Source organism: Acomys minous (assembly GCF_964271855.1).
Source record: "Acomys minous genome assembly, chromosome: 20".
NCBI classification, from domain to species: domain Eukaryota; kingdom Metazoa; phylum Chordata; class Mammalia; order Rodentia; family Muridae; genus Acomys; species Acomys minous.
The window spans coordinates 18,639,433-18,711,521 of record NC_140502.1 but is presented as its reverse complement, the minus strand read 5'-3'; the positions used below and the strand labels follow the sequence as shown (position 1 = coordinate 18,711,521).

Below are 72,089 nucleotides of genomic sequence, written 5' to 3'. Positions count from 1 at the left end.
GTTAGAGGTCTTAGTGCTGGACACAGATTCTCAAGATTGGTGACACAGATTAGACTACTGCCCTAATTCCCCTTTCAGAGATGAAATAGATAGATAGATAGATAGATAGATAGATAGATAGATAGATAGATACAGAGAGACAGAGAGACAGAGGGACAGAGGGACAGAGAGAGATAGTGAGAGAGAGGGAGATAGAGATAGAGATAATATGGTAGGAAAGGGTAACTTAGTCAAGGAGCATTGGAATCAGTTTAGTTTCTTGAGGTTCTCACCATGAACATGGTATGAGAAAGACCATATTGGCATCTGCCAGATTTTGCATCTTCACAGAGAAGTGAGCACCAGGATTACCTTGCTCCAGACTTCTGTTCTAGCTTGGACTACAAGTGATCCTGAAAAGTATTTTTGCAAGGGCTGGAGAATTAATGTTGCAGCTGACAAGGAACAATGGGTTTTTTGGCCATCCATATTTCATGGGAAACTAACCAGTGCACTGATTTGAGAGCCTCAGCTGAGCAAGGTCACCTGGGCATCTCCTGAGACATGGCATGAACAGCAGAGCTGAGTAGGTCACCAGGCCATGAGCCAACTGTCCACATCGGCTTATGAGACCTCATAGGAAGTTCAAGTTACCCAAAGGGAGGAACAAAGGGCAAAGGTCTTCCTGGCAAGTGCTTGTCCTCGGAGGTCCAGGCCAGGGAATTCTCACTGGTAGCCAAACAGTAACAGGCTTTGCTGTTGGTGACAGCTCTCCAACCTAAGCATCAGTCAGCCATCCTATTGATCCCCAGGTGGCAGTATTACCTCACAATCAGACACTGAGATGCTGGTTTCCTGAAGAAGATGAAAGAAACTGTTTACATTTCTGTCCCAACAATCCTAGTGGTCCCTCCCCCAAGGTCAGTTTGACCCACTGGCTGTTTGTGGTAGCCCAGAAAAGTACTAGTGGACCCTATTCAACATTCTTCCCTCTATCATCTTGAGTTGGAGATAGAGTGATGACAGGGGAATTGCTGAGCAAAGGAAGGAGTCTTCCCTAAAAAGGCAGCATGGATGGGAGCAGATCCGAACAACATCTCAGCCAACATAGGAGGCTGCAACTCAGGTCCCCACTGAAATCCTCTACAGCAGAGTGAGCCCAAACTTCTCCAGGGCTGAGGTAACCTTCTGTTGCACACGCAGAACATGGATCTCCCGATACAACTAACTGATCCTGAATGTTTGTCTGGGAGCAGACCGTGAATGCTAACATTAGTGATTACTGATTAGTGTCCTATTCCTGGTGTCACCCAGCTGGTCCCTTTTCAGCCCTCACAGACATCTTTGCCACCTTGTGGCTATGCATACATTCTACCTTCCCAGAACTGAGGACATGGGGATCACTTGGTGTCCAGTGAAGTTTCCGTGTCAATAAGGATGCACAGGGAGCACAGGGTCCCCTTCTCGGTGGTGAGAGAGCCGAGGTCACCACGGGGCAGAAGTCCATTCTGAGGCGAGGCATTAGGCTCTGGCTCACAGTGGTACTTATCAGCCTGTTGCTCCCTGTGTATTTTAGAATCTGAATCATAAGGGGAATGAGAAGAAGAGAAGTACCTGGCAACAGTGAGGGGAGAAGACAGCAGTGCCTCAGACATGAACTGGCCCATAGCCCAAGTGACTCAGTGAGGTGCTTTTACCTCAGTGCAAACACAGCTCACAGGGAGTCAGGACCAGAGAGATGCTGATGCAGACGCTCCTCCATATTATGTAAGGATGGTACTTGTATCAGAGGCTATGGAACCCCCACTGTTACTCTCTCCAAGGGCAAGGGTTGGTACCCTAAATGAAGAAAGTATTTCATGACAGTGTGTGGCAAGGCAGAAATCAGGCCCTGACTGGAGTCTACAGGGAATAAAAGGGTCTAAAAGAATACAAGGTGTCTGCTTGCCCATGAGTGGACTTGACACAGAGGTAGACAGGGGTTCAGCAGCAGGAAGTTCTCTGTGAACAGACAATGGTAAGGGGTGTGCACAAAAGCCAGATTGTTCTCTACTCAAAGTCAATCACATTGGCCACTATATACTGGAGAGTGCTGTTCCCAACTATGATGGAGTGACTCAGAAAAAAATTGGCCTGGATAGGCCAATGAGGTGTCTCAATAAGTGAAGGCAATTTCTGCCAGGCCAGAGGACCTGAGGTAAATCCTCAGCTCCCTCATGATAGAAGGAGAGAGCCTCTGACTCCTCAAGGTTGTCCTTTGCCACACACATAGATACCACGGCATGCACCCCCATAAACACATATCTGCAGAAATGCATGTGGTTCACACTTGCATGCATTCACACACATATGTAATAGATATAAAATTAAAAGAATTAAATTAAAGTGGGGTATTCACCCATCCCAAACTGAGTCTTTTCATAAGTAAAGCCCTTCACAAGCTGGACTTTGGGAACCTCAGTTTATCATGAATTTCCATTCATTTTCTCATTCATTCCTCAGAGGTATCTGAGTTTTTTCTAGGCACCACTTTTTTCCACAAGAAACTTATGACAGATACTGATCCTCAATACATCCTATTTCTAATAGACTGGAAGAGAATCTAGAAAGTGAAATCAGGTGAGATCTGTAGCCACTAAAGAAACACAACAACAACAACAACAACAACAACAACAACAACATGATTCAGAGAGCCCAGACACAAAGTCTACTGGCAAAGAAGTTAATGAGTCATCACGCCACCACCAATTTACAGTGAGTGTGAACAGGGATCAAAGTGCTGTGGCCAGGGACATTTTGACACCTGAGGAGAGAGTGTCACCCAGATAAAATGACAAGTGCAGGTATTGTGCTGACCTTGACCATGTAGGACAAGAAGACCTTCGCTCACACACCTTTGCAGAGCAATGGGCACATCTGCCCAGGACAGATGGCTCCATCTTAACCAAATACAAAAGTCCCAATATTGATGGATGTCTCTCTTCCCTTCTAGCTTCCTATTTGACATGTGGACCCCTTCCCACCTCTACTCAGCTCAGCATTGAATCAGTGCCGCCCCGTGTTTCTGAAGGTGGAAGTGCTCTTCTGCTTGTTCACAATCTCCCAAGAAATCTTCGAGTAATTTTCTGGTACAAAGGGGTGGTTGAGTTCGAGAGGCAAGAGGTTGCTCATTACGTAATAGCCAGGAATTCAAGTAGGAAGGGACCTGCATTCAGTGGCAGAGAGACACTGTACAGCAATGGGTCCCTGCTGATCCACAATGTCACCTGGAATCACATCGGATTCTACACCCTATGCGTTCACGGAAGAAATCTGAGTGAACAAGTGGCGTATGTGCAACTCCAGATGGATGGTAAGTGATTGTATGTGATCTGTCAGTGCAGAGATGGGATAGGAAACACAGTAATGTCTCTTCTGGCCATTTTATATTGTCCCTATGGTGAGGTTTGATCACGGAGAGCAAGACACACATGGTGGAGACAAATGGCCATAGATCCGACTCCGTTGTCTGGATCCCTCCTGCATCAAGTAAGATATTCATGGAAAGTAACTCAGCTTATGATGTCAGATACAATCCAGTCCTGTGGTGATCTCAATGCATGTTTTGCTAAGAAAGACCCTGTGGGCATCAGGCCAGGCCTGGTTGCATGAATCAGAGAGAGAGGTGAGCACCATGAAGCCCTGACTGTACTAATCAACCCTAGGTTCAACTTCTAGTCAGTCTAGGGAGTAGGGGAGCATTTTGCCAGGGCTGGACTGTTAGTTATTACCTCTTGGTGCAGACAGGAAACAATGGTGTTGGCTCTCCATATCAGAGTGTTGTGTTTATTTACTCCACTGAGGTTGGACATAATAAAATCTATGAATTGTTTCAGAGAGCGTGGAGGAATGGTGCTTAGTGGCTTGCTCCTCATTACATGATTGGACTTCTTTCTCATACCCCCCAGCATCCCGCAGGATAAGAGTGGAACTCCTTGCAGTGAACTTCACCCACCCATATCAATTCGTAGTGGCATTTTTAATTGATGCTCTATCGTTCAAATCTACTCTTTTTCTTTTAAACTTTGATTTCGCTAAACAGGGTTTCTCTGTGTATCCTTGGCTGTCCTGGACTCACTTGGTGGACCAGCCTGGCCTCAACCTCACAGAGATCTGCCTGGCTCTGCCTCCCTGAGTGCTGGGGTTACAGGTGTGTGCCAATTTGCCTAGCTTCAGACCTTCTCTTGCTTGTGTGAAGCTCCCATAAAGCCAGCCAGCATAGTTCCTGAGCCTTTTCAAAGACAAACCTGCCACAAACCAGACTGCTCCCTGCCTTTGCCCATCCCAACCTGTGAGCTGCAGGGGCAGAGCAGCAAGAACGTGTATAAGGTGGAGTCAGGGGTGACTGGAGCCAAAAAGGAAACATGACAAAAAGTTCAGAGAATGTAGATGGGTCTGTAGAGAAAAATTCTGAGGAGGCATAATCCCAACCTATAGTGTGCATGAATCTGCAGTGTCTGGCAGCCATGGAGACACCTGAGGAGAGACCTCCCTGCAGAGGAGATGGCAAACTCCAGGCCACTGAGGGAATGGAGGACATCATGTTGCTGACCACCATGTGAGATAGACTCATCCACACTTGTATCTCCAGGCTGAGTGATGAGTCAATCCATCTGGTCAGGATGGAGGTCGCCATCTTTCCACCAAATACAATGATCCCATGTTATATGTTTTTCTCCTTTCCCTTCCAGCCTCCCTTTCTACCTGCTGTAACCATCTCACCTCTGCCCCACTCATGATCGATCAAGTGCCACAGAATGTTGCTAAAGGGGAAAACGTTGTACTCCACGCTTATAATCTGCCACAAGATCTGCGAGCCTTTTCCTGGTACAAATATGTACATGGAAGCAAACCTCAAAAAATTGCAGAATACAGCAGAGCCACGAATTCCGTCATCATGGGCCCTAAACACAGCAGAAGAATGACTGTGTACACCAACGGATCCCTGTTTCTCCATAGTATCAATGAGAAAGATGCAGCATTCTACACACTAGAAACTTTAAACAGAGAGTTCAGAATTACAACACATGCACGACTTGATATAAGTAAGTGGCTTCCATAGTATAGGTATGTTGTATCTTGCATTATACACTGAACTCTGAGGTCTGGGATGTGCCCGCTCTCTCTCTCTCTCTCTCTCTCTCTCTCTCTCTCTCTCTCTCTCTCTCTTTCTCTCTCTATCTCCCCCTTTTTCCCCACAGTGTCTCCACACTGGGGATTGGTCCTTTACTGCAGGACACACATAGTGTCCACCACCAGCATTAGGTCAGGACCCCTCATTTGTCCTGGGTTAAACTCAGCCCAAGGATGTCAGACTCAGCCCACATACTTGGGGCTCTCACTGTACCTATAGACCTGAGGAAGTCTCTGGGAGTCAGGCAGGCCCTGACTGAGGAATCCCTGGGTTCCACCCAGAGAGCAAATTTCTATCCCTAGCTGGACACTATAGGCTTTACATCACTATTTGGTCTTGACTTCCTATTAGAGCTGACATGGGACTAGGATTTATTGGCCTGTGGAACCAGCCAGTGCACTGCCATGAGAGCCATGGTTAGGGTAAATCCCCTGGTCATCTTCTCCAGCAGAGAGAATAGTTGGACAGGTGCCCAGACCATTAACTAACTGTCCTGATAGACTCATGAGACCCCACAGGAAGGTCAGGATTTCCAGGAGGTGGCATCAAAGTCACTTGTCTTCCTTGCAAGTGATAGTTCTAGGGGTCCAGCTCTGGAATTCTTCCCTACACACACCTGATAAGAGAGGTGATGATCTGGACATCTCCCAGACTTGAGGTGCAGTTCCCCCAGTGATCACTAGGTGGCAGTAGAAGGACACACAATCTCCACCTAAAAAAGTATTTCCAGGAGCCAGGAGATTAACTGTACTCTGACTTCCACTCCCATCCCTGCAGATCTGACCTACTGAGTGCTCCTACTGGCAGTACTATCCTGCCAGAGGATCCTGGGTAGTCACACCTCTCTCCTGGCTCCGCCCATGGGGAAATCTAGACAGAGAATGTCTGCAGTCCAGGCAGGGCATGGACAGAACCAATGCATGCCTGAGCGAACACAGGATGATAGAGGGGCCCCTAAACATCTCCCTAGTCAGATAGAATCACTGTCATCTCTTCAGGACTCAGGTCATCTCCTGCTTCACACCCACATGTAACTGTTCACAAATTCTTGGACACATGAAGCTCCTGGGCTTCAAGGCAATGCAGTGTGACTGTTGATTCCAGTTTGAACAGCCCTGTCCCTTTCCCAAGGCATCACTCAGCAGCATGTCACCTTCCTGCAGAGAGTGAATTCTACCTTCTCAGAACATTCAAAACATAGGGCAGACTATGTGTTCAGGTAGGATTCTGTATAATCAAGGACATGTTAGAAGAACACAGAAGGAAGCCCTTGGGAGAGCTGTTTTTGGCATACGGTGCAGAGATGGCAACAGGCTTGTTGTCTGTGTGTGGTCCAGAGGAGTGAAACATCTCTCTCTCTCTCTCTCTCTCTCTCTCTCTCTCTCTCTCTCTCTCTCTCTCTCTCCTATTTATCTATCTGTCTATTTGTCTATCTATCTATCTATCTATCTATCTATCTATCTATCTATCTACCAAATGGGGCACTAGGCAAAAATATGTGTGGAAGGGTCAGAGAAAGGCCTAGGACATCGTCCTTGACAACAATCCATATTACACTAGGAAAGGCTCCTGCCTGTTTGGAGGCTGAGCTCAGAGAGAGGGAGAGCTTAGGGGAAGGGCTAGCTCAAACGTATTTCCACACAGAGGGAGGCCACAGGAACCATGGAGCCCCATTGTGTACACCCTTGCAAAGAGTAGAACTCCTGATGCCTCCTTGTGTCCCTGGAATACACTGCATGACTGTGTTGGAGGGGGAGGGGGCTCAGAGTCTAGATGAAGTCCCCTAAGGGGGAAGAATAGGGAAAGATCCCTTAAATTGTTCTCTGACCTCAATCTAGGTGCTGTGACATGCACCCACCAATACACACAGGATAGTACACACTTGCACAAACACACATACTTATACCCACCCACCCACTCCCTACAAATACATAAGTTCATGTGAGATGGAGGTTTAACCAGTGTTGATAGCTCCAAATATGAGAATTTCATTAACACCTGGACTTGCAATGCCCAGGGACTTTCATTCACCACCACCTTTTTTCCCTATTTTTTGAGACAGGGTTTTTCTTTGTAGCCCTGGCCGTCCATGATGGCCTTGAACTCAGAGAGACCCACCTGCCTCTACTTCCAGAGTGCTAAGATTAAAGGTATGCACCACCATGCCCTCTCACCACCCACATATATCTGAGCCCATTCAAGCTCTGGAACTTCAAGAAAGATAAGACTAGTTTTTCCTAACTAGACCCTATCTCCAGTGGACTGGAAGACAGATAATAAATTCCTCATTGAAGTGAAATCAGGGATTTGTTGGACCAAGGAAAGGATAATATTTAAGAGGTCAAAAGGCAAGGCCTAGGGTTCTGCAGAGGAAATAGAGGGGAGGGAAATCACAGATTCCCCCATATTCCTAGTGTGAGCAGGCATGTGAGGACACTGAGGGTAGACACAACATGGGGAAAGATGTCAAAATAGAGAAAATTACATAATCAGGTGCATCAAATTGTTATTTGCTTACTTCCTCTGACTGGATAGACACTCACACCCACATCCTCCAAGTGACGGATCTAGGCTTTCAGGACCCAGGGCCCATCTTTTCACCAATGATAAATGTCTCAATATTGATAAAATCCATCTTTTCCCTTCTGTCCTCCATTTTAGGCTGCATTGATCCTTCCACCACTGGCCAATTCATCATCGAACCGGTGCCTCCCAACATTGTTGATGGAAGCAATGTTCTCCTGCTTGTTCATAATATGCCAGAGAAACTTCAAGCCTTTTACTGGTACAAATGGGTAGGCACTCTCTACAAAAGTTTAATTTACGGGAGTGAACTCACCACAAATAGAAGAATGCTGGGACCTGCATACAGCGGCAGAGAGACACTGTACCCCAACGGGTCACTGCTACTTCACAATGTCACCCAGGAGGACACTAGATTATACACCCTTCGAACCTTAAATATGCAGCTTGAAACTCAGGAGACACATGCGCAACTCCACATATACAGTAAGTGATTCTCTGTGCCATCTGGGTGCTGGTGGGGTTGATTTCCCTTTACACACACAGGGCTGTCAAGTGTAGACTATGCCTGCCTCCTCTCTACATTGGAGTTTGAGCACTAATTGTAGGACAAACATCGAGTGTGTGAAATAGAGAAGTCTCTCTCACCTGAGTCCATCTGCAGAGGAGGATGTGTGTTGGGTAACTCAGGACAAGGGTGCCAGTTAGCCTCAGACTCTTGGTGCTCATACCATAAACATGGCCCCAAGAAAGATTCTGCGGACTTCAGGCAGGGACCGGCTGAGAAAACCATGGTTTCAGTATTGTGAGGTGAACCTCAGGAAGTCAAGAGTTCAGGTCTCTGTCCCAGACTATACTCTAGTTGTTCCCAGTGAGCATGTCCTCAAAGCTAGAATTGGACTTCCTGTTAGAGCTGACAGGGAACTGTCTTTCTACATTATTGACTGTCCAAGTCGCATAGAGTGTGGGAGAAGCTGTGCACCGCCATGACAGGTGCAGTTATGTAGGTCACCTGGGCATTTCTTTTTTTGAGTCTCAGTGGATAGTTTACAGGTCATAAGCCAACTGTTCTGATGAGCTTAGGAGACTTACAGGAAGGACATGTTCTCAGGGAGAGGCACAGAGGAGACAGTTCTCCAGGAAGCTCACTGTCCTCATGGATCCAGCCCAGGGAACTCTCTTCTGCAGGTAAATGGTAACAGATATTGCTGATGTTAACAGCTGCCCCATCCAAATGTCAAGTGGTTGCTCATATCTAAGTGTAACTCATGGACATAGCAGCTATATGCATTGCATGTCCAAGTATAGGGAAACTGAGGCACATCAGGCTTTGTCAGAATCAGGGCTGCACAAGCCATGGGTGGCAGGTTCAAAGCAGAAGAAATTTGTCTGTTCTCACAGTCCCAAAGTCTCCACCATGGAGGCATTTTAAGGTGTCTGTTGACTACAGAGGGGCTGGTTGAGCTCTCTGACGGACGACAATCATTTGGTCCCCTCCTTTGTTTTCTTACAGAGCTTCTGACACAGCCCTATCTTTGGGTCACAAATTCCACAGTCAGAGTACAGAGCTCCGTGGTCCTCACTTGTCTCTCAGCTCACAATGAAGTCTCCACAGAGTGGTTTTTCAATGACCAGGAGCTACAGCTCACAGAGAGGATGACACTGTCCCCAACAAGGTGCTGGCTCAGGATTGATCCTGTCAGGATGGAGGATTCTGGAAAATATATGTGCGAGATCTCCAACCCAGTCAGTTCGAGGAGCAGTCCTCCAATCTTCCTGGCTGTCATCAAAGCATGACCCCTCCTCTCATCCTACAGCAGAGTGGGGGCATTCCTTTATCATTTGGATATAAGAAATGGAAGAAAGTTACATGGTAGAATTTGTTATGTACCACTCAGGTAGAGCCAGCATGTTGATTCACAGGTGCAATACTGGCATAAACATGTACAACAACCAGCCAGGAAGTAAAGAGAGTAGCCATTTCCAAAGGGAGACAAATATATCAATATAGTATACAGACATGCAAAGTCCTTAAGAACTAAGGTTGTTGGACAAACATATAGCCAACCTTCAGAATGTGTGCGAATTCATTTCAGGAGCTACAAACTTCTGGATGTTCTGAGTCCCCTGTTAACAAGGTGCAATATTTTCAAAGAGATAAACACATTTTATATGATTAAATATGTTCTGTGAATAACTGATTCACATAAGACTGATGGTTTTTAGACACCAGTCATCCATGAAAAGTGAGGAAGAGTGACAGGGGAGAATACTGTCCATCTTTCCCACTGGACATAATTTGCATCTAAGTAGTTTTGATGCACAGTTTGTTTGAGGCACAGATGTAAAATCTGTGGCAAAGGTCCCCCAAATTTTCACACATATTAGAAACAGAGGGAACATTGAGAAATTATTTTAATTTAAAAAAATATTTATTTATTTATTTATTTATTTATTTATTTATTTATTTATTTATGATCTATATGAGTACACTGTCTTCATGTACATCAGAAGAGGGCTTTGGATCATAATACAGATGGTTGTGAGCCACACATGTGGGTGCTGGGATTTGCACTCAGGATCTTTGGAAGGGCAACCAGTGCTCTTAACCACTGAGCCATATCTCCAGCCCTGCTAAATGATTTTTATGAGGCAACAGACAGTATGTGACTGTGACCAAACCACCGAAATAATGAGTAATGAAAGAGAATTACAGACCAATTTCCTCATAAACACTGATGCAACAATACTCAGTAAAATACTTCCAAAATAATTAAAAGAGCACAATCATAAACATCACCCACCATGATCACATAGGCTTCCTACTAGAGGGGCAGGCATAGTAAATATACGAAAATCCGTCAATGTAATATAAATAAACTGACAAGAAAAACCTACATAATCACCTTGTTAGATGACAAAAAACGACCTTTGACAAAAACCCAACACCTCTTCATGATAAAAAGTGTTGGAGAAATCAGGGATACATGGTGCATACCTAAACATAGTAAAAGCTAGCCACAGTGAGCCAATAGCCAACATCAAATTGAAGGAATTCAATTAAATTCAGGAACAAGAAAAAGCTGTCCACACTCTTCCTTTCTATTTCATATAGTCCTTGTAGTTTGAGGTGAAGCAGTAAGGCAGCTAAAGGAGATAATGGAGATGCAAGCTGGAAAGGAAGAAGTCAAAGTAAAACAGAGAGGAGTGAGGCTATCTCTGTGCTGAGTGCTCTGACCTGTGAACATCTGAATGATCAGTAGCCTAACATTCCATGAAGGAAAAAGTGTGAGACGATCACCAGTTCTATGCCATGGGCCCCAGATAGGAAACTAGCCTGAGGCAACCTAGTCCATTACTTCACAGGCCCAGGCAGTCTCCCAGGATAGGGAGAAGGTTGGAGACTAGAGAAACCCCACCTATGATGTCGGGCCCAGGTAGGAGTGAGCCTGAGGCAGAATATCATCGCATGGAGTCACTTGGGTGGGCCGAGGAAGGAACAAGCACTAGATGACCACCAGACCATGGCCCACAGGCCTGGACATGGAGCTACCCTAAGGTGACCACAAGTCCAGTGCCCTGCAGTCGTGGGCACAGGGCAGATCTTGCCTGAGATGACCTGTACCTGGTGCCATAGCAGTGGGGCATAGCACTGCTAAGACCACACCTGAGATGACCCCAAACATGCAAAGACCATAGCTCCACTTAATGGAGAAGTGGTGGAGAAATGGAAGAGATAGAGAAAGAGAGGGATGTTGGCACAATGAAGAGAGGCAAAAGTAGAGACGTGTGTAGTGAGAAACAGCCTGATGTGAGTATCCAGTGATGCCACCTGGGACCATGGTGGGGTCCTCTCCTGTATTGTCATTGGGGATCATGTCTGGGTCCTTGGCCCTGCAGCAGTAGGGGTCTGTTACAAACAAATCCCAGGCAGAATTTTCTGGTCTGGGCTGCTACCCAGAAACATGTTGATGTTTGAAGGCTGTGCAGAAGTGGCCCACCCCTCCCGTTGGCATTTTGGGAGAACTGGTTGTGGGACATGATCTCAAGAGAGCTGTTCCTGTCTGTAGCCAGGTGCAGTGCTTGGGAAAATGGGCCCTTCACATTGTGGGTTTGCAGGTGAGCTGACCCTAAGAATAGTAGCATAGACCAGCTGGGGTTACCACTTGTCTCCTGTGCAGTGCTGTGGGTGTGAGAGAGAGATACTATCTTCCCTTCTCATCCCTCATGACCTGTGGCAGGTGGGAGATCCTGGGGCCCTGGAGTCAAGAGAGGAGGAGAGCTGGTTCTGCACCTCACCAGTTGCAGCAATCTGTAGAGCAAGCCTTGCACCTCACCTAGTGGCATGTTTGAGACTGCCCCAAGAACATGGGAGAGGGGGCCCTGCAACCTTTCTGTTGAATGGTGATATGTGTAAGTGAGCTATGCCCTCTTTGCCCCTTGCAACATATAGCAGGCATAGGAGCTAGACCCTATGTCATCAGAGAAGTAGCGCTGCCCCTTTCACCCACCTTTTGGAGCACTGAGAAGAGCAGGCCCTTTCTTAATCTTGGGAGCACAATAGAGCTGGTGCTATAGGTGTGGGTTTTGGGTGAGCTGCCCCAAGAGCATGAATGTGGGAGAACTAATACAGCTTATTGTCTGCTGTGTGGTGGTATTAGTAATAGAGAGATCCTCTCACGTATTTGTCTTCACCAGCAGTCGTAGGCAGGACGGCTGGCCTGGTCATCAGAATAGGAGAGATGTCCCTGCCCATCACCTGCTGCATCACTAGGGAGAGCTAGCCCTGTCTTTTGTTTGGGAAGCACAATAGAGTTGGACCTGGATGTGGGAGTTGCAGGTAAGCTAGCCTCAGGGATGTGAGTGAAGGAGAGCTGAGCCAGTGGTGGCACAGATGAGGGAGAGATATCTCATCCCATTTATGGCAGGTGAAAGATATGGCTCCAGGGATATGAGAGTGGGAGAACTGTCCATGTCCCTCACGGGCTACAATACTCAGGAGAGCGGTCCTGGCAGAGCTTTCCCCTAGGAATGCTTGTAATACATAGGTAGAGATATAGAAAAAACATTTTCACATTTAAAATATAAATAAATAGGGCTGGAGAGATGGCTCAGTGGTTAAGAGCCCTGCCTGCTCTTCCAAAGGTCCTAAGTTCAATTCCTAGAAATCACATATTGGCTCATACCTACCTATACTGAGATATGGTGCCCTCTTCTAGTGTGCAAGTTCACATGTAGGCAGAACACTGTATAAATAATAAGGAAATAAATCTTAAAAAAATAAAAATAAATCTCAACAAAACATGTCAAACAGTAATTTCTGACAGAAAACCTGTTCCACAGAGATTCTTCATACTATGGAGGCAGCACATGAGTTTATGAGCATCTCTGAAGTTCAGCCTCTTTTGCTGTGCTTTTAATTCTCCCATCGCCAGGGATGCTTGAATTCTACTTCTCTAATGCAGATGTCATATTGTTTTTCATATTCTACCCACATTTTCATTGGTTATGAAGGACCCTACGATTAGCAATGCAGATTCATGGTGGAGAAATAATGTATGGTGCTGATTCCACTTCCCAACTTTTCGTTCCTTTACACCTTGTCTAGAAATGTCTGTGAATTTTTGAGATGATTTGTTTTAGTGCTCTGAGCAATAGAGTAGTCACACAGATAAAAAGTTAATGAGGTTCCAAAGGAGTTAAATGGAAACATAGATGAAATATATAACATGCATCTCCCGGATATTTTAGTCAAACAGTATGGGGTACATAATCTTCAAAGCATACCATACGTCTTGTCTAAGTATAACATTAGAGGACAGAGAAAGCTTCAACAATTATGAGTAATTTGATATAAAATCTCATATTCTATTCTAGTTCAATGGGGCAAAGACAGAAATTAACAGCAAGAGAAACAACAGAAAATATAAAAACACACGGAGTGTAAACAGCACATCCATGAGTACTCAATAGCTCAGAAGAAAATTAAGATACAATGTAAAAGGTCCATTAATTGGACAAAGTGAATCACAAAATGTCAAAAGCTATGGGCTGTAAAGAAAGCTATCCTCAGAGGTACGTTTGCAACTCCCAATGCCTATGTTACAAAGAAAGTGCGATTGTAAACAAGTAACTTAATGTATCTTAAGACCTTGTAGAAATGCAAACTAGTATAGGAAAGAACAATGTCAGGGCATAAATAAATGGACACCAATAAAATACATAATGATGTAAAGAGCATATGAAGTAAGTGGTTTTTAAAATGGACAAGACTAACAAATTCTTAACTAAGTTAACCAAAAGGAAGTGGCAGTAGTTGCAAAATATTGTGATTAGAGTTGAAAAGGTACATCATCAAATCCTGAAACCCAAGAGTACATACATAAGAAGTTCACATTTCATCAATTCAGGACATATGAAAGAAATGGATGGATTTCCAAAAACCATGCTATGGTACATGTTTGGGCATGTACATGACAAGAAATGAGATTGAAACAGTAATAAAATGTTTCAGCTTCTGGAGAGATGGCTCAACATTTAAGAGCACTTGGTGTTCTTCAAGAACACCTGGGTTTGATTCCCAGGGTTTACATGGCAGCTGACAAATCATCTGTAACTTCAGTTCCAAATGAATCTGAGACCATATTCTGACCTACATATATGTGGTGCACACATATAAACTACAGACACATAAAATATAAAAATTTCTGAAGGAAATTGGAGAACAAAGTACAAGACAATGGAATCATCACAGAATTTTTCCATATCTTTACTTAGTTTAAAAAAATTTGTTTTCTTGACCTATACATGTCTTGGGCTTGCATTTATGTCTTGTACCACTTTCATGTCGGGAGCTTGTAGATATCAGAAAAGGGTGCATTGTGTTCTGGATCTAGAGTTACAGATAGTTGTGAGCCACCATTTGTCTGTTGGGAATCAAATTATACTGCCCTTGCTCTGAACTACTAAGCCATCTCATTGGTTCTCTAGCATATCTTTGAAAAGAACAAAACCCAGTTATTCTCAAGTTATTCTATAACTTAGACAACCATTCTCCAAAGATAGCATCATACTGATAGGAAATCCAGAAAGATACACAGTAAAAAATAAAATTATAGATTTTTTTCATTTTTAGCATTTCATTATTAATTCATTCATATTTCATCTCAATTGTTATCGCATCCCTTGTATCCTCCCATTTCTCCATCCCTCCCACTTTTACCCTATTCCTCTCCCCTATGACTGTGACTGAGGGGGACCTCCCCCCACTGTATATGATCCTAGGGTATCAAGTCTCTTCTTGGTAGCCTGCTATCTTTCCTCTGAGTGCCACCGGTTTTTAATAACTGAGTAGTATTCCATAGTGTAAATGTACCACAGTTTCTTTATCCAATCTTCTACTGAGGGACACTTAGGCTGTTTCCATGCTCTGGCTATTATGAATAAGGCTGCTATGAACATGGTTGAGCATACGTCTTTGTAGTGTACTTGAGCATCTTCTGGGTACATTCCAAGGAATGGAATAACTGGATCTTGAGGAAGCTTTATTCCCAGTTTTCTGAGATAGCACCACATAGATTTCCAAAGTGGTTGTACTAGTTTACATTCCCACCATCAATGAAGGAGTGTTCCTCTTTCTCCACATCCTTGCCAGCATGGGATGTCATCTGAATTTTTTATCTTAGCCAATCTGATGGGTGTAAGATGGAATCTCAGAGCCATTTTGATTTGCATTTCTCTGATGACTAACGAATTCTACCAGACCTTCAAAGAGGAGCTAATACCAATACTCTTCAAATTACTCCAAAAGAGAGAAATGACTGGAACATTACCAAATTCTTTCTTTGAGGCCACAATCACATTGATACATAAACCTCACAAAGACCCAACAAAAAAGGAGAACTTCAGACCAGTTTCTCTTATGAAGATAGACACAAAAATACTTGCAAAATGAATATAAGAATATATCAAAGATATTATTCAAAATGACCAGGTAGGCTTCATTCCAGGCATTCAGGGATGGCTTATATATGTACCGTTTTCCAATTTTTGTATCCAATTGATAAAGAAATGTCCCCAATCTGCTATGGGATGAGAAGAGGGGTCACTCACTTATAACAGCCAGGCTGAGTGGGAGACTGGTCTGCAAACTGACTGGGTTGGAGACCTCACACTGATACTCTCCAGCATCCTCCATCCTCACAGGATCTATGGTGAGCTGGCACTTTGTTGGGGACAGTGCCATCCTCTCTGTGAGCTGCAGATTCTGGTTATTGAAGAACCACTGAGTGGAGATTCCAGTGTCGACTGAGAGACAAGTGAGGATCACAGAGCTATGGACTCTGATTGTGGTGTTGGTGACATGAACACAGGGCTGTGTCACGGTCTCTACGGAGAAACAGAGGAGGGGAGCAAATGACAATCATCTTTCAGAGAGCTCCACCAGACCCTCTGTAGTCAACAGAAACCTCAAAGAGCCTCCATGGTGGAGACATTGGGACTGTGACAACAGACAAATTTCTTCTGCTTTGAACTTCCCACTCACAGCCTGTGTGACTCTAATTCTTACACAGAGTCTGATGTGTTTCAATTTTCCTATACTTGAACACTTGGTACATAATCATTGCTGTGTCCATGAATCACACTTAGATATGAGCAACAGCCTTGGGATTGGAGCAGCTGCTCAAATAAGCAACATCTGTTACCATTTAACTGCAGAAGAGAGTTCACTTGGCTGGACCCATGAGGACAGTAAGCTTCCGGAGAACCATCTTCTCTGTCCCTCTCCTTGAGAACATGTCCTTCCCATTAGTCTTTTAAGCCCACCAGAACAGTTGGCTTATGACCTGTTACCTCTCCACTGAGACTCAAGAAACAGAGATGCCCAGATGGCCTACATCCTGCAGCTTTCATGGTGGTGCACCTCAGCTTCCACACTCTATGAGACTTGGACAGTCAGTAAAGCCCTTTTCCCTATCATCTCTAACAGGAAGTTCAATTCTAGCTCGGAAGAGATGTTTACTTGGGACAAGTAGAGTTGAATCTGTGACAGAGACCTGGACCCTTGACTTCCTGATGTTCACCTCACAATAAGGAAGCCATAGTTCTCTCATCTAGTTGCTACCTGACATCTGCAGACTTTTTCTCAGGGCCACGATTATAGTGATAGCCCCAAGTGTCTGAGGGTAACTGGCACTCTTGGGCTGAATTACCCAACACAGATCTTCCTCTTTAGATGGAGTCAGGTCAGGTATTCTTATATATTTCAGTATTTCTACTCAGTGTGTGCCCTACAATGAGTGCTCAAACTCCAATGTAGAGACACAAAGTAGAGGGGAGGCAGGCATAGTCCACACTTGACAGCCCTGTGTGTGTAAAGGGAAATCAACCCCACCAGCACCCAGACATCACTGAGGGTCACTTACTGTATGTGTGGAGCTGTCCGTATGTGTCCTGAGTTTCAAGCTGCATATTTAAGGTCTGTAGTGTGTATAATCCAATGTCCTTCTGGGTGACATTGTGTAGTAGCAGTGACCCATTGGGGTACGCTGTCTCTCTACCACTGAATGCAGGCCCCAGCATACTTCTATTTATGGTTATTTCATTCCATGAAATTATTTTTTTGTGGAGAATGGCTACCCCTTTGTACCAGGAAAATGATTGAAGTTTCTCTGGGATATTATGAACAAGTAGGAGAGCATTGTTCCCATCAACAATGTTGAGAGGCGCCAGTTCGACAATGAGCTGCCCAGTGATGGAAGGGTGAATGCAGGCTAAAAGGGAGGGTAGAAGGGAAAAGACAGAGATTTTATCAATAGTGAGACTTTTATCATTGGTGAAAAGATGGCCCTGAAAGCCTAAATCTATCACTCAGAGGAGGTGGGGAGTGTCTGTCCACTCAGTGGAAGTAAGCAAATAACAGTTTGATGTACCTGATCATATCACTTCTTCTATGTTGAAATTGCTCCTCCTGTTGTTTCTAACCTCAGTGTCTCACATGCCTGCTTACTCTAGGAAAATATGGGACCTCTTATTCCTCTATAGTCCCCCAGGCTTCTTCTTTCAACCTCTTAAATATTCTCCTTTCCTTGTTCCAATCAACCAATCACTTCATGTCGGTGAGGGGTTTATTCTCTGTCTTACAGGCCACTAGAGCTAGGGTCTTGTTAGGAAAAACTAGTTTTATGTTCTGGAAGGTCCAGAGATTGGATGGGCTCAGATACTTGTGGGTGGTGAGAAGGCATGGTGGTGCACACCTTTAATCCCAGTACTCAAGAGGGAGAGGCAGGTAGGTCTCTGTAAGATCAAGGTCATCACGGATAATCAAGGCTACAAAGAGAAACTGTGCCTCAAAAAACCAAAAAAAGTGAGTGGTGAATGAACGTCCCTGGGCCTTGCAAGTCCAGATGTTAATGAAATTCTCATATCTGGAAGTATAAATACTGCTTAAACCTCCATCTCACATTAACCTATTCATTTCAGGGGAGTGGCTGTGTGGGGGCAGGTGTGTATTAGTATATGTGTTTGTGAATGTGTATGAAACCGGTGTGCTTGTCACAGCCCCTAAATTGATATCAGAGTAAAACTTTTGAGCTTTCCCTATCCTTTCCCCAGGCTCTGAGCTCCCCTCTTCCTCCTCCCCTACCATCCAGCAGTGTTGTCAGTGGGGTGGTTCAGCGGGAGACACTACCAAACACTGTACCCTATGCAAGGAATTATAGAATAGGGCTCCATGTCCCCTGATGCTTGCTGTGCCCTCCATCTGTGGAGAACAGCATTTGATCTAGCCCTATCCCCAAGCTCTGCTGTCTTCCTCCCTCTGAGCTCAGCCTCCTCACACACAGTAGGCCTTCCCAGGGTAATGCTGACGGTGGTCAAGGATGATGTCCTAGCCCCATCTCTGTACCTTCCACACATATTTCTGCCTGGTTCCAATTTGGAAGATAGATAATAGATAGATACATACATACATAGGCAGATAGATAATAGATTGATGACAGACAGATTATATTGAGATAGATAAGATAGGTAAGGAGAGAGAGTGAGAGAGAGAGAGAGAGAGAGAGAGAGAGAGAGAGAGAGAGAGAGAGAGAGAGAGAGATTTCAGTCCTCCAGACCACATGCATGCAACAAGGCTGATAGTCATCTCTGTGCCTTTCGACAGCAACAGCTCACCCGAGGGCTGCCATTTCTGTGTTCTAACATGTCCTTTATAACAGAATCCTACCTGAGCACTTAGTTTGTCCTGTGTTCTCAAGGATCTGCAGGGTCTTGCCAGAAGGTGACATGACTGGAAAGAGACCAGCCAAGTGATGCCATGGGAAAGGGACAGAGCCATTATCACTGGAGGAACCAGTCAGAGTGCATTGTCATGAATCCCAGGAGCTTCATGAGTCCAGGAATTGTGCTTGTGCGTGTGAAGCAGGAGGTGACCTGAGTCCTGAAGAGAGAACACTGACTCTATCTGCCTAGGAAGACTTTGACGGGGACCCTCCATCTTCCTGTGCTTGCTGAGCCATGCGTTGGGTCAGCCCATGCCCTTCCTGGGATGCACATGTCCTCTGTCTAGATTTCCTCATGGAAGGTGCCAGGAGAGAGGTGTATCTACACAGGATCCTCTGGCAGGGTAGTGCTGCTTAGAAACCCATGAGCAGCCAGTAGGTCTGAGAAGGTTGGGCCAGAGACCTCAGGTCTGTAGGGATGGGAGTGGAAGTCAGGCTACAGTTACTCTCCTGGCTCCTGGAAATAATTTTCTGGGTGGTGAGTATGTGTCCTTCTATAGCCACCTAGTGATTACTGGGAGAACTGCACCTTGGGTCTGGGAGCTGTCCAGATGAGCACCTCTGTTACAAAGGTGCTTGCAGGAGAGAATTCAAGAGCTGGACCCCTAGAACAATTACTTGCACGGAGGACTTGTGACTTTTATGCCAGCCCTTAGGGACTCCGACCTTCCTGTGGGGTCTCCTGAGTCCATCAGGACAGATAGCTAATGGTGGGAACACCTTTCCAGCTATTCTCCCTGCTGAGTCAGTGGAGAAGATTACCAGAGGACCAACCCTAACCATGGTTCTCATGGCAGTGTGCTGGCTGGTTCCAGAGGCCAATAAATCCTTGTCCTATGTCATCTCTAATGAGAAGGCAAGAATAAGCTGTGAGATAAGCTTCTAATGTCATCTGGAGTTCTGCCAGGGATAGAGATTTGGTCTCTGTGAGGAACCCAGGGCTTCCTCAGCCAGGGCCTGCCTGGCTCCCAGAGACTTTTGCAGGTCCATGGACACAGTGAGGGAGCCAAGTGTGTGGGCTGAGTCTAACATACTGGAGCTCAGTTTACCCCAGGACAAGTGAGGGGTCCTGATCTAATGCTGTTGGTCTACCCCATGTGTGTCCTGTCATAAGTGCCCAATTTCTAGTGTGGAGACACAATGTCAAGATTATCTATGTATCTCTCTCTCTCTCTCTCTCTCTCTCTCTCTCTCTCTCTGTGTGTGTGTGTGTGTGTGTGTGTGTGTGTGTGTGTGTGTGTGTGTATTTCACTTCCTCAGTGTTGGGGAAGAAATTGTTAGTGTGTCCTTGAATGGACTGTGGGCTCCCTCTTCCTATGGAGGGTGTCAAGGCAGCCTTCCAGCATTGTGTTGGGTGAGCTGTGTGTTGAGAGTGCCTAGGTTCTCTCTAATTTTTCTGGTCAACTCTCTCCTGGTCTAAATTATTTCCCTGGATTAATCCTGTATTCCCCTATGGAAGATACTGGGAAATAGGGGACTTTAAGGTTCCCGAGACAGGGGTGTTCTCAGACAACAGAAACTGAGCAGGGTCTTGGGAAGTAGGTCCATGTTAATAGGGACAGCATGGCTATTAGTCTCCTAGGCAAGACATGGCTCAGGGAAACAGTTTTCTGAGTGTTGAGTGTGTGTCCTGATATTGACTCCTGGAGATCAATGGGAGAACTGAAACCTCATGTCTATGCCAACAGCAGGGATGGTCCACAAGTGAAATGTGACCTGCCCTGGTCCTTTAAGCACAGGTTGGATGTACGGCCTGTCATCCTGCCTACTGGGCACTCCAGAACTCTTGTTTCCATCTACCATATGGTGGATTTAGACAAGCTTCCAGGTTTTTTTGGAAGCCCTGGACTAAAGGTGGAATAAGAGTTGATACAGAGGAGATAATTTCAGAGAAAACTTTTAGAACATTGACTATGTATTAAAAGGATAGGAGACTTACAGAGGGTCTTTACCTTCACTTGCTGGCTCATCCCTACTTCTAAATCATTCCTAGTTTTTGCCTACCGGGTTCTTAAGGGTCTGCTTTTGACTACAGAGAACACTGAATCAAATGGATGTGTCCTCTGTTCTTCCTTACACACTGTTCTAGGTCTCTTTTTGCTGCTGTGATAAAATACCTTGAGGAACAGCACCTAAAGAGAGAGTAAAGGCTCCCTTCTGGGTCTGGGTCAATTTGTAGCACTGAAAGCAATCAAGACAGAAAACAGGATACTGGCTGGCTCATCCACTGGCTAGATCTCTGGCTCATGATAAGCTAGCTAGTTTTCTTACATAACTAGGGACAATCTTCTTAAGGATAGTGCTGCCCACAGTGGCTTGGTCCTTCCTTCATCAGTTAAGACAATCCTTCACAAACATGTCCACAGCCCAACCTCCTAGGTGAGTCGAAACTCTTTTCTCCCAAGGCAACTCTGGGATGTGTCAACTAGGCTAACTATAAGACTGTTTCAGACTGTTAAGTCATCCTTGTCCACTGGGAGACTCCAAAAGAAGGTCCCCATTCTCCAAGTAAATGTCCCTCTGTTCCCTGAACTCATCACAAGCACTGGTGTCCACAGCCCTTCACAGCTGCACTCTCAGAGTTAGGACCCAGCTCACAGCATCTCTCCTGGGTTTCACTTTTCCAACTTCCCTATTGCTAAGCACATACATACCCTGATGCCTGTCACTGACATTGTGAGGAGTAGCTGAAACTGCATCACCAAAACCCTGCTTTCATCCTGACTCAGGACAAGCTTCCCAGGCACATACATCACCTCCCTCTTCAGGCTCCAATTGAATCAAGGCAGAAGCCAATCACCACCTGAGACAAGTCAGGAGCTGTAAGCATTTGGGGTAAAAGAGCACGAGCAAGGTTCAAGGCTCTGATTGGTCCTTCGGTGTCTTCAAGAATGAAATTGTGAATGCAAATAGAGGGGACAGGAATGCATGAATGAGTGACTGAAAGAAAAACCTACTTGAGCTAAAGCACATGGTTCACAAACGGTGGGTCTTCCTACTTCAAAAAATACCTCCACTCATATTTAAGACCAATAGAAGGTTAACCAGAAGAAATTAGAGATACAGTGAGAGAAGAAAGAAATGAGGCTGGAGTTACATGAGAGTATTTGGAAATTTTTTTGCCCATGAGCATCAGTTGGTAATTTACTTTTCTATTCGTAAGGCTTCGCCTCAAACTCAGTTATAATGTTTTAGAGTTCCACTTATCAGGACTATATTTCTTGACTGTGGTCCAATTGAGAGCAGTGACTGAGTTAGAGACTAAGCAGATATAGGTTTCTCTATTATTAGGAGAACTGTTTGGGATAAAGAACTCTTAGGACTATGACAGGGACTCGCCATTGGTAAGCTAAGAGTGCTGTGTAGCTGGCTGAGAGACTGCATGTCAGGAAAGATTGAAGTGTGCCCGTAAATGGAAATGAATATCTTAGGAGGGTATTAACAGGGCCTCTGGATCATCTAGGGCAAACAGAATAAAGCCACATGTGGAGTCTGAATGGTGAAGGGGAAAACCTGGTCTGAAGAAGGCTATGGTATCTCTGCTACAACCTCCCTTAACTATAGTTATTTATTGCTGCATATGTATCTGTACACCACAAGAATACCTGGTGTCCACAGAAGTCAGAAGCGACCATTGGATTCCCTGAATCTCACGTTAAAGATGGTGGTGAGCTGCTGTGTGTGTACTGGGAACTGAACTTGGGTCTTATATAAGAACATCCAGTACTCTTAATCATTGAGCCTTCATAGCAGCCCTCCAAGGTAGATGTTTTCAGAGGTAGATTTGACTGGTAATGGGTACAGATAAAGAACTTGATAGAACTTTGGCAAGAAGGAACATGTGAGTTTGGCATATCTGGGGTAAGGATTTAGGACACCAACTTTCTCCATATGAGACCATTGTTTCTAATACCCTAGGTCTAAGGCCAATCCATGGAAGATTACCTCTCCAAAATGCACCAAAAGGTAAGATTAGAGGCAGACAGTAAAGTTGTTTGATATCAGTGACTCCCTAGGCAGAGAGTCTCTATGTTAGAGACAGGATCTACTGAAGGAGGAGGACTAAGCAAAGCTCTGACCCTTACTTTCCAGGAGCAGAGACATCAGCACAACAGAGAACACATGATATCCTGTCTAGTATATGACCTTTGGATTTCTGGAATCTACAGAAATGCTCCATCCAGAGTTGGCTTAGTTCTAGAGTCAAATCTAACTGTCTGTTTGTTCTCACTTCCTGGAGCAGATGTCCCATCAATCTGCTGACCACCAAGATTAACATCAGCTTCTCTCCATTCCAGACATGTGAGAAGGCCTCCAAGGTGGAGATACTGAATACTTGATTGCAGACAGACAGCTTCTGCTTTTTCACATGTACCACTGTGACCAATCAAGCCTGATGTGGTCACTGTATTGCCTGTATCTCATTTCTCTAATGATATTACATGGCTGGGGGGGTGTGTGAAGAAAGGAGAGTTTCTCTCCACTAAATGTTACTTCTCTTTTTAAAATTTATTTAATTAATTTATTCAGGTTATATCTAAATAGTTATTAAATCCCTTGTATCCTTCTATTCCTCCCTCCTTCCTGATTTCACTCTATTCCCCTCCCCTATGTCTGTGACCAAGGGGGACTTCTGCCCCCAGTATATGGTTGTAGGCCATCAAGTCTCATCTGAGTAGTCTGTTTCTTCTTTCTCTGAGTGCCACCAGGTCTCCCCTCCATGGGGCAGTGATCAAATATGCGGCATCAGAGTTCATATCCAAGACTGTCCCCAGTCTCCACTTAACTAAGGAAAATGACTTGTCCATTAGCTAGATCTGAATATGGGTTCGATATTTATGCCAGGTATTGTTCTTGGTTGGTGCAGTAGTTTGAGCAGACCCCCTGGTCCCAGATCTGCCCATCATGCTGTTCTTCTTGTAGACTGGGACTTACCATTGAAAAGAGGTAGGTTAGAGGCTGTGTGGTAGGGGAGATGGAAGTTTGCCACTAGATGAAAATGGATATCTGAGGAGGACATAACCAGGGTCTCAGGGTCATCTGGAGCAAACAGAATAAAGCTACACATGATGTCAGAATGGAGAAGGGGAAATGCTGGTCTGTAGAAGGCTATGGTATCTGTACTACATCCTCAGGTAAGTAGAGTTATTCTTGGCTGCATAGGTATCTGTCCACCACAAGCATGCATGGTGTTACAGATGACAGAAGGGGACATTGGATCCCCTGAATCTCAAGTTAAACATAGTGGTTACCTGCTATATGTGTGCTGGGAACTGAACTTGGGTCTTCTATATGAGCATCTAGTGCTTCTAATCTCTTTGCCATCTCTCCAGCCCTCCCAGGTAGATCTTTTCAAAGGCAGATCTCACTGGTAAAGGGCACAGAGCTATAACTTGCTGGAACAATGGTAGGAAAGGAAATGTGAGTTTGGCCACTCTGGGATAAGGATTTAAGATACTAACGTTTTACATATGAGACCATTGTTTTCAATACCCAGGATCTAAGGCCAATCTATGCAGGATTACCTCTCCAAAATACACAGTAGGGTAAGATGAGAGGCAGACAGTTAAGTTATTTGAAATCAGCAACTCCTTGAAAAGAGAGTCCCTGGATAGACACAGGATCTACTGAAGGAAAAGGACAAAGCAAAAGCAAAGCCCTATAACCTACTTTCCAGGAGTAGTGACATCAGCCCACAAAGAACACATGATTTCGTGTCTAGACCATGACTTTTGGATTCCTGGAATTCTGCAGAAATGCTCCATACTGATCTGTCTTATTTCTGGAGTCTAATCTGTTTTTTCTCACTTCCTGGACCAGATGTACCCTCAAGCTGCTGAGTAACATCAGATTCTCTCCACTCCAGACCCATAGAAGGCATCCAGGGTGGAGACAATGAATACCTAACTGCAGACAGACAGCTTGTTCTCTTTTTCACATCTGCTACTGTGGCCTGTCAAGTCTGATGTGATCCCTGTTTTGGCTGTATCTCCATTCCCCAATGATACTACACAGCTGTGGGGTACGAGGAAAGTAGATCTTCTCTGCAATAAGTGTTAATGCTTTTTTCTAAAAAAGCTAGTCTGCCTGTATCAAACCAGGTGGCAGAGCACTAGGACTCAGTCAGGTGGCTACAAAGGCACCTGCCAAGAGCAGGCAACTTACTCCCACAGATCAACAATTCAGTTGGCAGTGATAGACAGCAGATGCGTATGCACCCAGGTATGCTCTAGTGGTGACCATGGAGATTCTGTGGTAACTGCCTTGCCAGAAGTCAGATCCTGAAGTCCAGCGATGAATTCTTTTTTTTTATTTAAAAAACTTTTTTACTTTATAATTTATTCTTGTTACATCTCAATGGTTATCCCATCCATTGTATCCTCCCATTCTTCCCTCCCTCCCAATTTCCCCTTATTCCCCTCCCCTATGACTGTTCCTGAGGGGGATTACCTCCCCCTATATATGTTCATAGGGTATCAAGTCTCTTCTTGGTAACCTGCTGTCCTTCCTCTGATTGCCACCAGGTATCCCCCTCCAGGGGACATGGTCAAAGTTGAGGCACCAGAATATGTGAGAAAGTAATATCCCACTCTCCACTCTACTGTGGAGAGTGTTCTGTCCATTGTCTAGATCTGGGTAGGGGTTTAAGGTTTACCGCCTGTATTGTCCTTGGCTGGTGCCTTAGTTTGAGCGGGACCCCTGTGCCCAAATCTGCCTATCATAATGTTCTACTTGTAGGCTTCTAGGACCCTCTGGATCCATCTACTTTGCCATTCTCCCATGCTTCTCTCATCTAGAGTCCCACTAGAATGTCCATGCTGGTGAGGATGTGGGGAGAGAGGAACACTCCTTCATTGCTGGTGGGAATGCAAACTGGTACAACCACTTTGGAAATCTATCTGGTGCTATCTCAGAAAAATGGGAATAGGGCTTACGCAAGACCCAGCTATTCCACTCCTTGGAATATACCCAGAAGATGCTCCAGCACTCAACAAGAAAATTTGCTCAACCATGTTCATAGCAGCCTTATTCATAATAGCCAGAACATGGAAACAGCCTAAGTGTCCATCAGTAGAAGAATGGATAAAGAAACTGTGGTACATATACACTATGGAATACTATTCAGCTATTAAAAACAAGGAATTCTCGAAATTTGTGGATAAATGGATTGAGCTAGAACTGATCATAATGAGTGAGTTAACCCAGAAGCAGAAAGACTCAAATGGTATATACTCACTTATATCTGCATATTAGCCCAAGGGGCATGTCCCACGAAAGCCTTCACTTACCAGGAAACTGAGACAGAGGGGAGGACATTCTAGTGGGACTGTAGGTGAGAGAACCATGGGAGAATGGCAAACCAGGGATGAATTCTTAATGGAGAAAGGAGGCCCTTCTTTCCACAGTTCTCCAGCCAGTCTCTTTATCCCAATCATCTCTATTAATAATAGCAGACCCTATATCTGCCTAGTCTCTAACTCTATCACTAGCCTCAGTGGGACCACAGTCAAGAAATACAGTTCTGGTAAGCGGATCCCTGAAATACCATCACTGAGCTTTGTTGTGAAGCCTTATGAATAAAGAACTAAATTACCAACCCATGCTTATAGGCATATAAAATTCCAAATACTCTCATGAGATTCCAGCTCCATTTATTTCTTCTCTCCCTGTATCTCTGATATCTTATGGTTAACCTTGGTTTTCAATATGAGTCGGGGCATTTTTTCCATGCAGATTGATCCACCCAGTGGGAGGAATGTGCTTTTAGGTCAAGTAGGTTTTTCTTTCAGTTATTCATTCATGACTTCCTGTCCCCTCTATTTGCTTTCATGATTTTTTGCTCTTCAAGACACAGAAGAACTAATTAAAGACCTGAACCTTCCTAATGCTCTTTTACCCCAAATGTTCGCAGCTCCTGACTTGTCTCAGTTGGTGATTGGCTTACATTCTGATTCAATTGTTATCAGAAGGTGGAGGTGATGTATGTGCCTGGGAATATTGTGCTGAGTCAGGATGAAAGCAGGTTTTGGTGATGCTGTTTTAGTTACTGCTCCCAAAGTCAGTGGTGGACAGCAGGGTGTCCATGAGCTTAGGTTCTAGGCAGTGGGAAAAGTGAAACCCAGGGTAGATGCCATGAACTGTGTCTTAATTCTGAGGGTCCATCTGTGAAGTGCTGTTGACAGCAGTGCTTGTGATGAGTGCTAGGAACAGAGAGGGATATTTCTTTTGCAGTCTTGCAGTGGACAAAGAGAACTTAACAGAATGAAACAGTGTGGTAGGGAGCCAAGTCAACACATCCCAGAGTTGCTTGGGGGAAAAGACTTTCAACTGAATAACTTCTTTATGATGTTGGGCTATGGACACTTCTGTGAGGGATTGTCTTAATTGATGCAGGAAGGGCAATGCCAATAGAAACAGCACTATCCATAGTTGATTGTCCCTGTTTATGTAAGAAAGACAGCTAGGCAATCATGAGCCCGAGATCCAGCCAGTGGATGAGCCAGTCAGAATCCCATTTAGTGTCTTTATTGCTTTCAGTGGTACAAAATGACCCAGACCCATAAGGGAAATGGATTCTTTACTTTCACCTGGCGTGCTGTTCCTTAGGGTGTTTTTTAAATCACTGCAACAAAAAGAGACCCCGAACAGTGTGTGTGGAAGTGCAGAGGACACATACATTTGAATCAAAGTTCTCTGTCGTCAAAAGCAGACTCCCTAAGAACCCTGTGGGCAAAGAGAAGGAACTATTTAGACACTAGCGATGTGCCAGCAAGTGAAGGTGTAGACCCGCTCCTTTGAATACATAGTTAATGCCCTAGAAATTTTCTTTGAAAATTTCTGAGCCAAAAGCTCCTCCTCTGTATGAACTCTTACTCTTCCTTTAGTCCAGGACTACCCAGATAAATCTGGAACCTTGTCTATATCCACCCTACAGTAGATGGAAATTGAAGCTCTGGAGTTCACAGTAGGCAGGATGACAGGATGACAGGATAAAAAGACCAGGGCAGGTCACATTTGACTTTTGGCCCATCCCTGCTGTTGGCCTAGACATGAGATTGCAGTTCTCCCAGGGCTCTCCAGGGGACAATATCAGGACACACACTCAACACTCAGAAAATTGTTTCCCTGAGCCATGACCTTGCCTAGGAGACTAGTATCCATCCTGTCCCTCCTAATGTGGAGCTCCCTCCCAAGATCAGTTTCTTTTTCCTGAGAATACCCCTGTCTGAGGAACATTAAAATCCTTCCTTCCTGGCATCTTCCAAGGGTAATACAGGATTTATTCATGGGAATCATTTAGATAATTTAGACTCCGAAAGATTAGAGAGAACCTGGGGTCTCCCAACACACAGCTCAGCCAACACGGTGCTGAAAGGCTGCCTTGAAACCCTCCATAGGAGGAAGAATCTCACTGTCCTTTCCATGACACACTGACAACCTCTTCTCCAAGACTGAGGAAGTGAATCTCCTCACAAAAATGCTGCTGAGCCTCTCTCCTGGATCAGGAATTTGCCTGGTGACATCTTCATCTTTGGTCATCACTGAGCTCATCTCTTCCAAGCCCTCAGAGGCATTTATGTCACCTTCTTGCTGGGAAATCCCACATTCCCAGAGAAATTAGGACACAGGGAAGACTGGGTTCTTGGCTTTGTCTTTGTGTCACAGAGGCCCACAGGCATTATAAAGTCTCCCACATTGTTGCTGACAGACCCAAAGCCAGGAAACAGTAGATGTCAGGTCTGGGATGAGCTGTTGTTCCCTAAGGTCAGGGGGATGCTTATCAACTTTGTGTACAATGTGTTGCTTGGGGGCGAAAGCCAAAGAGAAAAGTGGAGAGGGATGCAGAGGCAGCACTGAGAGTGGAAGGGACAGAGTACTCCTTAGGCACAGACTCCACCACTCACAGTCTTTGAAGTGCTCCTGCCTGAGAAGACAAACAGCTTAGAGGGCAGAAGGACAGCAGAGGTTGGGAGCCTTGCTGGATCTGAAGCTTTTTTCCTCAGAAGACATTGTGGTGCATAGACAGATGGCAGTGTCCTCTGTGCTTCCCTTCAAAGAGTGTAACTCCTGGAAGGGGCTCCTGCTTATGGGTAAGTGTCCCCACTTCCTGACTGTGTGTTGGTTTATGGAGTGAGGCTCTACTCTTCAAATGATGACAGGAGCCCACGATAAGACTCCAGGTTTCTGCTTGATGTTATACGGAAAAGGTACAGAGAGGGAATCCATTCAGCCTCCGGAAGCTCTCTGGGGACAGGTAGTGATAAGGAGAGAAGAGCCCCAATGTTATCTACTCAAACCAAATCACAGTGGCTGCTCTGTTCTGAAGACTGATGTTCCCATGCATGACCAGGTGACTCTCCAAATAGAAATCAAGCACGAGTGTCCAGCGAAATGGCTCAGTGTGTGGAGGTCATGAGACCCTGAATTCAGTCTTCAGCTCCCACATATTAGATTCGTGAATAGACTCACAGATTCTTTTCTCTGCCCTTTACACTGTTGCTGTGGTATGCACTCTCATGTGCACACACTGAGACATGAGCCTTCAGAAACCCACACATACAATAAATAAGAAATACAAGAATATTTAAATTACCATTGAGTATTACTATTTTTTGTTATCTACAAACCTGGGAACTTTGTAGATTAACCCATGGACACACTCTTCCTTCCATCTTCCTTCCTTACTCCTTCCTTCCTTCCTTCCTCCATTCATCTCCAAGTCTTTTCCAGGAAGTTAATCATCTTAATATGGCAGACTAACCCCTGTCCTCACATAGCCCTGGTCATAATGAACCAGAAGTCAGAGTATCTGCAAGATGATGTCAGGGGTTGCCTGGTAACTCAAAGGGAAAAGATAAAAGTCAGAAAGTGAAGACCTTCAAGAGAAAGAGGTCAGTAAAGAATCCTCACACAAAATATAGGGACACTGAAGGGCGAGCCAGAAACACAGTTGACCAGAGAATTTCTTTTTTTGTTTTGTTTTGTTTTGTTTTGTTTTGTTTTCCTCCTTTATTAATTTATTCTTGTTACATCTCAATGGTTATCCCATCCCTTGTATCCTCCCATTCTTCCTTCCCTCCCAATTTCCCCTTATTCCCCTCCCCTATTACTGTTCCTGAGGGGGATTACCTCCCCCTCTATATGATCATAGGGTATCAAGTCTCTTCTTGGTAACCTGCTGTCCTTCCTCTGATTGCCACCAGGTCTCCCCGTCCAGGGGACATGGTCAAAGGTGAGGCACCAGAGTATGTGAGAAAGTAATATCCCACTCTCCACTCTACTGTGGAGAGTCTTCTGTCCATTGGCTAGATCTGGGTAGGGGCTTAAGGTTTACTGCCTGTATTGTCCTTGGCTGGTGCCTTAGTTTGAGCAGGACCCCTGTGCCCAAATCTGCCTATCATAATGTTCTACTTGTAGGCTTCTAGGACCCTCTGGGTCCTTCTACTTTGCCTTTCTCCCATGATTCTCTCATCTAGAGTCCCACTAGAAAGTCCTCTCCTCTGTCGCAGTTTCCTGGTAAGTGAAGGCTTTCATGGGACATGCCCGTTGGGCTAATATGCAGATATAAGTGAGTATATACCATTTGAGTCTTTCTGTTTCTGGGTTAACTCACTCATTATAATCATTTCTAGCTCAATCCATTTATCCACAAATTTAGGGAATTCCTTGTTTTTAATAGCTGAATAGTATTCCATAGTGTATATGTACCACTGTTTCTTTATCCATTCTTCTATTGAGGGACACTTAGGCTGTTTCCATGTTCTGGCTATTATGAATAAGGCTTCTATGAACATGGTTGAGCAAATTTTCTTGCTGTGTGCTGGGGAATCTTCTGGGTATATTCCAAGGAGTGGAATAGCTGGGTCTTGAGGAAGCCCTATTCCCATTTTTCTGAGATAGCACCAGATAGATTTCCAAAGTGGTTGTACTAGTTTGCATTCCCATCAGCAATGAATCAAAATACCTACACAATTTTTTAAAAACATTGAAAGTTCAATTCTGAACTTCATATGGAAAAACAAAAACCCAGAATAACTAAAACAATCTTGTACAATAAAAGGTGCTCTGGAGGAGTCTCCATACCTGATCTCAAACTGTACTATAAAGCAATAGTAATTAAAACAGCATGATACTGGCACAGCAACAGGCTGGTTGATCAGTAAAATCAAATCGAAGACCCAGATAGGAATCCACACACATATGGTCATTTGATTTTTGTCAAAGAAGCCAAATCCATTCGATGGAAAAGGGATAGCATCTTCAACAAATGGTGCTGGTCTAACTGGATGTCTATGTGTAAAAAAATGCAACTGGACCCATATTTGTCACCTTGTACAAAACTCAAATCCAAGTGGATTAAAGACCTCAACATAAAACCAGAGACACTAAATCACTTAGAAGAAAAAATGGGAAAGAGCCTGGAACATATTGGCACAGGAGACAACTTCCTGAACAGAACACCAACCAGCCCAGGCGTTAATGTCAACAATTAATAAATGGGACCTCATGAGGCTGAGAAGCTTCTGTAAGGCAGGTGACACTGTCAAGAGAACAAAGCGACAGTCTACAGACTGGGAAAAGATCTTCACCAACCATACATCTGACAAAGGTCTAATATCCAAAATATATAAAGAACTCAAGAAATTGAATGACCAGAGAATTTCTAAAAGAGGTAAGTACGCAGTGAGAGACTCTGAGGGAATAGTGGTGATATTGATGACTTCCATTAAGGTGGGTAGGTACACCACTAACCACACATTTGAGTGTTGATCACACTGGCTCTATATTGATTGTTTCTCACTTTCCTTTTAGCCTCCCTTTTAACCTGCTGGCACCTGTCTACCACTACCAACGTCACCATTAAAGTAGTGCCTCCGTACGTTTTTGAAGGAGAAAACGTCCTTCTCTTTGCTAACAATCTGCCAGACAATCTTCTAACCTTTGTCTGGTTCAAAGAGATGACAGAAAAGAGCCACATGATTGCAGTGTATGCAGTGAACACCAAAAGAAGTCTGATGGCGCGTGCACACAGCGGCAGAGAAACAATCTACAGTGATGGATCTCTGCAGATCCGCAATGTCACTCAGAAGGACATAGGATTCTACATTCTTAAAACCTATAATAGGCAAGCAGAGCCAGTATCAACAACATCCATATACCTCCACGTGTACAGTAAGTGGCTGCTAGGTGGGGTTGAATCCACTAGACACACACATTGCCAAGGGATCATTTCATTTCCCCCTTTATGTTTTTCCTTTGGAAAGAGGGGTTATCCTAAGGGAATTGCCTAGACAGAGGTCCAAGACATTTCAGGAATGCCCAGGGAACACATGGGCAGACCCAACACACAACTGAGAAAGTGGTAGCATTGTCTAGAAGCCCTGCATGGGATGATGGAGCCCAGATCTCTCATTCAGGGACTCAGATCACCTCCTTCCACACACTGAGGGTGTGAGAGGCTCCTGATACATCAGCTTCTGGGCCTTTGTTCTGTGTCAGAACCCTGACTGGTGCTTGCAATGAGAATGGGTCTGTCTTCTTCCCTACTCATAACTCATTGGTTCTTTTTTATACATCACAGGAGATTTTGCCACATGCTTGCTGAGAGCAAACTGCATATTTTCAGAGCACTGAGAACACAGGTCAGGCTCAGTGCACAGCTTTTTTTTCTGTGTCACACAGGGAATGCTGAGGCTCCCTCATTGTTGATTACAGACCAAGTCCAGGACACAGTAGAGAGCTGTCCCAGGTTGAACTGCTGTTATCTCTGGGCTTATGGATGCTCATCAGTTTGTAGCTTATCATGTGGTCTCTAGGACTAAGGAGTAAAGATAGAAGTGAGAGGGACAGCTGGCAGCGTGGATAGGTGTGGTGGTGGGGAGCAGTGTTTTGAATAGAGACCCACCAAAGTCCATGAAAGTCAGGGAGAAAAAGTAAGATGGAGGGAGAGGGTGTTCTTACCCAAAGTTAATCAGCTGAGCACAATATTCTGAAGATTGATGCTCTCAGCTGTGACATCCCAAACAAGAACCAAGCTGGTGCTTATGAGTGAGATAGCTCAGCTCATAGGCATTTGCTTCATTGTCTGATGACCTCAAATGGATGCATTTCTTAAATAAATCCATGGACATGCATGATGTGGAGCAAGGGGCATTCCTCCACTCTGAGTACAAGTGCAAACTGTACAACCACTATGGGAATCATATGGCAATTTCTCAGAAAAGTGGGAATAGTTTTACCTCAAGATCTAGCTATGCAATTCCTGGGCATATACCCAAAAGATGCTCCACCATACCACAAGTTCACTTGCTCAACTATGTTCACAACAGCTTTATTCATAATAGTCAGAAACAGTAAACAACCTAGATATTTCTCCACTGAAGAATGGATAAAGAAAATGTAGTACATTTACACAGTGTAATACTACTCAGCTATTACAAAACAAAGATGTCATGCTATTTGTGGGCAAATACATGAAACTAGAAAAGATCATCCTGAGTGTGGTAACCCAAATCCAGAAAGACATGGATGGAATGTGCTCACTTGTAAGTGGATATTAGCCATAAAGTACAGGATAACCATGATAGTATCCACAGACCCAAAAAACATGAAGGGCCCTAAGGAAGATGCTGAATCTCACTCAGAACAGGCAATAAAATTGACATCTGAAGTAGATATGGGAGGAAACTGTGTGGAAGAATGGGTCAGGAGGGTAACTGAGTGGTAATCAGGTGTGCAGAGAGTGGGAGGAGGAGTGGGAGAGAGAACAGAAATGAGGGCATCTCTGGGTCAGGGAAGGCTCCCAGGAATCTCTGGTCCTTGCTGAAACTTTTACAACTGAGGGTTAAGGTGCCTGAAGTGGCCAGCTCCTGTAGCCTGGTGGGACTTAGAGTGCTTCTCAAGCATTAGGTATTCCTCTGTTGAAAGTCCTGTTTTGCTTTGTATCCCACTTTTAAATGTGGGGTTTTTTTTTGGTTTGTTGGTGTTTAATTTCTTGAATTCTTTTTGTATTTGGATATTAGCCATCTGTCAGACGTAGGGTTGGTGAAGATCATTTCTCATCCTGTAGGCTGTCATTTTTTTCCCTATTGACAGTGTCCTTTGCCTTGCAGAACCTGTTCAGTTTCGTGAGGTCCCATTTAGTAATTGTTGATCCTAGTGCCTAAGCTGTTGGTGTTCAGTCCAGATAGTTGTCTGTTGTAGTCATGAGTTCAATGCTATCCCCCACTTCCTTTTCTAATAGATTTAGTGTAGCTGTTTTCATGTTGAGGTCTTTGATTCACTTAGACTTGAGTTTTATGCAAGGGGATAAATATGGGTCTATTTACAGTCTTTTATATGCTGACATCCAGTTAGAATAGCATCATTTGTTGAAGATTCTTTTTTCCATTGTATGTTTTTGGGTTCTTTGTAAAAAGTCAGGTGTCAGTTGGTGTGTGGGTTTACTTCTGGGTCTTCGATATGATTCAATTGATATACGTGTGTTATCATGCCAATACCATGCTGGTTTTTTTTTTTACTATTCCTTTGTCAAACCACTTGAAATCAAGGATGGTGACACCTTCAGAAGATCTTTTATTGTACAGGATTGTTTTAGCTATCTTGGCTTTTTTCCATATGAAGTTGAGAATTTCCCTTTTCAGGTCTACAGAGAATTGTGTTGGTATTTTGGTGGATACTGTATTATATATATATATTGTGCTTTTGGTAAGATGGCAATTTTTACCATGTTAATCCTACCAATCCATGAGCACGGGAGATTTTTGCATTTTTTCTGATATTGTCTTCAGTTTCTTTCTTCCAAGACTTGAAGGTTTTGTCATATGGGTTTTTCACTCCCATATGTTTAGAGTTACACCAATATATTTTATATTTTCCCTAGCTATTGTGAAAGGTGTTCTTTGCCCAGCTCCTTTCTCAGCCCATTTATCATTTGTATAAGGAGGGCTACTGATTTTTTGAGTTAAGTTTGTATCCAGCCACTTTGGTGAAGGTGTCTATTAGCTGTAGGAGTTCTGTGGTAGAATTTTTGGAGTCACTTATGTAGACTTTCATATCATCTGTGAATAGCGATACTTTGACTTCTTCCTTTTCAATTTGTATCCCTTTGATGTCTATTAGTTGTGTATTGCTCTAGTTAGAACTTGAAGTGCTATGATGTATAGATATGGAGAGAGTGGGCAGACTTGTCCCTGGTTACAGTGGGATTGCTTTAAGTTTTTCTCCATTGAATTTGATGTTAGTTGTATAGAATTCATTGTTCTCATGATTGTCACATGGTTCTCCCTGCTTTATGTAGTTTATTTTATACATGTGTTAAAAATAAAAGTATTAAAAAAGAGGCAAGAATTTAAAAAATAATTATAAAACTAGAAAGACAAAGTGGCATTGACTTTAGGGCACTGGGTACCTGTTCATCCACATATATACCTTATTATTTTAAAACAAAAAAAAATTGACGTTAGTTATTGGCTTGTTGTTTAGGTATGCTCCTTGTATCCCTGATCTCTCTAAGCCTTTTATCATTTAGGAATATTGAATTTTGTCAAAGAATTTTCAGCATCTAATGATATGATTATGTGTTTTTTCTTTTATTTTGTTGATATAGTGGATGACACTGATGGATATACATGTGTTGAACCCCCTGCCTCCCTGGGATGAAGCTTACTTGATTTTGGTGGATGATATCTTTGATGTGTTCTTGGATTTGGTTTGAGAGTATTTTATTGAGTAGTTTTGCATCAATGTTGATGAGAGATATTGGTCAGGAATTTTCTGTCTTATTTGAATCATTGTGTGGTTTAGGTATCAGGCTGACTGTAACTTCATAGAATGTATTTGTAAATGCTCCTTCTGTTTCTACCTTGTGGAATATTTGAGGATTATTGTTTTGAAAATCTGAAAGATTTCTGCTCTAAAAAATCTGGCCTTGGGCTTTTATTTTGGTTGGGAGATATTTTAATAAGTACTTCTAATTCATTAGGGGTTATAGGACTATTTAAATATTTTTCCGGATCTTTATTTAACTTTGGGAAGTGGTATCTATCTAGAAATTTGTCCATTTTGTTCAGATTTCCCAATTTTGTGAATTACAGGGTTTTCACATAAGACCCAATGATTCTCTTGTCTGTTGTATGTTCCCCTTCTAATTTCTGGTTTTGTTAATTTGGATACTGTCTCTTTGCCTCTTAATTAGTTGGGCTAAGGGTTTTTCTATCTTGTTGATTTTCTCAAAGAACCATCTCTTGTTATTGTTGATTCTTCTTATTGTTCTCTTTGTTTCTAATTTATTGATTTCAGCCATGAGTTTGGTTATTTCCTGCCATCTACTCCTCTTGGTCTCATTTTTTTTTGTTCTGGAGCTTTCAGGTGTGATGTTAAGTCACTAGTGTGAGATCTATCCACTTTACCCAGGCGATTAGTCCTATGAGCTTTCCTCCTAGGACTGCTTTAAATGTATACTATAGGTTTGGGTATGCTGTGTCCTATTTTTCATTGAATTCTCGAAGTTCCTTAACTTCTTACTTTCTTCCTTGCCACATTCAGTAATTATTGAGCAGACATTTGCCCAGTTTCCATGGGCTTTTAGGCCTTCTCTTGTTGAAGTCCAGCTTTAATCCAAGGTGGTCTGATAAGATGCAAGGAGTCGCTTCATGTTTTTTTGTATCAGTTCAGGTTTGCTTTGTGACCATATCTATAGCCTCAATTTTCTAGAAGGATTTTGAGATGCTATGAAGAATGTTGTAGTCTCCTGCTATTAATGTGTGGGGTTCAATGTGCAATTTAGCTGTAATATATTTCTTTTAACAATACGGATTACCTTGCATTTGGGGCATAGATGTTTGGAATTGAAACATCATCTTGGTGGATTTTCCTTTGATGAATATGAAGTGTCCTTTTCTATCTCTTTTAATTAATATTGTTTGAAAGTCTATTATGTTATATAGTAGAATGACTACTTCAGCTTGGTGCTTGGGTGCATTTGCTTGGAAAACATTTTTTCCAGCACTTTATTCTTAGGTATTATTTATCTTTGTTGCTGAAGTGTGTTTCTCATATTCAAAAAAGAATGAATCCTGTTTTCTTAGCCATCTGTTAGCCCATGTCTTTTTATTGAGGAATTGAATCCAGTGATGTTGAGACGTATTAATGACCAATGATTATTAGCTCATGTTACTTGGATGTTGGTGGTGTGAGTGTGTATGTTTTTATGTGCCTCCCTTATTTTATTTTTACTGGTGTGGAATTATCTATTTCCTGTGTTTCTTGAGTGTAGTTAATCTGTTTAGATAGCTTTTTCTTTTTTGCTTCTAGTATTTTCTGTAGGGCTGGATTTGCGAATAGATATTTTTTTAATTTGGTTTTGCAATGGAATATCTTGTTTCTCCATCTATGGTGAATGAAGTTTTCTGGATATAGTAGTCTGGGCTAGTATCTGTGCTCTCTTAGGGTCTACATGATATCTTCCCAGTCCCTTCTTGCTCTTAGAGTCTCTGTTGAGAAGTCTGGCATAATTCTAATAGTCTGCCTTTATATGTTACTTTGTCCTTATCCCTTGTGGCCTTTAATATACATTCTTTGTTATGTAGAGTTAGAGTTTTAATTAATATGTGTTGGGGAATTTTATTTATTTACTTAGTTTTTGGTTTTTGTTTTTGTTTTTTCCAAGACAGGGTTTCTTTGTGTAGCATTGGCTTTCCTGGGCTTGCTTTGTAGAGAAGGGTGGCCTTGAACTCACAGTGATCCACCTGCTGCTGCCTCTGTAAGTGCTGAGATTGCAGCCATGTGCCGCCACACTTAGCAGGGATTTTATTTTTTGATCTAATGTGTTTGGTGATCTATAAGCTTCTTGTATGTTTATAGGTATCTCTTTTTTTAGGTTAGAAATTTTTTTCTGTAATTTTGTTGAAAATATTTTCTGAACCTTTGAGCTGGGAACTTCATTCTTTTATTTGTATTATTCTTATGTTTGTTCTTTTCATGGTGTCCAATCTTTCCTGGATGTTTTATCTTAGAAATTTTTAGACCTAGCATTTTCTTTGACCATGTATCACTTTCTTCTATATCTTCTAATCCTAATATTCTCTCTCCCATCTCTTCTATTCTGTTGGTGATGCTTGTGTCTGTAGTTCTTGTTCTCATTCCTAGGTTTCCATTTCTAGGATTGCCTCAGTTTGTGTTCTCATTATTGCTTCTATGTTCATTTTCATGTTTTTTTGACAGTTTTATTTATTTCCTTCTCCTGTTTGCTTGTATTTTTCCTGTATTTCTTTAAGGGATTTATTCATTTCCGTCACCTGAGGACACTGAGCTAGAGATATATTGATACCCTAGTGAGATCTCCATGTACATGAAATGAGAAGTGCAGGGACACTGAGTTTATGGAGGTAGTTTGTTGACCTCCCTAAAGTGGATAGGGAGATGCTCACCTACACAACATCACTGAGGAATGAAAACAACTCAGGACACAGAGCTACATCTTAACCAAATAATAAAGTTCTAAGATGGATCTCTATCTTTCCTTCTAGCTTCCCCTTTGACATGTGGATGCCCTCCCACCTCTGCTCAGCCCAGTATTGAATTAATGCCTCCCAATGTTGCTAAAGGAGGAAGTGTTCTTTTACGAGTTCACAATCTCCCAGAGAAGCTTCAAGCCCTTTTCTGGTATAAAGGTGTAGCTGTGTTCAAGGACAAAGAGGTTTCTCGGTACATAATAGCCAGAAATTCAAGTGTGGAGGGACCTGCACACAGTGGTAGAGAGACCATGTACAGCAATGGATCCTTGTTGATACACAGTGTTACCTTGAAGGACACTGGATTCTATACCCTACGAACTCTGAGCACAGATCTGAAAGAGGAAGTGGTGCATGTGCAACTTCTGGTGGACGGTAAGTGATTGTCTGTGATCAGTCAGTGCTGGGTGGGGCTTAGACACACAGGACTGTCATGCCTGACAAGTGACCTCCCTTTTTCTGTACTGTGTCTCCATGTTGGAGTTTGAGCACTTAGTGCTATACACATATGGTGGAAAAGGTGATATAGATTAGAGAGAGAGAGAGAGAGAGAGAGAGAGAGAGAGAGAGAGAGAGAGAGAAAGTATGATAGGAAAGGGGTTCTTAGTCAAGAAGCATTGGACTCAGTCTAGTTTCTTGAGGTTCTCACCATGAACATGGTATGACAAAGACCCTGTTGGCTACAGGCAGATTTTGTATCCTCACAGAGAAGTGAGAACCAGGATGCCCTGGCTGCAGATCTCTGTTCCTGATTGCACTATAAATGATCCTGAAAATATTTAGCCAGGGCTGGAGTCTTACTATTGCAGCTGACAGGGAACAATGGTTTTTGGCCCATCCATCTTTCATAGGAAACCAACCAGTGCACTAATTTGAGAGCCTCAGCTGAGCAAGGTCACCTGGGTACCTCTCAAGACTCAACATGGACTGCAGAGCTGACCAGGTCACCAGGCCAAACCTCCACATAGGCTTATGAGACCTGAAGGAATTTCATGGCACACAAGGGGAGGAATAGAGGGTATAGGTTCTTCTGGTAAGTGCTTGTTTTCTGAGGTCCAGCCCAAGGAATTCTTTTCTGTATCCAAATGGTAACAGGCTCTGCTGGTCTTAACACCTCCCAGACATAAGCATCAGTCATCCTATTGGTCACCAGTGGGCAGTATTATCTCATAGTCAAACACCGAGTTTCTGGTTTTCTGGAGTAGATGAAAGAAATGGTTTCCATTTCTGTCCCCAAAAAAAACCCTAGAAATCCCTCCCACAAGGTCAGTTCAACCTACTGGCTGTTTCCTGTAGCCCAGAAAAGTATTAGGGAACCGTGTTCAACATTCTTCCCTCTAGCATCTAGAGTTGGGGAGAGAGTGATGACAGGGGAATTGCCAAACAAAGGAAAGAATCATCCTTATAAAGTCAGGGTGGATGTGTGAAGACCTGAACAACATCTCAGCCAACAAAGGAGGCTGGGATTCAGGTTCCTCACTGAGCTCCTCCACCTCAGAGTGAGCTCACTCCTCTCCAGGCCTCAGATGACCTTCTGCTGCACACCCACAACATGGATCTCCTTATACAACTTACTGCTCCTGAATGTTTTTCTGGATCAGACTCTGAATTTTAACACTAGTGATAATAGATGAGTGTCTTATCCCTGGTGTCACCCAGTTGGTCTCTTTGTAGCCTTAACAAACATCTCTGTCATCTCCTGGCTATGCATTAATTCTATCTTCACAGAACTGAGGTCATAGGGATCACTTGGTGCCCAGTGGAGTTTCTGTGTCACCACGGATGCATATGGAGCACAGGGTACCCTTCTTTGATGGTGACAGAGCCTAGGACAGGATGAAGCAGAGATCAGCCTTGGGGCAACCTATTGTACTCCAGGTCACAGGGGTGCTTATCAGCATGTTATTCACTGTGTAGTCTAAAGACTGAAAGATCAAGAGAGTGTGAGGGAGAGAAGTACTTGTCAACACGAAGGGTAGGAGAAAGCAGTGCCTCAGAGAGGCTCCCCACTCACAGCCATGTGATTCTTGGAGGGAGTTTTGCCTCAGTGTAGACTCAGAGCAGAGGGAGGTAGGAGCACAGATATGGTGAAGCAGAAGCTCCTTTATATTGTGTGATGATGGCACATGCATCAGAGACTGTGGAACTCCCAATGCTCCTCACTCCAAGGGACACCATGGGTAAGGGATGGTCCCCTACGTGAATAGAGAATTTCCTGACAGTGTGTTGGAGGGTGGTGTCAGGCCCTGTCTGGAGTGTCCAGGGAGGACAAGAGTCTGAAGGAGTTCAAGGTGTCTGCTTGACCCTGAGTGGAGTTAACCCTGAGGTAGACAGCAATTCAGTAGCAGGAAGTTCTCAGTGAACAGGAAACAGCAAGAGGTGGACACAAAAGCCAGATTATTCTCTCCTCAAAGTCAATCACATTGGTTACTATATTCTAGATAGTGCTGTTCCCAACTATGAAGGAGCAACTCAGAAAATAAACAATTTGGCTGGGATAGGCCAGTGAGGTGTCTCAATAAGTGAAGGCAATTTCTGCCAGGTCAGAGGACCTGAGGTAAATCCTCAGCTCCCCTATGGTAGAAGGAGAGAACCCTCTGACTCCTCAAGGTTTTCCTTTGCCACACACATAGATACTGTGCCATGCACCTGCCCATATATACATCTAAGCAGAAATGCCGGTATTATGCATTCACATACATATGTAATAGATCTAAAAGTAAAAGAACTAAGTCAAAGTGAGGTATTCACTCATCTGAAAGCTGGGTCTTTTCATAAATAAAACCCTGGACAAGCTGGACCTCAGGACCATTAGTTTCTCATTAATTTGCCTCATTCCCTCATTCATTCCTCAGAGGTATCTGAGTTTTCCTAGACATCATTTTTTCCACAAAAAATTTTAAGACAGATACTGATTCTCACAAGACCCTATTCCAGGTAGATTGGAAGAGAATCCAGTGGAGGAAGCTAGAAGATGAAGTCAGTCAGAACTGGAGCAAGAGAGCCAAGATACACAGTCTGTGAGAAACGAAGTCAGTGAGGCATCAATTTACACTGAGTGTGAACAGGAATCAAAGTGCAGTGAGCCAGGGCCATGTTGACACCTGAGGAGTATCATACAGATAAAATGATAACTGCAGGTATTGTGCTGGCTCCTACCATGTAGGACAGTACTCTCACTCACACACCTTGGCAGAGCAATGGGCACAGGTGGTCAAGACACAGGGCACCATCATAGCCAAATACAAAGGTCCCAGTAGTGATGGGTGTCTCTCTTCCCTTCTAGCCTCGTTTTCGCCCTGTGGGCATCTTCCCACCTCTACTCAGCTCAGCATTGAATCAGTGCCACCCCGTGTTGCTGAAGGGGGAAGTGTTCTTTTACTTGTTCACAATCTCCCAAAGAAGCTTCGAATGCTTTTCTGGTACAAAGGGGTGGTTGTGTTCAAGAACCAAGAGGTTTATCAGTATACAATAGCCATGAATTCAAGTGTGGAGGGACCTGCACACAGCGGTAGGGAGACAGTGTACAGCAATGGGTCCCTGCTGATCCACAACGTCACCTGGAATGACACTGGATTCTACACCCTGCGCACTCTGAGGACAGATCTGAAAGATGAAGTGGCACATGTGCAACTCCATTTGGATGGTAAGTGATTGTCTGTGATCATTCAGTGCTGGGTGGGGATCAGACACACAGTACTGTGTCTTCTGCTCTTTGAATATTGTCCACATTGTGAAATTTGAGCACCTAGAGCAAGACACACATGGCGGAGACAAATGGATATAGATCAGACTCCATTGGCTGGCTCCCTCCTGCATCAGATAAGGTTTTCATGGAAAGTAACCCAGCCTAGGATGTCAGACACTGTCTAGTCTTGTGGGGATCTCAATGCCTATTTTTCTAAGAATGACCCTGTGGGCATCAGGCAAGGGCTGGTTGGGGGACACAAAGAGAGGTGGGCACCAGGAAGTTCTGGCTGTACTAATCCACCCTAAGTTCAATTACTAGTGACTCTAGGGAGAATTTTTCCAGGGCTGGACTATTAGTTAATACCTCTCAGTGCTGATGGGGGACAATGGTTTTGGCTGTCCATGTCGGAATGGTGTGTTTATATTCTCCAAACGTGAGAGTCATAAATCAAATCTAGGAACTGTTGCAGAGAGCATGGAGGAGTGCTGCTTACTGGCTTGCTCCTCATTACATGTTTAACCTTGATTCTCGTAGTCCCAGCATCCATTAGGATAGGAGTGAAACTTCTTGCAGTGGACTAGACCCTCCCATATCAGTCAGTAGTGGCATTTTTAATTGAAGCTCCATCTTTCAAATCTATTGTTTTTCTTTTAAATTTTGGTTTTCCTAGACAGGATTTCTCTGTGTATCCCTGGCTGTCAAGGACTCGCTTTGTGGACCAGGCTAGCCTCAAATTTCTGCCTGACTCTGCTTCCATGAGTGCTGGATTACAGGCATGCACCACTTCAACCAGCTTGTGTGAAGCTCTCATAAAGCCAGCCAGCACAGTTCCTGAGCCTTTTCCAAGTATTGAGCCTTCCAAGAAGACCAGAATGCTTTCTGCCCTTACCTCCCTCTTAGACCTGTGAGGCGCAGGGCAGAGCAGCAAGAACATCTAGAAGGTGGAGTCAGGGGTTGACTGGAGCATCAGTGGAAAGTGAATAAATGGTTAGAGAATGAAGATGTGGGGTCTGCAGTGAATATTCTGAGGAGGCATAACCTCAACCTACAGTGTGCATGAATGTGTGAAGTGTCTGGCAGCCATAGAGACACCTGAGCATAGACCTCCTTGCAAGAGAGATGACACATTCCAGGGCATTGAGGGAATAAAGGATGTAGGATGTCATGTTGCTGACCTCCACCATGTGAGATAGACACATCCACACTAGGCTGAGTGATGACTCAATTCATCTGCTCTGGACACAGGTCACCATCTTTCCACCAAACACAATGATCCCATGTGATGTGTTTTTCTCCTTTTCCTTCCAGGCTCCCTTTCTACTTGCTGTAACCATCTCACCTCTGCCCCACTTATGATCGATCAAGTGCCACAGAATGTTGCTAAAGGGGAAAGCGTTCTTCTCCAAGTTCATAATATGCCACGAGATCTGCAAGCTTTTTACTGGTACAAATCTGCATATAGAACCCAGCTTCGAAAAATTGCAGAATACAGCATTTTCACGAATTCCATCATCAGGGGCCCTGCATTCAGCAGAAGAATGATAGTGTACACCAACGGATCCTTGCTGCTCCAGAATGCTACTGAGAGTGATGCAGGATTCTACACACTAGAAACTTTAAACAGAGGGTTCAAAATTGCAAAAACACATGCACGACTTCATATAAGTAAGTGGCTTCCATAGTATAGATATGTGTATCCTGCATTATACACTGAACTCTGAGGTCTGGGCTGTGCCTTCTCTCTCTCTCTCTCTCTCTCTCTCTCTCTCTCTCTCTCTCTCTCTCTCTCTCTCTCCATCCCCACTGTGTCCCCACCCTGAGATTGGGCACTTACTATAGGACACACATGGGGCAGACCAACCACATTATATCAGGACCCCTCACTTGTCCTGGGGTAAACTTAGCCCAAGGATATTATGCACAACCTGCACACTTGGATTCCTCACTATGCCCATGGACCTGAGAAAGTCTCTGGGAGTCAGGCAAGTACAGGCTGAAGAAGCCTTGGGGTCCTCACAGAGATCAAATTTCTGTCCCTGGCTTGACTTCAGATGACATTAGATGCTATATGTCATGATTTGGTCTTGACTTCCTATTAGAGCTGACATAGGACACAGCTTTATTGGCTTGTAAAAAAGAGCCAGTGCACTGCCATGAGAGCCATGGTTAGGGTTGGTCCTCTGGTAATCTTCTCCAGTGACTCAGCAGGGAGAATAGCTGGACAAGTGCCCAGACCATTAACTAACTTTCCTGATGGACTCATGAGAGTCTACAGGGGGGTCAGGGTTTCTAAGGGGAGGCATCAAAGTCACAAGTCTTCCTGCAAGCGATTGTTCTCTGGGGTCTATCTCTGCAAATATCTCCTGCAGGCAGCTGGTAGCAGAGATGCTGATCTGGACAACTCTCAGACCCTAGTAATCACTAGGTAGCTATAGAAGGACACACACTCACCACCTAGAAAATTATTTCCAGGAGCCAGGAGATTAACTGCAACCTGGCTTTCACTCCCATCCCTACAGATCTGACCTACTGGCTGCTCCTGGGTTCTAAGTAGCACTACCATGCCAGAGGATCCTGTGTAGTCACACTTCTCTCCTGGCCACTCTCATTTGGAAATGTAGACAGAGGACATCTGAATCCCAGGAAGGGTATGGGCAGAACCAATGCATGGCTCATGCTGCACAGGAAAATGGAGGGTCCCCCTGAATGTCTCCCTAGACAGATAGAGTCAGTGTCCTCTCTTGAGGACTCAGGCCATCTCCTGCTTCACAGCCACATCCTCAATTCCTGGACTCATGAAGCTCCTGGGCTTCAAGGCAATGCAGTCTGCCTGGGGACCTCAGTGTGAACATCTCTGTCCCTTTCCAAAGGCATCACTTTGCTGCATGTCACCTTCCTGCAGGTACTGAATTCTACCTTCTCTGACCCTTGATAACACAAGGAAGACTAGGTGCTTATATAGGATTCTGTGTTATAAGGGACATGTTAGGAGAACACACACAGGGAAGCCCTTGGATGAGCTGCTGTTGTCCTATGGCTCAAAGATGACCATCAGCCTTTTTGGTTTTTGTGGTCCAGAGGACTGAAACATCTCTCTCTCTCTCTCTCTCTCTCTCTCTCTCTCTCTCTCTCTCTCTCTCTTATCTATCTATCTATCTATCTATCTATCTATCTATCTATCTAATGGGACACCAGGCAGAAATATGTGTGGAAGGGGCAGAGGAGGGTCTAGGACACCATACCTGGCAACAGTCAGCATTAGCCTGGGAATGGCTCCTGCTGTGAGGAGGCTCAGTTCAGAGGGAGGAAGATAGCAGGGCTCAGAGATAAGGCTGGATCAAATGCTGTTCTCCACAGAGGGAGGGCAGAGCAGGGAGCAGGGACCATGGAGCCCCATTATATACTTTCTTGCAAAGGGTGAAGCTTCCAGTAGTGGCTTCTGCAGAACACACCCTCCAGGACAACACTGCCTGACTGTAGCAGAGGGGGAGGGTGTTCAGGGTTTGGCTCGAGTCTCCTAAGGGGGGAAAGGTCAGGAAATCTCCCTTAAGTTGTGCTCTGACCTCAGTCTAGGTGCTGTGACAAGCACCGACCAATACACACAGGATGGCGCACACCTGCACAAACACACGTACGCATACTCACTCACACTTACTCCTTACAAATGCATAAGTTAATGCAAGGTGGAGGTTTATCCAGTGTTGGTAGCTCCCATATGAGAATTTCATTAACACCTGGCCTTGCAAGGCCAGGAACATTCACTCACCACTCACTTTTTTTTGTTTTTTGGTTTTTGGTTTTTTTGAGAGAAGGATTGTCTTTGTATCCTTGGCTGTCCATGCTGGCCTTGTAGTCACAGAGACCCACCTGCCTATGCTTATTGAGTGCTGGAATGAAAGATATGCACAACTATGTCTGGCTCACCATCCACATGTATATGAACCCATTTGAGCTCTGGACCTTCCAGAAACGTAAAACTGGTTTTTCCTAACAAGACCCTAGTTCTCATGGGCTGGAAGATAGATAATAAATCCCTCATTGAAGTGAAGTCAGGGGTTGGTTGTCACAAGGAAAGGAGAAGTTTAAAGAGGTCAGAAGGAGAAGCTGGGGGGGTCTCTAGGGGAAATAGAGGGCAGTGAAGGAACCCCTCCCACATTTTACTAATGTGAGCAGGCATGTGAGGACACTGAGGGTAGAAACAACATAAGGAGAGATTTCAACATAGCAGAAGTGACATGGTCAGGTGCACCAAATTGTTATCTGCCTACTTTCTCTGATTGGACAGAAACTCCCACCCACCTCCTCTGAGTGATGGATTTAGGCTTTCAGGACCTAGTGCCCATCTTCGCACCAATGATAAATGTCTCAATATTGATAAAAAATCTATCTCTTTTCTCTTTTACACTCCCTTTCAGCCTGCATTCACCCTTCCACTACTGGCCAACTCATTATTGAACCGGTGCCTCTCAACATTATTGAAGGGAGCAACGCTCTCCTACTTGTTCATAATATGCCAGAGAAACTTCGATCCTTTTCCTGGTACAAAGGGGTAGCCATTGTCAACAAACATAAAATTTCATGGAATGAAATAACCACGAATAGAAGTATGCTGGGACCTGCACACAGTGGTAGAGAGACAGTGTACCCCAACGGGTCACTGTTACTGCACAATGTCACACATGAGGACACTGGATTATACACTCTACGAACCTTAAATATGCAGTTTGAAACTCAGGAGACACACGTGCAGCTGCACACATACAGTAAGTGATTCTCTGTGTCATCTGGGTGCTGGTGGGGTTGATTTTCCTTTATATACACAGGACTGTCAAGTGTGGCCTATGCCTGCCTCCCCTCTACTTTGTGTCTCTACATTGGAGTTTGACCACTCACTGCAGGATACATACTGAGTAGAAATACTAAAACAGAAAAGAAACCCTCACCTGAATCCATCTGCAGAGGAAGGATGTGTGTTGGGTAACTCAGCCCATGGGTGAGGCTCTCACAATAAACACGGACCTGAGAAAGAAACTGCAGATGTCAGGCAGGGACAAGCTGAGAGAACCATGGTTTAATTATTGTGATGTGAATATCATGAAGTCAAGGGTCCGGGTCTCTGTTCCAGACTCAGCTCTAGTTGTCCTTAGCAAGCACCTTCTCAGGGCTAAAATTGGACAGTGCTTTATTGACTGTCCAAGTCCCATAAAGTTGTGGGAGCAGATGTGCACTGTCCAGACAGCTGTAGTTATGTAGGTAAGCTGGGTATCTCTTTTTCTTGAGTGTCAGTGGAGTGGTAACAGGTCATAAGTCAACTGTTGTGATGGGCTTAGGAGACTTACAGGAAGGACATGAGCTCAAAGAGAGGGACAGAGGAGACAGTTCTCCAGGAAGCTCCTTGTCCTTCCTGGACACTCTACCCAGGAAACTCTGTTCTGCAGGTAAATGGTAATAAATATTGCTGATTTGAGCAGCTCCCCCATCCCAAGGTCAGGCTATTGCTCATATTTAGGTATAACTCATGGACACATCAATGATTATGCACCACATGCCCAAGTATAGGGAAAATAAGGCACATCAGACTCTGTGTCAGAATCAGGGTCCAACAGGCCGTGGATGGTAGGTTCAAAGCAGAAGAAATTTGTCTGTTGTCACAGTCCCAATGTCTCCACCGTGAATGTGTCTGTTGACTACTAAGGGGCTGGCTGATTCTCTGAAGGCTGTCATTTGTTCCCCTCCTCTGTTTCTTCACAGAGCCTGTGACACAGCCCTTTGTTCATGTCACCAACACCACAGTCAGAGTACAGAGCTCCGTGGTCTTGACTTGTCTCTCAGCTGACCCTGGAGTCTCAACTCAGTGGTTCTTCAATAACCAGGAGCTACAGCTCACAGAGAGGATGACACTGTCCCCAACAAAGTGCCGGCTCAGCATTAATCCTGTCAGGATGGAAGATTCTGGAAAATATAAGTGTGAGATCTCCAACCCAGTCAGTTTGAAGGCCAGTCTCCCTGTCAGCCTGTCTGTTATGAATGAGTGACCCATTCTCTCATCTTACAGCAAAGTGGGGTCACTTCTTTATCAATTGGATACAAAAAAAGGAAAAAATTACATGGTAGAAAACTTTAGGTACCACTCAGGTACAGTCAGCATATTGAGTCACAAGTGTAATCCTGGGATAAACATGTACAACAACCAGCCAGGATAAAGAGATTCAGTTTCCAAAGGGAGACAAATACATCAACATAGTAAGCAGACATGCAAAGGCATTAAGAACTAAGATTGTGGGACAAACATATATCCAACCCTCAGAATCTATTAGAATTCATTTCAAGAGTTCCAATTTTCTGGATTTTCTGAGTCCCCTGTTAACATATTGCAATGTTTTCATAGAGATAAACACATTTTATGTGATAAAATATATTCTGTGAATAACTGATTCACATAAGAGTGATGCTGCCTAGACACCAATCATCTATCTGAGATGAGGAAGAGTGACAGCGGAAGGTATTGTCCATCTTTCCCACTGGACATAACTTGCATCTAAATGGTTTCAATGCACAGTTTGTTTGATGCACAGATGTAAAATCCATCTCAAAGGCAACTCAAATTATTCCACAAAATAGAAAGAGAAGAAACATTGCTAAATTCATTTTATGTGGCCACATATATAACTGTCACTAAACCATACAAAGAATGAGTAATGAAAGAGAATTTCAGACCCTTTTCCTTATGAACACTGATGCAACAATATTCAATAAAATACTTACAAACCAAGTAAAAGAATATAATCATAAACATCACTCACCATGATTATGTAGGCTTCCTCCTAGAGATGCAGACATGGTTAAGTATATGAAAACCCATCACTGTAACCCACAATATAAACAAACTGGCAGGGAAAACCCATATAAGCATCTCATTAGATGCTGAAAAAACCTTTGACAAAACCCAACACCTCTTCATGATAAAAAGTTTGGAGAGATCAGAGATACATGGTGCATACCTAAACATAATAAAAGCAAGTTATAGCAAGTGAATAGCTTGGAGAGACACTTGAAGGAATTCAATTGAAATCAGGAACAAGACAAAGCTGTCCACTCTCTTCCTATCTATTTCCTATTGTCCTTGTAGTTTGAGGTGAAGCGGTAAGACAGCTAAAGGAGATAATGGAGTTGCAAGATGGAAAGGAAGAAGTCAAAGTAAAACAGAGAGCATCGAGGCTATCTGTTAATGCCCAGCTGGTGCTCTGGAGAGGGTCCAGGGTAGATTCTCTCTGGGGTTGGATTGCGGATGCCCAGGAAGGAGTGAGCCTGAGACAGAATATCCTCACATGGAGTCACTTGGGTGGGCCGAGGAAGGAACAAGCACTAGATGACCACCACACCATTGCCAGCAGGCCAGGACATGGAGCTACACTAAGTTGACCACAAGTCCAGTGCCCTGCAGACCTGGCCATAGGGCAGATCTTGCCTGAGATGACCTGTACCTGGTGCCATAGCAGTGGGGCATAGCACTGCTAAGACCACACCTGTGATGACCCCAGACATGCAAAGACCATAGCTCCACTTAATGGAGAAGTGGTGGAGAAATGGAAGAGATAGAGAAAGAGAGGGACGTTGACACAATGAAGAGAGGCAAAACTAGAGACTTGGGTAGTGAGAAACAGCCTGATGTGAGTATCCAGTGATGCCACCTGGGAAGATGGTGGGGTTCTCACCTATACTGTGAGTGGGGATCATGTCTGGTTCCTTGGCCCTGCAGCAGTAGGGGTCTGTTACAAACAAATCCCAGGCAGATTTTCCTGGTCTGGGCTGCTACCCAGCAACATGTTGATGTTTGAAGGCTGTACAGAAGTGGCCCACCCCTCCCATTGGCATTTTCGGAGATCTGGTTCCGGGACATGATCTCAAGAAAGCTGTTCATGTCTGTAGCCAGGTGCAGTACTTGGGAAAATGGGCCCTGCACATTGTGAGTTTGCAGGTGAGCTGACCCTAAGAATAGTAGCATAGACCAGCTGGGGTTACCACTTGTCTCCTGTGCAGTGCTGTGGGTGAGAGAGAGATACTATCTTCCCTTCTCATCCCTCATGACCTGTGGCAGGTGGGAGACCCTGGGGCCCTGGAGTCAAGAGAGGAGGAGAGCTGGTCCTGACCTTCACCAGCTGCAGCAATCTGGAGAGCAAGCCCTGAACCTCATCTAGTGGCATGTTTGAGACTGCCCCAAGAACATGGGAGAGGGGACTTGCAACCTGTCTGTTGAATGGTGACATGTGTAAGCGAGATAGGCCCTCCTTGCCGCTTGCCACCTAGGACAGGCATAAGAGCTAGACCCTACGTCATCAGAGAAGGAGTGCTGTCTTTTTCACTCACCTTTTGGAGCACTCAGAAGTGCAGGCCCTGTCTTAATCTTGGCCAGTAAGCATCACTCCACACTCTCTGCAACAGTTCATAGATTTGATTTATGACACTCACTTTTGGAGACTATAACCACACCAGTCTGACATGGACAACCAAAACTATTGTCCTCTGTCAGTGATTAGCGATATTAACTAATAGCCCAGCCCTGACAAAACGCTCCCTAGAATCACTAGAAATTGAACCTAGCGTGGATGAGTACAGCCAGGGTTTCCTGGTGGCCACCTCTCTTAGGATGCCATAGTTTCCCCCAACCAGCCCCTACCTGATGCCCACTGGATCTTTCTTAGCAAAACAGTATTGAGATCCCCACAAGACTGGGTGGTGTCTGACATCCTAGGTTGAGTTACTTTCCATAAAACCTTACATGATACATTAGTAGAGTCTGATCTATTCCCATTTGTTTATACCATGTGTGTCTTGCTCTAAGTCCTCACATCTAAACATGAGACAGCATTCCAAGACCAGAAGACACAGCACTGTGTTTCAGAGCCCCACCCACCACTGACTGATCACAGACAATCACTTACCATCCACATGGAGGTGCACATGCCTTAATTGAGCTTCCAGATCTGTGCTCAGTGTGCGCAGGGTGTACAATCCAGTGTCATTCCAGGTGACATTGTGGATCAGCAGGGACCCATTGCTGCACACTGTCTATCTACCACTGTGTGCAGGTCCCTCCACACTTGAATTATTGGCTGTTACATACCGAGAAACCTCTTGGTCCTTGAACACAACCACCCCTTTGTACCAGAAAAGCATTCTAAGATTGCTTGGGAGATTGTGAACAAGTAGAAGAACACTTCCCCCTTCAGCAACACGGCGTGGCACTGATTCAATACTGAACTGAGCAGAGGTGGGCGAGCTTCCACAGGGCAAAAAGGAGGCTAGGAAGGAAGTGGGACATCCATCAATATTGGGACCTTTTAATTCCACTAAGATGGGGCCCTGTGTCCTGAGCAGATGTGTCCATTGCTCTGCAGAGGTGTGTGGGTGAGGGTCCTGTCCTACTTGGCAGAGGTCAGCAAAATACTCGCACTTGTCATTTAATCTGTATGGCGCTCTCTCCTCAGGTGTCAACATGGCCCTGGCTCACTGCGCTTTGATCCCTGTTCACACTCAGTGTAAATTGGTGGAGGGGTGATGCCTCACTGACTTCCTTCCCCTTGGACTTTGTGCCTGGGCTCTCTGAATCTTGTTGTTGTTTTTCTTTAAAGGCACCCACATGACTTCATATTTTAGCTTCCGCCACTGGCTTCTCGTCCAATCTACTTGGAATAGAGTCTTGTGAGAATCATTTTCTGTCTTAAATATTCTTGTGGAAAAAAATGGTGCCTAGAAAAAAACTCAGATACCTCTGAGGAATGAATGAGAGAATGAATGAAAATTAGTGAGAGACTGATGGTCCTAAACTCCAGCTTGTCAAGGATTTTACTTATGAAAGGACTCAGCTTTGGGATGACTGAATACCTCACTTTCACTTAATTCTTTTACTTTTATATCTATTACATATGTGTGTGAATACATGCAGGAGTGAACTACATGCATTTCTGCATAGACCTACATATTGGTGGGTGTATGCCATAGTACCTGTGGCAAAGGACAACCTTGAGGAGTCAGAGAGTTCTCTCCTTCTATCACATGGGAGCTGAGAATTTACCTCAGGTCCTCTGGCCTGGTAAATTTGCCTTCACTTTTTGAGACATCCAACTGGCCTATAATGGCCAATTTTTTTTCTGAGTCACTCCATCATAGTTGGTAACAGCACTCTTTAAAATATGGTGGCCAATGTGATTGACTTTGAGTAGAGAACAATCTGGCTTTTGTGCATACCCTTTACTGTTTCCTGTTCACTGAGAACTTCCTGCTGCTGAACCTCTGTCCACCTCTGTGTCAACGCCATTCAGGGGCAAGCAGACACTTTGAAGTCCTTCAGACTCCTGTCCTCCTTGCAGACTCCAGCCAAAGTCTGATCTGTGCCCTGCCACACACTCTCATGGAATTTTTCTCCTCACTTAGGGTACCAGACCTTGGCCACCGTGCCCCTTGTATGGTGGAACATTGGAGGCTCCATAGTCTGGTGCATGTGCCATCCTTGCACAATGTAGAGGAGCTTCTGCTTCAGCATCTCTGTGGTCCTGCCTTTTTCTGAGCTGAATCTGCACTGAAACAAAAATCTCTCCCAGAGTCACATGGCTGTAGATGGGGTGCTTGTCTGAGGCACTGCTGTCTCCTCCCTTCGGTGTTGCCAGATGATTCTCTCCCTTTCCTTCTCTTTATGTTTCAGTCTCCAGACTGTACAGTGAGCAATAGGCTGATAAGCACCCCTGTGAGCCAGAATCCAACATCTCGCCCTAGGGCTGACCTCTGGTTTGTGCTAGCCTTGTCTCTCTCACCTCCAAGAAGGGGACCCTGTGCTCCCTATGCATCCTTGGTGACACAAAAACTCCATGGGGCACAAAGTGACCCCCATGTCCTCAGTTCTGGCAATGGTGAATTTGTACATAGCCAAAAGATGGCAGAGATGTCTGTGAGGGCTGGGAAGTGACCAGGAGGATGACACCAGGAATAGGACACTTATCGATTATCACTAGTGTTACCATTCAGGGTGTGACCCAGGACAGACATTCAGAATCAGTTAGTTGTACCAGGAGATTCATGTTCTGTGTGTGCCAGAAGGTCACCTGAGTCCTAGAGAGGAGTGAGCTCACTCTGCTCTGGAAGATTTTGGTGAGGAACCTGAGTTGCAGCCTCCTGTGTTGTCTGAGATGTTGTTCAGGTCTGCCCACATCCACCCTGACTTTTTAGGGATGCCTCAGTCCTTTGGCAATTCCCTTGTCATCACTTTCTCCTCAACTCAAGATGCTAGAGGGGAGAAATGATAAACAGGGTCCCCTAGAACTTTTCTGGACTACAGGAAACAGCCAGTGACTTAAACATTCGTTATGAGAGGGACCTCCATGTCTGTTGGGACAGAAATGGAAACCGTTTCTTTCATCTTCTCCATGAAACCAGCTTCTCAGTGTTTGACTGTGCACTATTACTGCCCTCTGGTGATTAATAGGATGTCTGATGCTCAAGTCTGGGATCTGTCAAGACCAGCAGAGCCTGTTAATATTTGGAGACAGGAGGGAATTCCCTGGGCTGCAGCTCAGAGGACAAGTACTTGCCAGGAAGACCTTTGTCCTTTGTTCCTCCCTTTGGGTACTTTGAACTTTCTTTGAGGTCTCATAAGCCGATGCGGACACTTGGCTCATGGCCTGCTGACCTGGTCAGCTCTTCTGTTCATGCCGAGTCTCAGGATGTACCCAGGTGCCCTTGCTTAGCTGAGTCTCTCAATTCCGTGCACATGTTGGTTTCCCAAGTAATATGGATGGACAACAACCATGGTTCCCTGTCAGCTGCAACAGCAAGCCTCTAGCACTGGCAAAATATTTTCAGGATCACTTGTAGTCCGAACTAGAACAGAGGGTTGTAGCCATCATTTCTTGCAGAAGTTTCAATTATCAGCATGCAATTTTCCTGGCCCCATCAGTACCTTCAATTTCAGGCATGGCAGCCATTATTGACTACACAGACTGTAGCCACAAGGGACTACCAGAGGCCTGCAGCCATCACAGACTCCCAGATCTACCTGCAATCCCAGAGGCCTACTGCTATCACGATCCACCAGGACTGCCAACACTAGAGAAAACCAGATGATGAAAGGTCAGTGTAAGAACACACTCAACAAAGCCAGAGCAATATGTCACCAACAGAACCCTTTTATCCTATGAAAACAAGAAGAAGCCATGGATATCCTAACACAGCAAAAGAGCAAAAAAAATTCTTTAAATCTAATCATGTGAAATTGATAGAGTCCTTTAAATAGGAAATGAAGAAATCCCTCAAAGAAACTCAGGAAATATAATCAAACAGGTGAAGGAAATGAATAAATCTCTTAAAGAAATTAAAAAAAAACAAGCAAACAAGAGAAGGAAATGAATAAAACTGTCAAAAACATGAAAATGAACATAGAAGCAATAAAGAAAACACAAACTGAGGCAATCCTTGAAATGGAAACCTAGGAAAGAGAACAAGAACTACAGACACCAGCATCACCAACAGAATAGAAGAGATGAGAGAGAGAATATTAGGAATAGAATATATGATATAAGAAACTGATACATCAGTTGAAGAAAATAATAAGTCTATAAAGTTCTAATAGAAAACATGCAGGGAATATGGGACACCATGAAAAGACCAAACATAAGAATAATACAAAGAGAAGAATGAGATTCCCAGCTCAAAGGCCCAGAAAACATCAACAAAATCCCAGAAGAAAAATTTCCTAACCTAAAGAAAGAAATACCTATAAACATACAAGAAGCTTATAGATCATGAAACATATTGGACTACAAATAACATCCACATTGTGTGTGGTGATGCGTGCCTGCAGTCAGTACTCAGGGAAGCGGAGGAAGGTGCATCACAGTGAGTTCGAGGCCAGCCTGCTCTACAAAGCATGCCCAGGAAAGCCAATGCTACACAGAGAAAACCTGTCTTTAAAAAATAAAAACCAAAACCAAAAATAAATAAATGAATAAATAAAATCCCTCAACACATAATAATCCAAACACTAAATCTACATAAAAAGAATAAGTGTTAAAAGCCACAAGGGATAAAGGCAAAGTAACACATAAAGGCAGAGTATTAGAATTATACCCGACTTCTCAACAGAGACTCTAAGAGCCAGCAGGGCCTGCTCAGATACCATGAAGACACTAACAAAACACAGATACTAGCCCAGACTACTATATCGAGCACAACTTTAATTTACTATAGATGGAGAAAACAAGATATTCCATGGCAAAACCAAATTTAAAAATATCTATCCACAAATACAGCCCTACAGAAAATACTAGAGACAAAAAAAAAACAATCTAAGTAGATTAACTACACCAAGAAAATCCCCACAGGAAATAAATAATTCCACACCAACAAAACAAAATAAGGAGAGCAAACAAAAACATACACACTCACACCACCAACATCCAAGTAACTGGAATTAACAATCATTGGTCACTAATGCCAGGTAAAATCAATGAATTTAATTCCCAATAAAAAGACATGGGCTAACAGAGTGGCTGAAAAAACAGGATCCATCCTTTTTCTGCATAAAAAAATCCGCACCTCAGTAACAAACATAAATGGCTGGAAAAAAGTTTTCGAAGCAAATGTACTCGGGAAGCAAGCTGGAATAGCCATTCTACTATATAAGATAATAGACTTTCAGGCATTATTAATCAAAAGAGATAGGAAGGGACTTTTTATACTCATCAAAAGAAAAAATCCACCAAGATAATGTCACAATTCTGAACATCTATACCCCAAATGCAAAGGCACACACATTCTTAAAACAAACATTAATAAAGCTTAAATCACACAATGAACCCCACATATTAATAGAAGGAGACCTCAACACTCTTCTCAGCAGCTCAAAAACTTTCTTCAAAATTGAGAATAGAGATGTTCACAAGGAAAACCTCAACCAATAAAAAAATATTGAAACAACTCTTTGCATCTTATCAGACCACCATGGATAAAATGTAGATCTCAGCAATGATAAAAAAACAGAAAGCCTAAGAGCCCAATGGAAACTGGATAAATGTATGCTCAACAATCATTAGTCTAGCAAGAAAAGAAAAGAAAGAAATTAAAGAAGTTCTAGAGTTCAATGAAAACAAAGGCACAGCATATCCAAATCTACGAGATACAATTAAAGCAGCCATAACAGGAAAGCTCATAGTATTAAGCATTTTCATAAAGATAGTGAAGAGATCTAACCTTAGTGACATAACAGGACACCTGAAGCTCCAGAACAACTGCAGCAGCAGCAACAACAACAACAACAAGAAACCAAAACCAAGAGGAGTAGATGGCAGTAAATAACCAAACTCATGGCTGAAATCAATAAATTAGAAACAAAGAGAACAATATGAAGAATCAACAATAACCAGAGATGGCTCTTTGAAGAAAATCAACAAGATAGATAAACCCTTAGCCCAACTAATTAAGAGGCAAAGAGACAGTATCCAGATTAACAAAACCAGAAATGAAAAGGGGAACATAAAACAGACACTGAGGAAATCCAGAGAATCATTAGGTGTTATGTCAAAAACCTATAATTCACAAAATTGGGAAATCCGAACAAAATGGACAAATTTCTAGATAGATACCACTTCCCAAAGTTAAATAAAGATCAAGTAAAATATTGAAATAGTCCTATAACCCCTAATGAAATAGAAGTGGTTATTAAACTATCTCCAAACCAAAATAGAAGCCAAGGGCCAGACGTTTTTAGAGCAGAATTCTTTCAAATTTTCAAAACAATAATTTTCAAAATATTCAACAAGATAGAAACAGATGACACATTGCCAAATTCAATCTATGATGGTACAGTCACCCTGATTCCTAAATCACACAAGGATTCAAAGAAGACAGAAAATTCCAGAACAATGGCTCATGAACATTGATGCAAAGCTACTCAATAAAATACTCACAAAAGATCCTAGAACACATCAAGGATATCATCCATCATGATCAAGTAAGCTTCATCCCAAGAGACAAGGGAGATTTAACATATGAAAATCCATCAATGCCATCTGTATATAAACAAACTTTAAAAAAGCACATGATCATCCCATTAGATGCTGAAATATCCTTTGACAAAATCCTACACATCTTCATGATCAAAGAAACCATGAGCATACCTAAACACAATAAAGGAAATATACAACAAACCAATAACTAACACCAAATTAAATGAAGAGAAACTTAAAGCAATCCCACCATACCCAGGGACTAGACAACTCTGCCCACACTCTCCTATCTATCTATTCAACATAGCACTTAAAGTTCTAGCTAGAGAAATAGACAACTAAAGGAGATCAAGGGGATAGAATTTGGTAAGAAAAAAGTCAAACTATCGCTATTGACAGATGATGTGACAGTATATATAAGTAACCCCCAAAACTTTACCAAAGAAGTCCTACAACTGATAAACACCTTCACCAAATTGGCTGTATTCAAACTTAACTCAAAAAATCAATAATCCTCCTGTATAAAAAAGATAAATGGGCTGAGTAAAAAAATTGGGGTAACAAAACCCTTACAACAGCCAGGAAAAATATAAAATGCTTTAGTATAACTCTAACCAAGGAACTGACAAACCCTATGACAAAGCCTTGAAGTCTCAGAAGAAAGACATTGAAAAAGATATCAGAAAATGCAAAAATCTCCCATGCTCATGAACTGATAGGATTAACATAGTAAAAATGGCCATTTTACCAATCGCAATCTATATATTCAGTATAATTCCCAACAAAATACCAACACAATTCTTTGTAGACCTCAAAAGAGAAATTCTCAACTTCATATGGCAAAATAAGAAAGCCAGGATAACTAAAATAATCCTGCACAATAAAAATATCTTCTGGAGGTATCATCACACTTGATTTCAAATGCTTTGTCAAAGGAATAGTAATAAAAATTGCATGGCCTAAAAATAGACATGTATATAAATTGAATCAAATAAGAAACCCAGAAGTAAACCCATACACCGATTGACACCTAACTTTTGACAAAGAAGCCAAAATCATACAATGGAAAAAAGAAAGGATCTTCAACAAATGGTGCTGTTCTAACTGGATGTCTTCATGCAGAAGACTGCAAATTGACCTATATCTATCACCCTGCAAAAAAACTCAAGTCTAAGGGGATCAAAGACCTCAATATAAAAACAGATACACTAAATCTATTGCAAGAGGAAGTGGGCAATATCATTGAACTTATAGTAGAAGAGACAGCTATCTGAACAGAACATCAATAGCTTAGGCACTAAGATCAACAATTAATAAATGGAACCTCATGAAACTGTAAAGCAAAGGACACTGTCAATAGAAAAAATGGCAGCCTACAGAAAGAGAAAAGCTCTTCCGCAACCCTACGTCTGACAGAAGTCTAATATCCAAAATATATAAAGAATTCAAGAAATTAAACACCAAGAAACCAAATAACCCAATTTAAAAATGGAGTACTAAGGCCAGGCATAATGAAACACCCCTGTAATCCCAGTATTCGGGAGGCATAGGCTGGTGGATCACTGTGAGTTCAAGACCAGCCTAGTCTATAAAGGGAGTCCATGACAGCCAGAGCTCCATAGAGAAACCATGTCTCGAAAAGCCAAAAAAAAAAAGGGGGGGTGTTACACAGGTAAACAGAAGTTTCTAAACAGAGGGATCCCTAATGGATGAGAAGCACTTTTTTATATAAAAAAAAGGTTCAATATCTTCAGTCATCAGGGAAAGACAAATCAAAACAATTCCAAATATCGATCTTACACCTGTCAGAACGGCCAAGATATAAATTCAAAGGACAGGACATGCTGGTGAAGATGTGAAGCAAGGGGTACACTCCTGCATTGCTAGTGCAAGTGCAAACTTATACAATCATGGTGAAAATCAATAAGGCATTTTCTCAGAAAATTGGGAATAGGTCTACACTAAGACCCAGCTATCCCATCCTGGATATATATCAAAAGCTGCTCCACCATACCACAAGTAACACTTGCTCAACTATGTTCATAACAGAATTATTGATAATAACCTTAAACTAGAAACAATCTAGATGTTTCTCCACTGAAGAATGTATAAAGAAAATGTATATTTACACAATGCAATAACACCCACCTATTCAAAACAAAGATATCATGCTATTTGGAGGTGAATTCATGGAACTAGAAAAGATCACCCTGAGTGAGGTAACCCAAATCCAGAAAGACGTGCATGGAATGTGCTCACTTATAAGTGGATATTAGCCATAAAGTACAAGATAACCATGATACTATCCGAGACAGAAAAAACATGAAGGTCTCTAGGGTAGATGCTGAATTTCACTCAGAACAGCCAATAAAATAAACATCTGAAGTATATAGGAGAGGGAACTGTGTGGATGAGGGGGTGAGAAGTGTAATGGATGGGAATCCTGTGTTTAGAGAGTGGGAGGAGGACTGGGAGAGATGGCAGAAATGGGGGCTTCCTGGGACATGGGATGTCCCAGGTATCTATGGCCTTTGCTGAGACTACTAGCACTGAGGGTTATGGAGCCTAAAGTGGCCAGCTCCTGTAGCCAGGTGGGACTTACAGTGGAGGGAGGGGGACACCAGCCCACCCATAAAACCTTTGACACAAAATTTGTCTTACCTACATGAAGTGCAGGGGTAAAGGGGTAGAGATCGAGGGAATGGCAAACCAATGACTGGCCCAATATGAGATCCACCCTGTGGGAAAGAGCCAACCCCTGACAGTATTAATGACACCCTCCTATGCTGGCAGGCAGGCACCTAGAATACGTGTCTTCTGAGAGGGTTCATCCAGCCTCTGATGGAAACGTATGCAGAGGATCACAGACAAACGACAGGCAGAGCTCAGGGAGTTTTTTGGGGGGGGGGAAGAATAGGAAGAAGAATAGAGCTGGTTGGTTCAACTACACCACAAGAAGACCTACATAGTCAACGATCTGACCCCATGGGGGCTCAGAGAGACTGAACCACCAACCATAAAGCATGCATGGGCTGGAACTAGGCCACTTACACATATGTGGCCAATGTGCAGTGTGGTCAACATGTGGCTTCCCTGACAATGAACGTGGAGGCTGTCTCTGACTCTGTGGCTTGCTTTTGGATCCCATTCCCCTAGCTGTGCAGCTTTGTGAGGTGAAAGTGGGAGAAGATGTGCTTAATCTGGTTGCCGTTTGAAGTGCCTGAGTTGGTTATTCCCTTTTGGGGTCCTCCTGTTTTCTGATAGAAAGGTGAAGGGGATGGAGAGATAGTTCAGAGGTTAAGAGTACTGGCTGCTCTTCAAAAGGTTCTGAGTTCAAAATCCTAGCAACGACATGGTGGCTCACTACCATGTATAATAAGATCAGGTGCCCTCTTCTGGAATACAGTTGTATATGCAGACATAACATTGTATACATAATAAATAAATACATAAATAAATAGGAAAGGGGGAATCTAGGGGGGGCATGAGGGTGGGACTGGGAGGTGAGGAGAAAGGGGACTGTGATCCGGCTGTAAAGAGGTTAAATAAACAAATTAATGAAAAGTATCACCTCTCAAAACAAATTTCAACACCTGTGGAAAATGAATGAATGAATTAATTAATTAATTAATGAAATCTCAACCATGCAGCACTTTCCATGCTTCCTGCTGTCCCTCTCCCTCTGTCTTTACTCTTCAGTCCTTGAGTCCACATGGTGAGCTACAAACTGCTGAGCATCCATGTGCCCTGAGAGAAGAGCCGTTCAATGCAGGACTGCCCTCTGCTCTGTCCTCGGCTTGGTCTGTCAGCAGCAATTAGAGACCCTCAGCATTTCCTATGTGAAACAGAAAACCAGCTGTGCATCCAGTCTGACCTGTGTTCTCAACGGTCTGGAAACATGGAGTTTGCCCTCAGCAAGCATGTGGCAAAAATGCCTGTGAGGGATCCAAAAGAACCAGCTGAGTGATGAGTAGGGGAGAGGACTGACCCATTCTCACTGCAATCCCCAGTCAGGGTTCTGACACAGAACAGAGGCCCAGAAGCAGATGTATCAGGAGCCTCTCACACCCTGGGTGTGTGGGAGGAGGTGACCTGAGTCCCTGAAAGAGGTCTCTGAGCTCCACCATCCCATGCAGGGCTTCAAGACGATGCTACCACTTTCTCAGCTGTGTGATGGGTCTGCACATATGTTCACTGGGCCTTTCTGAAGTGCCTTGGACCTCTGTCTAGGTAATTCCCTTAGGATAACCCCTCTTTCCCAAAGGAAATACATAAAGGGAGGAAGTGAACATGATCCTTTGGCAATGTGTGTGTCTGATGGAATCAACTCCACCCAGCAGCTGGAGTGAATCACTTACTATACACTTGGAGGTATACGGATGTTGATGATGCAGTTTCTGCTTGACAATTATAGGTTTTAAGAATGTAGAAGCCTGTGTCCTTCTAGGTGACATTGCGGATCTGCAGAGATCCGTCATTGTAGATTGTCTCTCTGCCACTGTCTGCACATCCTGTCATATTTCCTTCAACGTTCCCTGCATATAGTGCAATCATGTGGCTCTTTTTTGTTATCACTTTGAACCAGACAAAGGCTAGAAGATTGTCTGGCAGATTTTTAGGAAGGAGAAGGACGTCTTCTCCTTCAAACACGTGCTGTGGCACTAATTAAATGGTGACATTGGCAGTGGAAGACAGGTGCCCACATGTTAAAAGGGAGGCTAAATGGAAAGAGAGAGAGAAACAATCAAAATTGTGTGGGTGTGATCATCACTCAAGTGTGTGGGTAGTGGTGTGCCTACCCACCTTAATAGAAGTGAGCAGTATGACCACCATTCCCTCAGAGTCTCTCACTGTGTACTTACCTCTCTTAGAAATTCTCTGCTCAAGTGTCTGCCTGGCTCGCCCTACAGTGTTCCTATATTTGGTGTGAGGAAGCTTCACTGACCTCTTTCTCTAGAATGTCCTCACTTTCTGATTTTCTCCTTTCTCTTTGTGGTACCAGGAAACCCCTGACATCATCTTGCAGATACTCTGACTTCTGGTTCACTATGACCAGGGCTATGTGAGGACAGGGGTTAGTCTGCCATATTAAGATGATTAACTTCCTGAAAAAGACTTGGGCATGAATGGAGGAAGGAAGGAAGGAAGGAAGGAAGGAAGGAAGGAAGGAAGGAAGGAAGGGTGTGTTCATGGGTTAATCTACATAGTTCCCATGTTTGTAGCTAACAAAAAATAATTAAACTCAATGGCAATTTAAATATTCTTGTATTTCTTATTTATTGTATATGTGGGTTTGTGAAGGCTCATGTCTTAGTGTGTGCACATGAAAGTATATGCCACTGCAAGAGTGTAAAGGGAAGAGAAGAGCCTGCATAAATCTGTTCTCTCGTCTGCCTCGTGGGAGCAGAAGATTGAATTCAGGTTGTCATGGGCTACACACACTGAGCGATTTTGGTGGACACTCCTGTTTGATTTCTAGGGTTCCTGTCATCTTTAGAAGACTCAAGCCTGACTCTAAATTCTCTTCCACCCACACACAGTCAGGGATTGGGGACACTTACCAGTGAGTAGGAGTTCGTGCCAGGGGTTACAGTCTTTGAAGGAAAGCACAGAGGACACCGCCATTAGACTTCTCACTGTGATGCCCTCTGAGGAAAAGAGCTTAAGATCCAGCAAGGCTCCCAGGCTCTGCTGTCCTTCCTCCCTCTGAGCTGATTGTCTTCTCAGACAGGAGCACTTCACAGAATCCCAGGGACTGTGAGTGGTGGGATCTTTGTCCAAGGAGCTGCTCTGTCCTTTTCACTCTCAGTGCTTCCCCAGTATCCCTCTCAACTTTTCTCTTTACGTTTCTCCCCCAAGCAACACATTGAGCAACAAGGCTGATAAGCATCCCCATGACCTCAGAAAACAACAGCTCATCCCAGGCCTGATATTTGCCATGTCCTGGCCTTGGGTCTCTCAACCAACAAAAGAGACTCTATCATGTTTTTGTGTCCCTGTGACACAGAGAGAAAGGGGAGCAAACAGTCTGCCTTGGGTCCCATTTCTCTGGGAATGTGGGATTTCCCATCAGGACGGTGACAGAGATGCCTCTGAGGGCTTGGAAGAGACCAGATGAGTGATGGCCAAGGATGAAGATCAATCCTTTATCACTGATGTCACCAGTCAGATTCCTGATCCAGGAGAGAAGCCCAGGATCATTCATGTGAGGAGTTTCACTTCCTCAGTGTTGGGGAAGAAGTCGTTAGTGTGTCCTTGAAAGGATTCTGGGCTCCCTCTTCCTATGGAGGGTGTCAAGGCAGCCTTCCAGCACTGTGTTGGCTGAGCTGTGTGTTGAGAGTGCCTACGTTCTCTCTAATTTTTCTTGATCAACTCTGTCCTGGTCTAAATTATTTCCCTGCATTAATCCTGTATTCCCCTATGTAAGATACTGGGAAAGAGGGGACTTCAAGGTTCCTGAGACAGGGGTGTTCTCAGACAACAGAAACGGAGCAGGGTGTTGGGAGAGAGTTCCAGGTTAGTAGGGAAAGCATGGATACCAGTCTCCTAGGCAAGGCTCGCGGAAACAAGTTTTCTGAGTGTTGAGTGTGTGTCCTGATATTGCCTCCTGGTAATCAATGGAAGAACTGAAACCTCATGTCTATGCCAACAGCAGCAATGGTCCACAAGTGAAATGTGACCTGCCCTGGTCCTTTCAGCACAGGTTGGATGTATATCCTGTCATCCTGTCTACTGTGCACTCCAGAACTCCTGTTTCCGTCTACTGTAGGGTGGATTTAGACAAGTTTTCAGGTTTTTCTTGGAAGCCCTGGACTAAAGGTGGAATAAGAGTTCATACAGAGGAGGAGCCTTTTGCTCAGATAATTTCAGAGAAAAGTTCTAGAACATCGACTCTGTATTAAAAGGACAGCAGACTTACAGAGGGTCTGTACCCTCACTTGCTGGCTCATCCCTACTTTTTAAATCATTCCTAGTTTTTGCCTACCTGGTGCTTAGGGATCTGCTTTTGACTACAGAAAACATTGATTCAAATGGATGTGTCCTCTGCTCTTCCTTACACAGTGTTCTAAGTTTCTTTTTGTTGCTGTGATTAAAAAAAACCTTGAGGAACAGCACCTAAAGAGAGAGTAAAGGCTCCATTTCCCTTCTAGGTCTGGGTCAATTTGTAGCACTGAAAGCAATCGAGGCAGAAAACAGGATACTGGCTGGCTTATCCACTGGCTGGATCTCTGGCTCATGATTAGCTAGCTAGTTTTTTTTTTACATAACTAGGGACAATCTTCCTAAGGATAGTGCTGCCCACAGTGCTTGGTCCCTCTTTCATCAATTAAGACAATCCCTCACAAACATGTCCACAGCCCAACCTCCTAAGCAAGTCGAAACTCTTTTCTCCCAAGGCAACTCCGGGACGTGTCAACTAGTCTAACTATAAGACTGTTTCAGCAAACTGGCAGGATACAAAATAAACTCAAAAAAGTCAGTAGCTTTCCTATATACAAATGACAAACAGGCAGAGGAAGAAATTAGGAAAATTACTCCCTTCATGATAGCCACAAGCAATATAAAATATCTAGGAATAACCCTAACCAAGCAAGTGATGGATTTATTTGAAAAAAACTTTAAACCTCTGAAAAAAGAGATTGAAAGTGACATCAGAAGATGGCAGGATCTACCTTGTTCGTGGATTGGAAGAATCAACATAGTAAAAATGGCCATCTTACCAAAAGCAATTTACAGATTCAATGCAATCCCTATCAGAATACCTACAAAATATTTTGAAGATATTGAAAGAACAATTCTCAACTTCATATGGAGAAACAAAAAGCCCAGAATAGCAAAAACAATCATATACTATAAAAGATCCTCTGGAGGAATCTCCATACCTGATCTCAAGTTGTACTATAGAGCAATAGTAATTAAAATAGCATGGTATTGGCACAGCAATAGGCTAGTGGATCAATGGAATCGAACTGAAGACCCAGAAATGAATCCATTTGCTCACTTGATTTTCCACAAAGAAGCCAAATCCATTCGATGGAAAAGGGATAGCATCTTCTACAAATGGTGCTGGTCTAACTGGATGTCTATGTGTAAAAAAATGCAACTGGACCCATATTTTCACCTTGTACAAAACTCAAATCCAAGTGGATTAAAGACCTCAACATAAAACCAGAGACACTAAGTCACTTAGAAGAAAAAATGGGAAAGAGCTTGGAACATATTGGCACAGGAGACAACTTCCTGAACAGAACACCAACAGCCCAGGCATTAATGTCAACAATTAATAAATGGGACCTCATGAGGCTGAAAAGCTTCTGTAAGGCAGGAGACACTGTAAAGAGAACAAAGCGACAGTCTACAGACTGGGAAAAGATCTTCACCAACCCCACATCTGACAAAGGTCTAATATCCAAAATATATAAAGAACTCAAGAAATTAAATACCACCAAACCAAATAACCCAATCGAGAAATGGGGAATGGAACTAAACAGAGAATTCTCAACAGAGGAATATCAAATGGCTGAGAAACACTTAAAGAAATGCTCGACCTCCTTAGTCATCAGAGAAATGCAAATCAAAACGACACTGAGATTCCATCTTACACCCATCAGAATGGCTAAGATCAATAACTCAACTGACACCTCATGCTGGCAAGGGTGTGGAGAAAGAGGACCACTCCTACATTGCTGGTGGGAATGCAAACTAGTACAACCACTTTGGAAAGCTATCTGGTGCTTTCTCAGAAAAATGGGAATAGGGCTTCCTCAAGACCCAGCTATTCCACTCCTTGGAATATACCCAGAAGATGCACTACCACACAACAGGGACATATGCTCAACCATTAGCCAGAACTTGCAAACAACTTATGTGTCCCTCAATAAAAGAATGGGTAAAGAAACTGTGGTACATCTACACTATGGAATACTACTCAGTTATTAAAAATAAGGAATTTCCAAAATTTTTGGACAAATGGATTGAACTAGAAATTGTCATAATGAGTGAGTTCACACAGAAGCAAAAAGAGCTAAATGGTATATACTCACTTATATCGAGACACTAGTCCAAGGTGTACGTCCCCACGAAAAACTGTACCTACAAGGAAAGTGGGTAAGAGGGGAAGACATCCTATTGAGACTTAGGTGTGAGAAGCCTGGGAGAAAGAGGAAAAAGAAGGATCCAGCGGGTCCTGGAAAACTACAGGTGAGTCTGGGCCCTGGGGTCCTCCGCAAACTATGGCAACAGCCAAGGAAAAAATAGGCAGTAAACCTCGAACCCCTACCCAGACTAGCCGATGGACAGGACATTCTCCACTGTTGAGTGGAGAAGGAAATCTAACTTTCACACAAGACTCTGGTGCCTCATATTTGAACGTGTCCCTTGGATGGAGAGGCCTGGTGGCACTCAGAGGAAAGATAATAGGTCACCAAGGAGAGACTTGATAACCTATGAGCATATACAGGGGGAGGAGGTCCCCCTCAGACACAGACATAGAGGAGGAGAGTAGGGGGCAAGTGAGAGGAAGGGAGGAATGGGAGGATACATGGGATGGGCTAACAACTGAGATGTAATATGAATAAATTAATTTTAAAAAAGAAAAAAATTTAAAAAGACTGTTTCAGACTGTTAAGTCATCCTTGTCCACTGGGAGATTCCAAAAGAAGGTCCCAATTCTCCAAGTAAATGTCCCTCTGAGTTCCCTGAAGTCATCACAAGCACTGGTGTCCACAGCCCTTCACAGCTGCACTCTCGAAGTGAGGACCCAGCTCACGGCATCTCTCCTGGGTTTCACTTTTCCCACATCCCTACTGCTAAGCTCATATACCCTGATTCCCATCACTGACATTGTGAGGAGTAGCTGAAACTGCATCACCAAAACCCTGCTTTCGTCCTGACTCAGGACAAGCTTCCCAGGCACATACATCTCCTCCCTCTTCCAGCTCCAATTGAATCAGGGCAGAAGCCAATCACCACCTGAGACAAGTCAGGAGCTGTAAGCATTTGGGGTAAAAGAGCATGAGCAAGGTTCAAGGCTCTGATTGGTCCTTCTGTGTCTTCAAGAATGAAATTGTGAACACAAATAGAGGGGACAGGAAGACATGAATGAGTGACTGAATGAAAAACCTACTTGAGCTAAAGTACATTGTTCACAAAGGGTGGGTTCTCCTACTTGGAAAAATACCCCCACTCATATTTAAGACCAATAGAAGGTTAACCAGAAGAAATTAGAGATACGGTGAGAAATGAAAGAAATGGGGCTGGAGTTTCATGAGAGTATTTGGATTTTTTTTTGCCCATGAGCATCAGTTGGTAATTTAGTTTTCTATTCATAAGGCTTCGCCTCAAAGCTCAGTTCTAATAATTTGGAGTTCGACTTACCAGGACTATATTTCTTGACTGTGGTCCCATTGAGAGCAGTGACTGAGTTAGAGACTAGGAAGATATAGGTTTCTCTATTATTAGGAGAGCAGTCCGGGATAAAGAACTCTTCGGAGTATGACAGGGACTCACCATTGGTAAGCTAAGAGTACCATGTAGTTGGATGAGAGACTGCATGTCAGGAGAGGTTGAAGTGTGCCCATGGATGGAAATGAATATCTGAGGAGGATATAACCAGGGTCTCTGAATCATCTGGAACAAAGAGAATAAAGCCACATGTGGAGTCAGAATGGTGAAGGGGAAATCCTGGTGTGTAGAAGGCTATGGTATCTGTGCTACAACCTCTGTTAAGTATAGTTATTTATTGCTGCATATGTATCTGTACACAACAAGCATACCTGGTATCCACAGAAGTCAGCTGAGACCATTGGATAGATCCCCTAAATCTCAAGTTAAAGATGGTGGTGAGCTGCTGTGTGTGTACTGGGAACTGAACTTGGATCTTATATAAGAACATACAGTACTCTTAATCATTGGGCCTTCACACGAGCCCTCTAAGGTAGATGTTTTCAGAGGCAGATATGACTGGTAACGGGTACAGAGAAAGAACTTGCTAGAACTATGGCAAGAAGGGACATGTGAGTTTGGCATATCTGGGGTAAGGATTTAAGACACTAACTTCCTCCATATGAGACCATTGCTTCTAATACTCAAGGTCTAAGGACAATCCATGCAGGATTACCTCTCCAAAATGCACGATATTGTGAGATGAGAGGCAGACAGTAAAGTTGTTTGAAGTCAGTGACTCCCTAGGCAGAGAGTCCCTGTGTTAGAGACAGGATCTACTGAAGGAGGAGGACTAAGCAAAGCACTGACCCTTACTTTCCAGGAGCAGAGACATCAGCACAACAGAGAACACATGATATCCTGTCTAGTATATGACCTTTGGATTTCTGGAATTCTGCTGAAATATTCCATACTGAGGTGGCTTAGTTCTGGAGTCAAATCTAATCGCGTGTTTGTTCTCATTTCCTGGACCAGATGTCCCATCAATCTGCTGACCACCAAGATTAACATCAGCTTCTCTCCATTCCAGACATGTGAGGAGGCCTCCAAGGTGGAGACACTGAATACGTGACAACAGACAGACAGCTTCTGCTTTTTCACATGTACCACTGTGATCAATCAAGCCTGATGTGGTCACTGTATTGACTGTATCTCATTTCCCTAATGATATTACATGGCTGGGGTGTGTGAAGAAAGGAGACTTCCTCTCGACTAAGTGTTACGTCACTTTTTAAATTTTATTTAATTAATTTATTTAGAATTATATCTCAATTGTTCTCCCATCCCTTGTATCCTTCCATTCCTCCCTACCCCCTGCTTTCACCCTATTCCCTTCCCCTATGTCTGTGACCAAGGGGGACTTCTGCCCCCAGTATATGGTTGTAGGCCATCACATCTCATCTTGATAGTCTGCTTATTCTTTCTCGGAGTGCCACCAGGCCTCCCCTCCATGAAGAAGTGGTCAAGTATGGGGCATCCGAGTTCATACCCAAGTCTGTCCCCATTTTCCACTCAACTGTGGAGAATGTCCTGTCCATTGGCTAGATCTGAGTATGGGTTCGATATTTACCCCATGTATTGTTCTTTTTTGGTGCAGTAGTTTGAGCAGAACCCCTGGGCCCAGATCTGCCCATTATGATGTTCTTGTAGACTGGGACTTACCATTGAAAACAGATAGGTTAGAGGCTGCGTGGTAGGAGAGATGGAAGCTTGCCACTAGATGAAAATGGATATCTGAGAAGGACATAACCAGTGTCTCTGGACCATCTGGAGCAAACAGAATAAAGCTACACATGATGTCAGAAAGGAGAAGGGGAAATGCTGGTCTGTAGAAGGCTATGGTATCTGTGCTACATCCTCAGGTAAGTAGAGTTATTCTTGGCTGCATAGGTATCTGTCCACAAGCATGCCTGGTGTGTACAGATGCCAGAAAGGGACATTGGATCCCATGAACTTCATGTTAAAGATCGTGGTTACCTGCAATGTGTGTGCTGGGAACTGAACTTGGGTCTTCTATATGAGCATCTAGTGCTCCTAATCTGTTTGCCATCTCTCCAGCCCTCCCAGGTAGATCTTTTCAAAGGCAGATATCACTGGTAAAGGGTACAGAGCTATAACTTGCTGGAACAATGGTAGGAAAGGACATGTGAGTTTGGCCACTCTGGGATAAGGATTTAGGACACTAACGTTTTACATATGAGACCATTGTTTTCAATTCCCAGGATCTAAGGCCAATCCATGCAGGATTACCTCTCCAAAATACACAGTAGGGTAAGATGAGAGGCAGACAGTTAAGTTGTTTGAAATCAGCGGCTCCTTGAAAAGAGAGTCCCTGGATAGATACAGGATCTACTGAAGGAGGAGGACAAAGCAAAAGCAAAGCCCTATAACCTCTCTGAGGAGTAGTGACATTAGCCCACAGAGAGCACATGATTTCGTGTCTAGACCATGACTTTTGGATTCCTGGAATTCTGCAGAGATGCTCCATACTGAGCTGTCCTATTGCTGCCATCAAATCTAACTGTTTTTTCACACTTCCGGGACCAGATGTACCCTCAAGCTGCTGATTAACACCAGCCATTCTCCACTCCAGACCTCTAGAAGGCATCCAGGATGGAGACAGTGAACATGTGACTGCAGACAGACAGCTTATTCTTTTTTTCACATCTGCTACTGTGGCCTGTGAAGTCTGATGTGATCCCTGTTTTGGCTGTATCTCCATTCCCCAATGATACTACACAGCTGTGGGGTATGAGAAAAATAGTTTTTCCCTGCAATAAGTGTTAATGCTTTAAAAAAAAAGCTAGCCTCCCTGTATCAAACCAGGTGGCAGTGGGGAGATTAGAGCACTAGAACCTAGTCAGGTGGCTACAGAGGCACCTGCCAAGAGCAGAGAGCTCACTCTCACAGATCGACAGTTCAGTTGGAAGGGATAGACAGCAGATGCATATGCACCCAGGTATGCTCTAGTGGTAACTGTCTTGCCAGAAGTAAATCCTGATGTAAATCCTGAACCTTGCTCATGCTTTTTTTTACCCCAAATGTTCGCAGCTCCTGACTTGTCTCAGTTGGTGATTGGCTTCCACTCTGATTCAATTGTTATCAGAAGGCGGAGGTGATGTATGTGCCTGGGAATCTTGTGCTGAGTCAGGATGAAAGCAGGTTTTGGTGATGCTGTTTCAGTTACTGCTCACAAAGTCAGTGGTGGACATCAGGGTGTCCATGAGCTTAGGATCGAGGCAGTGGAAAAAGTGAAACCCAGGGTAGATGCCATGAACTGTGTCTTAATTCTGAGGGTCCATCTGTGAAGTGCTGTGGACAGCAGTGCTTGTAATGGGTGCTAGGAACTGAGAGAGATATTTCTTTTGCAGTCTTGCAATGGACAAAGAGGACTTAACAGAATGAAACAGTGTGGTAGGGAGCCAAGTTGACACATCCCAGAGTTACTTGGGGGAAAAGAGTATCAACTGAATAACTTCTTTATGGTGTTGGGCTGTGGACACTTCTGTGGGGGTTGTCTTAATTGATGCAGGAAGGGCAAGGCCACTAGAAACAGCACTATCCATAGTAGATTGTCCCTGTTTATGTAAGAAAGATAGCTAGGTAATCATGAGCCAAAGATCCAGCCAGTGGATGAGCCAGTCAGAATCCCACTTACTGTCTTGATTGCTTTCAGTGGTACAAAATGACCCTGACCCAGACCCATAAGGGAAATGGATTCTTTACTTTCACTTGGTGTGCTGTTCCTTAGGGTGTATTTTTAAATCACAGCAACAAAAAGAGACCTAGAACAGTGTGTGTGGAAGTGCAGAGGACACACACATTTGAATCAATGGTCTGTGTAGTCAAGAGCAGACTCCCTAAGAACCCTGTGGGCAATGAAAAGGAACTATTTAGACACTAGAGATGTGCCAGCAAGTGAAGGTATAGACCCGCTCCTTTGAATACCTAGTCAATGTCCTAGAACTTTTCTCTGAAATTTTCTGAGCAAAAAGCTCCTCCTCTGTATGAACTCTTACTCTATCTTTAGTCCAGGACTTCCCAGGAAAAATCTGGAACCTTGTCTATATCCACCCTACACTATATGGAAACAAGAACTCTATAGTGCACAATAGGCAGGATGACAGGTCGTACATCCCTCCCGTGCTGAAAGGACCAGGGCAGGTCACATTTGACTTATGGGCCCTCTCTGCTGTTGGATTAGACATAAGATTGCAGTTCTTCCAGGGATCTCCAGGGGGCAATATCAGGACACACATTCAACACTCAGAAAATTGTTTCCCTGAGCCAAGACCTTGCCTAGGAGACTAGTATCCATAGTGTCCCTTGTAACGTAGATCTCCTTCCCAAGATCCTGTTTAGTTTATTTTTTCTGAGAGTACCCCTGTCTGAGGAACATTAAAGTCCTACCTTCCTGGCATCTTCCAAGGGCAATACATGATTTATTCAGGGGAATCATTTAGATGATTTAGACTCCGAAAGATTAGA

The 72,089-nt window shown here is 43.7% G+C and overlaps 1 protein-coding gene across 1 annotated transcript; it reads left to right on the top strand.

Annotated features, from left to right (window-relative positions):
- Positions 1 to 28,984: 28,984 nt before the first annotated feature.
- LOC311591133 (cell adhesion molecule CEACAM3-like) lies at positions 28,985 to 48,197 on the top strand (the record flags this gene model as incomplete). The annotated part of the gene is made up of 7 exons (XM_084770500.1): positions 28,985 to 29,048; positions 31,771 to 32,130; positions 38,487 to 38,846; positions 41,758 to 42,117; positions 43,471 to 43,827; positions 46,578 to 46,925; positions 47,914 to 48,197. The coding sequence occupies 7 exons, from the start codon at positions 28,985 to 28,987 to the stop codon at positions 48,195 to 48,197; spliced, it is 2,133 nt and encodes a 710-aa protein (XP_084626626.1).
- Between the last annotated feature and the right edge of the window lie 23,892 nt (positions 48,198 to 72,089).